The 72,089-nt window shown below is 39.1% G+C and overlaps 1 protein-coding gene across 2 annotated transcripts; it reads right to left on the reverse strand.

The window, feature by feature from the left end:
- Positions 1-7,825: 7,825 nt before the first annotated feature.
- Positions 7,826-44,547, reverse strand: LOC109423629 (zinc metalloproteinase-disintegrin-like EoMP06). 2 transcript variants are annotated; one of them, XM_062847191.1, is made up of 5 exons: positions 44,294-44,547; positions 31,858-32,271; positions 10,260-10,647; positions 10,005-10,203; positions 7,826-9,948 (listed from the first exon to the last, which is right to left on the reverse strand). In XM_062847191.1, the coding sequence occupies exons 2-5, from the start codon at positions 32,018-32,020 to the stop codon at positions 8,071-8,073; spliced, it is 2,628 nt and encodes an 875-aa protein (XP_062703175.1). In that variant the 5' UTR covers positions 32,021-32,271; positions 44,294-44,547; the 3' UTR covers positions 7,826-8,070. The 2 variants fall into 2 exon arrangements, with proteins under 2 accessions (XP_062703175.1, XP_062703176.1); XM_062847192.1 differs by lacking the exon at positions 44,294-44,547 and having other exon boundaries at positions 10,260-10,644; positions 31,858-32,232.
- Positions 44,548-72,089: the final 27,542 nt, after the last annotated feature.

Genomic DNA, 72,089 nt, shown 5'->3' on the forward strand with positions numbered 1-72,089 from the left:
GCGAATCGGATTAGTCATTAATGTGTCGAAGACAAAGTACATGATGGCAAAGGGCTCCAGGGAGGAATCACCGCGCCCGCCACCCCGAATTCATATCGACGGTGATGAAATCGAGGCGGTTGAAGAATTCGTGTACTTGGGCTCACTGGTGACCGACGACAACGACACCAGCAGAGAAATTCAGAGGCGCATTGTGGCAGGAAATCGTGCCTACTTTGGACTCCGCAGAACTCTTCGATCGAATAAAGTTCGCCGTAACACGAAGTTAACCATCTACAAAACGTTGATTAGACCGGTCGTCCTCTATGGGCACGAAACATGGACCCTACGTGCAGAGGACCAACGCGCCCTTGGAGTTTTCGAACGGAAGGTGTTGCGTACCATCTACGGCGGAGTGCAGACGGAAGACGGGACTTGGAGAAGGCGAATGAACCACGAGCTGCATCAGCTGCTAAGAGAACCAACCATCGCGAAAATCGGGAGGCTACGGTGGGCGGGTCACGTCATCAGCATATCGGATAGCAACCCGACTAAAATGGTTCTCGAGAGTCATCCGACCGGTACAAAAAGACGTGGAGCGCAGCGAGCTATAGGTGGATCGACCAAGCGGAGGACGATCTGCGGACCCTAAGCAGAGTGCGGAACTGGAGGCAAACAGCCATGGACCGAGTGGAATGGAGACGGCTACTATGTATGTACAGCAGAGGCCACCCCGGCCTTAGCCTGACCGGTAAGGTAAGGTAAGGGATCAACGGAACGAATGGTTCCACGAGGAGTGCAGAATGATTTTTGAGCAAGAAAAACGCAGCGCCGGCGGTTATGTTGCAGTACAGAGCTTGTTGGCGTTTATTCACCTTTCTCTTTCAAACATGCAGGCGGAATAGGATTTGTTGTCACCAGGAAAGGTTTCCCGATGAAAACAAATCCTATCCCACCTGCAAGCGTGAAAGAGAGAGGTGAATAAACGTCAGCAAGCTCTATGAAATCCACAGAACGTGGAACGATACACACAGATGCAAACACAGCATACCCGTCTCTTTCGGGATAAAAAGCACAGGCCTAGAAGAAGCAGAGCGCGAGGGAATTAAATTACTGTGCAGTTCTTAACCTTCCTAATGTATTACATTGGGAACGGTTTGCCGACGTAGTGTACGGTTTGGGTAAAAAAATGACCCTAATGAACAAGGAGGGTTAAAATGCACGGAAGTTCTACCAAAAGCTCAAAGCATGCCGTAAAGGTTTCGTTCCGCAAGCGGATATGTGCAGAAACAAGGACGGGAGCCTCCTGGCACACAAACGTTAAGTAAGCGAAGCAAGCAGCACTTCGTCGAGCACCTGAATGACGAAGACAATGTAGAGAGGGAGAACATGGCGACTAAGGAAAAGTGTTAGTGGTTAGTAATGACGAAGGTAAATTTTAAATATGTTTCAACCTAGATTGGATACCACTGAGCGGGTAGCGATAACAGCTTGGATACTAGACAGTGCCTGCTGATTGGAAAAGAAGCCTCCCTGTGCTATTTTGTCGTTTTCAAAAGGTTACGGGCCCAGATAAGCCCTGGTGGAGATCGAGAAGCGCACACAGATCCAACGCGTCATGAGTTCTACCTGGCCTCCTAAGTTCAGCAGGATACCATGCTATTGTCTACCGAGCTCCTCCTAGTACCCAACCCCCTCGCCACCGAGCTGGTTCCGCTGCTAAGCTCCACGTGGCACCAAGATTCTTCCGTCAGCGAGTATCTCCTGCCAGCTAGCTCTTACGTACGTTGATCAGGCTCGATAGGCAATAGCTTGCGATCCAGTAGGAGTACGGTGGCCAGATAGAGCTCGGGAGGCGTCGGTTCTATGTGTGTGATGAGGACGAGTAATGGGCTAGGTACTTCCATGGGATACATAATACATCTCAGTAGAGCTACCGTGACCCAGTCCCCGTTTCTGAACACAGGTAGCTGAACCAGTACCACCTGTGTCCCTGCCGGGCCTTTCCGTGGCTAAACGGCTGCGGTGGCCATGCTCTTGTGATTTCTTATCGTAAGCATACTCTTCGGGCTACCCGTGAATGCAATGGCTTCAGTCTGGATAGGCTTCGACACCTTCAGCTTCACGGGCGTCGATACTGCCGCAGTTGCCATAAGTTTGCTTAATGGTCATCGTCGACTTACGAAGTCTCAACAATCCCTGCTTGAGGTCCTAGTTGATGTTCAGCTTCGAGGACGCAAAGCTAATGATGGTATAAAGACCATCGCTGATCAACTAGGGTGTTTTAGGCAATTTGGACAGACCGAATAGTCCAAAATATATATGCGTAACGATCTGTCCAAAATACCTGGGGTAGGGGAGCCCTGTTTGGTGCACTCACATCACAGGGTTTTTTTTACTTAATCGTTTATTTAAGACTCATGCGCTATCAGGCATAACGAAGCCGAATTCGATTTGAAGCTTGTTCACACAACACATGTCTGAGGGATGCACGTAAATCGGATCTGGCATTATCGTATTCGGGGCATTCCCACATCACATGGTTGATATCTTGATAGCCTGTACCACAGCTACAGCGATTGCTATCTGTGAACCCTATTTGATAGAAATGCGAGCCCAGAGAGTAGTTATTGGACATAAGGTGACATATTATCATGATAAAATCTCTACCCATGTCCAACCCCTTGAACCAAGGCGTTTTCGATACCTGTGGAAGAATTGAATGTAACTATCTGCCCGTTTTCTCATTGCCCGGGATCGAGCAATGCGAAGGGACCCCAACCAAGGTGATGTTATATGCTTAATACGATAAAGCACTCAGAATTGATCGTATTTCGCTCAGGAAATACGGGGAGTGCTCACCGGCTTCTTTGATAGAATAGCCTCAATGGAACTGAGACTATCCGTAAAAATGAAACATTGATCAGAGTAAAGAGATACGATTCGCTCTAATGCGTAGTGTATAGCCGCACGGTGTGTCTGGTAGAACAAATTTATTACAAAAAAATGGGCATTGCTAATTTTTACGCTACGTGAAAGTTGACGCTACCAGCTTTCATTCAAGCCCAACATCGAAATATTCCATCGGGGGAACTTTTTCATACAAAAATTGGGTATGTAGAAATAGGGATTAATTTGGAACCGTGCATTTTGTATGGGGAAAAACAGTATTCTGAAAAAGTTGTTTGGGATACCCCGGTGGATTTTTTTGAGGGACCCTGCAAATGAAAGCTGACAGCCTCTATTTTTGAATAGCGAAAAATTTGACGATGCCCATTTTTTTGTTATAAACTTTTCCCATACACACACACTCAATCACCTCTTCCCTGTTCGGTAATTTATTTTACGGTTCTTGAACCGTAAAACGGCAAAAATACTGAGTTTTCAGCTTTGCACACTGAATTTTGCTGATGATCAGTAAACGATTTCACTTTTAACTGACTACGGTAATTGTTAGTACTGAACACACCGTCAAACTGAGACTTTACCGGTCAAAAACAGTGTAACGGAAAAACTCAGTAAAAACAAGTACCGAATTATCGGCTAAACCTAACTTTTACTGAACTGCCAGTAAATACAAAACGTCAACAACAAAAGGCGCGGTCGTCAATCGTCAATGTCAATCGAGAACTTTGGATCAGCCAGCATCGGAGTCATCGTCGGAAATTTGTGGATTTAGCCTTCTGCGGGAAACAGTTTTTTTTATTAAAATTAGGCGCCTTGGTTAGCTGCTAAAGGTAGGGTTTTCTTCGGAATAGTTCGACGAGACTATTGATCTGGTTAGGAGGATCGGTTTTACCATCTGGGCTTCTAATGGCAGGTGAAGATAGTCGATTAGTAAAAATGCAGATTTACAAGAAAAGCTGACAAAGGCGCTTAAAAAAAACACTGAAAGTGGGAAGGGTCCTGCAGGAAAGTGCTTGAACCACAAATCAGCGTTGTTCCGATAATACGGTATACTCTCGCAATGCTAAATAAAATTAAAAAATGAAAATTTCTGGAAAACCGGGTTCCGCTTTAAAAACTGAAAAAACTCAGCAATTCAGATGTAAACAAACACTTTACCGAAAAAGACAGAATACTGAGTATTCTCTGCTGTTCAAAAACCCAGTAAAATTTTACCGAGTTCGGTAATCAAATCTGAGTGTGCACACACCGTGGCCGCCAATTATGCGACATATACTGAGCAAGGACTTTGAAATTTATAGGCAGTACTATGGAGCTCATTAAACACACCAAATCCAGTGGAATCATTTGTTTTTGATCCGTCAGTGAAAAACCTTCTGTTGCAACTGACATGACCAAACTTGCTTGCAAAAATTTTTGGAATGTGCTTCGATCAGAGCTGATCGGGGATTTCACTGATTTCTTGCTGGTCAGAACAAAACCTATAGTTGGAGAGATCTGGGAAGCAATCGAGGTTGAGAACATTCGAGAAAGAACTAACTTCCAGAGTCAAGTACTTACAAGTAATACACTGTCATGGACATTGTTTGATGAATTCGTTCGAAAGCTAAAAATTTCAATTACTAATAGATTCAGCACCTCACACAGGATGAGGAACCTTGACTACAATTCCACGAAACGATCTGATAAAGTACTGCTGCTGTTACCTCCAAACTCAATGTGTGCGTCGAGTTCATGCAGCCTACCCAAGCAACCAAAAGTTCGGATTCCACTTGAAGAACGAACTCAGAAGTTCAAGTTCGGTTCAATTCCAGGTTTCGTTGAACTTAATTCTCCAAAAAGTTACTCTTGTATTGTTTATGAACTTGGAAGTACATGTACAAGCTTTTGACTTCTCTTCAAAACGACATTAAAGTCGAAAAAAGGTTCAAAAAGAACTTATGTTGAACTTTAAAACAGAGTTCAATCAAATATTAACTGAACTCATGTTGAACTTTTGCGTGCCTTTAAAATTCAAATATAGTTCATTTGAACATATTCCAACAGCTTGAAATCATCCGTTCCGAACTTGTTTCGAACTTACTACTGAAAGTTCGGATAAATATTAACCGTACCAAAAGTGAACTTCACTTGAACTTCGGCGACAGCGGGGCCGGGGAGAAGTTCTCATTCAATTAAATCACTCGGAAATCGAGCCCAGCAGCCACAGCTTGTGTTAATTTCACAAGTACACTTTGTTCTACTATAATATTTGAACGTACTTACTTGTAATCAACGCAAAGGATCCGTATTGTGTGGCTCAAAGGCTGCCCCCGCAGCGGAAAACTGTTCCCCCCAGGATGCCACCGGGGGTTTTTCGGCTGCGCACACAAATTTTCCAGCTTTGCTGGATATTTTCACACCAGTCTCACTTGTCACTGCAGCGCACCGGTAATCGACGCAATCGTATTCACTGAAAACTTATAATCTTTTCTTGAAGTCGATACACTGGCCTTAATTTATTGCTTTGCACTGCGAACCACAACAAACTGAAAATGTCAAACTGCGTAAGTTCACAAGAAGTTCCACGTGAACTTCTTTCGAACTTTCGACTTCAAAAACTATTCCAAGTTCAGGGAAAGTTCACACGCGAACCTGATTGAGCTCTACTATATGATATCAGCACATTGAGTTAAATCCCACAGTGCATAACAACACATACATGGAGTAGTGGTTAGGCACCGACTTTCAACGAGGAGATCCCGAGTTCAAATCTCAGTAAGTAAAAAACATAAAACATTATTTCAAGGTATTAGTCAATTTGGATTCCACATGAACTAATGGTTCTTAATAATAAATTACTTTTGAGGACTAAACATTTTTTTTTCATTTTTCGAAGTTTATTTTTAAGCTGAATAGCGTTCCTTTCAGCGACACAAGTGTACTTTTTGTGAACTGAAGTTCGGTTAATTACTTAAAAAGTGAGCTGAATAGAATGCTATTCATATACCTTCGAATAGCTGATTAAGCCCAAACATGCTATTTTATCCGAACTTTTGGTTGCTTGGGTAACGCGATCCGAATACAACGATACTGGATACACTCTAGCTTCAGAATGTGTGTATTCGCGGCGGACTGAAAGTAAAAGCTGCCGTATTCGAGAACGGACAGTATCGTTTTCCGATAAAACTTTATCAGATCTTCCGGGTGGGCTCCCCACCATGTTCCGGTGAGGGTACGAATGAAGTTGATTCGGTGTTGGCACTTTTGATACAGATAATTATTAAAGTGCTTTCCCCAGGTGCCGTTAGTGTCGAACCAGTCCCCTAGATGCATATGTGAAAGAGCTTGAGTGAGTTCCTTACAAGACAACTAGCTCAGAGAGAATTCGATACCCAGCCTTACAGCCCAAGCAGATAAATAGTCCAGCTTATCTAGCTATGGTTCTTGAAGATCTACCGCCTCTGGTCCGGTGATAGAAACCACGGCGTCTATCGCAAGCTGTCGTAGCGTGCAATTTTTCACGAGACATCCGTCTAAATCTCTGACGTAAAAAGTAGAAAGAAAGGGGCTTAAGCATGAGCCCTGGGGAGACCCATGTAGCTAATTCGTGAAGTTGTCGAGGTTCCATGAGAGAAAAATATGTGCTTCTCAGACAACAAGTTGAAGTAGTTGCTTAAAATCGGAGAAAGCCCTCACTCGTGGAGTATGTCTGGAAGCGCTAGACTATCGCGCGTTCCTTTGCCTCTGCGGAAACCGAATTGAGTATCTGAAAGAAGGCCGATGGAGAATCATCTTCTCGAGCAGCTTCCGTAAGCACGACAACATCGCAACAGGACGGTACGAGTTATGATCCGATTCGGGCTTCCCAGGCTTTTGAATGGCAATATAACCCTCCCTCGTATCCACGCGGGAGCTCGTTCTAAAACCAAGGAAAGGTCATCGTCAACTACAAGTGAGTATCAAGCGAGATGAATCTGGTAATGTGGACCGGTCGTCAAGAACTATTCACGGAAGAGCTACGACTACAATGAAACTAAAACGAACGCACTAATCCTTCAGCAGATACCAATCCCCCTCAAGAATCCACTGGAGTCAACAAAAGCGCATTCTCCGCTACTTGCAAGGAACAGTACACCATGTTCTGATTTTTTTAAGGAATCAAGAAGCGAAGCCACTTGTGGAATACGCAGATGCTAACTAGGGTGGACGGATCGCCGCCGGAATCATCTTCCAAGTTTTCAGCGGGACTGTTTCCTGGATGACCTAAAAACAAAGCACAGTCGTTTCAGAAGATGCAGAGCATTCTGAATGACTTTCAGACACTGGAACATCCCGTAGTTCTGTATGTGACTAGTCGTGTGTCTGCAGAAGACGCGAATCCGCAAAATAATTAAACAGAAATACAGAATAACACATCGTTGCAGGAGCAAATTAGTTTGTGAGAAGTTATTAAACCGGTTTCATCGATGGCCGATCGATAACTAACTGGATATTCACCGTACGAAAATCCTTTAGAAATTTGATGACTACCAAGTTCAATGATTCCAGCGTGGCGTGCAACAGTATCGACAGGGCAAACCATGGAAATTCAAGTACGAGATGGACTAAAACGGATCTGGTATAACTATTAGGATAATCTCGCGCTCAGTATCATACGGGCGTATCTACAATGATCGATTTCTCTTCATCGATTATCTCTTCGGTTAATAACTTTGCCTTAAAATCATTTTTGGTTGCTTTTGTTGTTTTAGATGCTAGTCCTAGTCGTCCTTCACTGAAATGCACCGAGAGATCATCCGAGTATCGGTCGTATTTTCCGGAATAATCCGAAGAGAAAATCGACGAAGAGAAATCGATCATTGTAGATACGCCTGTATGATACTAAACGCGAGATATGTAGTATGTAGCGATACACATAAAGCCAAAGGATTTCGGTCATATAACGCATTACCCAGAGTTTACCTTTGAGCTGCTCGCAGCTCCAATGTTTCGAATGGATGACTAGAACTTTATTTCCTTCAAACGTGCAGTTACGATGCTTACAATTACCTCTAAGTAGTAGCTAGAAAATAACGCTAGTATCAAAAAGCTGTATAATCCCTAAAATGTTTTATGAAACACGCAGACCTACACATACGAGCGCACATCGATCTATATGGTTTGGTATTACATTCCGACTGAGTACATAGTACAAAATGAGATTCACGAATATCGAGTATTACTGCTTCCGCCGGATGATCCGTGCCGCCGTCGTTCGTACGAACTCCGATGCACGGAAGACGACGGCTGCCGCGGTAACCGCCGTGGACTGGCCGGAGGTGGCAGAGGTGCCATGACATGCGTCACGTAGCCTACCGAGGGCTGAGCCAGCGATCGTACCGAGACGGTGCTGTTCTTGGCCGGAGATTGGAGGCCACTGTTGTCACCAAATGGCTGCTGCTGGTGGTGTTTCAGTCTTGCGATTGGGGTAAACTGCGGTCCGTCGATGTTCCGAGTGGAAGAACACAGTTTGGGGGCGGAGATTTCGCGCACTATGGCGGAATTGGTGGAGGGAGTTGAGATGAGTTTGTGTTTACTGCGGGAGGATGTGGGGAATGTGTTGATTTTTAGGGGAGTTTGGCAGCGATCTGTGTGGCAGAAGATGCGGATTATGTAGATTGCGAAAAGAAGGAGTATGACGAAGGTCGCTACGGAGAGTGATATGACTAGTAGGGAGTAGGAGGGATTGGAAGCTGGACCACTGTCAATGGATCCACCGTTTCCGGAAAATTCGCAGAATGGAGGAGCGTAGCCCGGGTTGCAATGGCAGTTTCCTTCGCTGTTACAGACGCCATGATTGTGGCAGTTGTGAGGGCATAGTTGTCCTATTCTATTAGAGTTAAGGCTGTCGATGTCCCAGCACTGTTGTTGGTAGCACATTTTGTTTTGACCACAAGGAGCTCCATCTGGGACTAATGATGGTTCTTTAGCATTACCTAGATCTATGAAAGCGGCGTGGCAAGGGACGACCTTGCGTCCGTTCAGAGTACTGGCGATGTGCTCTTCGGTGAATACTCGCAGTCCAAATTCTAGACGATTTTCGTTTAGCTGATGGCAGAAAAGCAGTCCACATTGAACATCCTCCTCGGCGCACTTTTTCCAGCTATGATTTTCCCGATCGTATCCACAGTTAGCATACTTTGTACCGTTGACGTTCCTTGCGTAGCAGTTTACATCAGCTGCCTTGCCAGACGGACCCCACAGCAAACGGCACTGATCGTCGCGTGTTTTACAGTCTCCATCAATGCAATACGCTTGACCACCAGCGCAAACCACTGTATTCCTTTTGTGAACGTCCCTTGGACAGTGTTCAGACCCACCCGTGCAGTACTCTGGCAGATCGCACTCTCCATGAGCCATTCGGCAAACACTTGCGGCCTCCTTAAGTTGACATGTTTTTAGATTACAGCACTCGCCTGTAGCGCATACAGCTCCTTCCTTAAACCGACAAAGCTTTGCATCACAGCATTGATTATCACAGACGTCCTCCAATCCACAGTCACATTCTTCGCCTTCATCTACAAACCCGTTGCCACAGCTCATCGAATACACCACTTCTGGTCGATCCTTCAAGCAGTGGTTCAACCCTCTGTTGAACGCCAGCGTCAACTGTTCCACACTACAGCTACTCCAGTGCTTCAGCGACCGTCCCGTTACGGTTGCCGACATGATACACTCCTTGTCCTCGCACTTACACTCTTCGCCCACGTCATGTTCCATGTTGAAGCTGTGGCCCATTTCGTGGGCCAACGTCCCTGCCTGGATGCCGATGTTGTCGGTGTGGATCACGATGACCGCTCCGGAGTTGTTGCTGGTACACATTCCACCGAGCTTAGCCTTTCCGATGACGTGGTCTTGGAAGTTGACTGCCGTCAGCAGTTGGGCGTGATCGTTAGGATGCGAACGGAGCAGTTCCTTCCGACGATACTGGAGGAAGTTATTCAGGGTGTCATCGGCACGGTCGGAGACGTGAATGTGGTCGTGCTGGTCCCACACGACCACTCCTGTCAGGGCGATAAAGATGTTCAGTTGGTTGAAGAGCTACGGAGAAGAAGGTATTAGGGTTGATCATAGATCGAGATTCAGAAATGGGTTACCATGTTGACGTGGTTGACGACATCCGTGCAATATCGATGGATAGTCCAGATGTCAGCATTGAAGTGTCTGTAGAGGGAATTGTCTACCACCAGAACTAACTCAACGAACCGTGAATAGCGGTTCGCGTTGTACGGACCAGCCAGCCGTGGACGATGGTGACTTCGTTTTACTCGATTACTATGCGAGCTTGCGTAGATTCTGTAATGAAATCACGGGTTAGTTCCATATCAATACACAAGACATAAACAACAAACCTTTCCAAAAAATGTGCTCCCGAAACCTCATCGTAGTCGATGTAGTAAGTCTCATCCTGGTCATAAACGGTTCCACGAACCTTTCCCTCGCACGTGGACAACGCTACCTGACTTCGCGGGCTACCGTGGACCCTGCCCTGGTAGTAGCACTCGTCATTAAAATACTCCACTATCGATTCGTTTCCATTGCCCTGCCGTTCTACGAAGGTCTGGCTCGGTAAGCTCCTCCGTAGATCGATTCGAACCGTCAAGGCGCCATCGGACGCCGTCGTCAAGTTGTAGGTCAGTACAGCAGTGTCGCTGCCGAATCGCGTGTACTCCACATTCGGCACAATCGAAATACGGTCATTGCCATTGACCGCCAAAGGTCCATTCTGCTGCCATACTGCTGTAATGGGAGAGAGGGAAAGCAATCAAAGCAAGCTGGGTTAGAATGGTTAGAACAACGACAATGTTTCATGACGGGCGGAGAGACAAAGAAAAGGACTTGATAACGATGCGGAGATGCTAATTTGCCTCATATAGAATAGCGACGTGCCTTGGAGCAAACAAGTGGTGCCAGTCGTCAATATTGACAATAAAAAATCATTTGCTAGAAACTTTGAGTGCTGCGTGCTGTTTGCCCGAAGCTGTCTGTTGCGGCGGGAGACAACGGAGACAACACGCTTTGTTGTCTATGCCAAACTCTGATTTTAACAACTTCGGAACGAGATGAACTTTTATGACTCGCCTTGTCTGTTTGATTGCTAATGCATTTCAATTTCATTGCTTATTTATAAAGGAGAGCACGTAGCGTATCGCACGCGGCGTATCTACTCTTTCTCTTCAAACGAAACATCTACAGAAACGCTCTTCTCGTGTCGTGGTTTTCTTACTAAAGACGGATCGCTCTTACTAGCCTTTTGTGAATTGGCTGGGATTTCTCATTACTCACGTTTAGAGCAACAACCAAATGCTCTTTGCATCTGCTTCTCAACGCCAAGAGCGTGCAATAGTAGGCGAGGGTGTGTACAAGCCAAACTACGGCACACTACAAGCATGGCTGGTAGCCATGGCGACCGCAAAAGCCGCCGTCTACTGTGTCGACTGTCGACTATATCAGCTGTTTAGAACAACTGCTTGATAGAGGATGATTAAAAACGATTGATAAACTTGAAAGCTTATGAATTCAATTAGAGAAATAATCCTAGTCCCATGAGCTCAGTAGCTGCTCTGAATGAAAAAAAAAATACTCAACTTGTGGTTTTCAGATTTTGTTTTTAGATGTGGGATGAAACATGGAAATTCAAGGGAATTGGCACAGCTCATGTGCTTCCATTGGCAGCGCATGTGGGGGATATTTTGAGTCCGGTTCGATGATGCGTGCGGTAGGTACTAGTGGCAGGCAGGTGGCGTGAATCACACACCGTGAAGGAGGCTCGAAGTCGGTGAAGCTGCCGCCGGATTGCAGTGCTACCGTTACCGTTTTTAAACTCATTTGCAAGATGGGTTTGCTTTTATTTTTTTTTAGTAATAACCGTTTGCACGCATGAAACGAGAGTAGTTGCGGTTAGTTGAATATTTTTGTTCTTCACCATAGTGCTGACATGGCTGACTGGCTGACATTGACTGACAGATATCAAGTGGAAAGACTTGAAAGGGTTATGGTCGGGAAATTGAGTCGTTTGGTAAGTGATAGGAGAAGATGTAAATGAACCGAAGATAATATAGGAACATAATTTGAAATACACTTATGCGATAAGATGGCTCAATGCTAATGTTTTAGAGGTGTAGACTTTTTTGTGACTTGTAAGGAATTTTGATGATTTTTGCTATCATTTATTCCGAGATACAAATGGAGACACTTGGTTATTGGTGCTTTAATGGCATGTCCCTTATTTATCTCTCGACGACGAATGGCTTTTGCCATACCAACGAGATGTTTCTTTCCCGTGGTCTTGTGGACACCAAAATGAGCTCAAATAATAATCAGAAACCAGTTAAGTTACCACTCAATGGTAGTGGTGAGGTTAATCCCTTCGAGTGGGTGGAGTGGGTTCGAAGTGGGTTTAACCCACTAGCTAGTAGCTATGTCTTGTCATGAAAGGAGAGCAGAGACAGGTGGAGGTTACTATGCTAGCATGCCGGGAGGAGTTGTTGAGACTTCTTAAGTCAACGCCCAAGTAACATTTTAAGTTTTGTTCGGCTCTACAAGAGATTTTCATGACCAATTTTATAAAACTTGCAATAAAACTGAATCATACATCAAAACCTCTTCATAACCTCTTTAAGAGCATCTTCCGGCTAAGTGGACCACTCTCGGAGAGGTTTTGAAAATCGCATTAAGAGTAGCAATAAACTCGTTTTAAAACCTAGTTGAAAATGTTCCCTTCTCGTTTGTTGTTGTTTTTTTTTCAACAAAAACTATGACAGCTCAAGATGCAGAGAACACATAACATAAGTGGAACTCCATAGTCAGAGCGAAGGAAAAAGTTGTATGCTTTTCCAGCACGCGAAACTGTTATATCTTTTATAAAAGGCGTCGAGCTGTCATTTATTTTGGTAAACAAAAAACATCTGATCCAACCAGTATTCCAGTTTTGGCAAAGAATTCAGGAACGAAGATTGGCTTTCAAGGGCAAAACAAAACATACTGTTACCCATCTTTGTTTCGGTAGCGCAACTACCGAACTGATGATGTTTACCTTTTTTACATACCTATCAACATAATCTGTTGGCGGAATTATTTTATTTTTCCTACTTACAACCCACATCCGACAATTTTTTTAAGTGGGAATGGTAGAACTTTCAATTCCCTCGGTCGCACGTACATTAGTTTTGCATTTTGTTCCACCATTTCCGTGAAAAATGAGATCCGGCTTGTGCAAGTGAGGAGTTGAGGTTAGAATTGTAGGTTATTCTAGGTTAAATTTGCTATCCACTTCGCCTGAACGATTTTCAGACCCAGAAATATCGTACTTCTTATTAGTTTTCACTGCCGTAAAAATACTGTTATGCTCAGAATAAACAGTTATACCTTCGGATCACACTCATTTACTCATAAATCTCAATCTGACTGCAAAAGTAATGAATTTCTTTTCGATGTTTTGAAACCCCGAACGAATTTGACATTGCTTTCGGGAAACATCATCACGACGACGACAACACTCCCAAGCGGTCGAATCGTCGTTTTGGGGGCGAATTGGCATTTGAGATATGCGCAAAACTAGCTGCTGGAAATCCACTTATTCGTTTTATCAAAAATTCATTGAAATCATCGAAATAGCACATTCACGTTTCATATATCGATCTCCCTTTATATTTAAAGCTAGAAAACAAATGTTTGACTTGAGTTTACAAAGTTTTATCACAATTTATGCCCTATTTTAGATCTCCTCGTGCTGCCAGTCTAGATCTATGAGGTCTTTGTTTTACTTCACAGCAATGAAAAATGGTATACATGCTGAAAAATTGTATGGCAATAATGTTATAACGCATTTGACATTTCGATGCCCTGTATACCAGCGTATGAACTCGGAAAGGCATCAACTTTTTGAGCCAGAGTTCCACTTGTGTTATGTGCAGAGAAGCTTCTGCGATGGCACGTAAAGTTCAGGAGGATACATCATTCGTAAGTAGAAAGCGATAATTTCAAAATAATATTTCAGTAGTTATTGTGCTGGTAGGCTTATGCGCATTCGAATTTACCGTGAACATTGGGGTTGCAGAATCATAAAATTAATGCGCTTCGAAAATAGTGAATATTATCATCTTGGAATGAAATAAATCAATTTGTGAATAGAGTAAAACTATCGCGAATTACAAGAAAACTCAGCAGAGAGAGTTTATTTATGTGAGCATGTTACGAAAATGGTGGCAAACTATCAATTTATTGCTTATTTCCATTCACGTAAGCTAATTATTCAATATGGCGACGACCATAATCAGCGAAAATAAAACGAAAGCAAGTTTACTTTTATGATGACCGCAATAAACCTAGCAGTGTCGTAGTTTCTGCTTTTCCACCAACAGATGTCGTTACTAATCGAACGGATCGCCATCTGTTGAGAGTTTTAACAGTTTTATTGTGGTAATAATGATTGCCAGAAGGTTTACATATCGCCAAGTTTTGTTTACTCTTAAAATATGTCTTTATGAATATCTTCAAGTATACTATAAAACATGTTAACAATAGTTTTCATAAAAGCAGCCATAAAACTGTGAGTTTTAATTATTGCTGTAATAAAACCTTAATAAAAATCAAACAAAACCAATCTGCAATGGAATTGTTACTTGGGCGATGACGAGCAAGCAAAACTTGTGGCAACTGCGGCAGCAGCAGACACAATGCAATTGAACGAGCCAAAGTCTACCCAGACTGCGACTTATACATTCGCGGGTAGTCCGAAGGGTACACCTGACGCTATTGCTTACGACAAGCAGTTACTGAAGCGTGCGAGGCAGGTTGTTAATGCTGAGAGTGAAGGGCAGTTATTGCCGACAAGTCGGATCATGCTCAGGGGACCCAGAAAACTGGGAATGGTGGGCCTGAAAAGGTTGACTCGTCTCGGATCGAAGGGAGTCTGGAGTCGCGATTATGTGTAGGTTCTCAGACACCACGGATTAGGGCGTGCCAGAGGAGGATAGCCCCAGGATCCTAGTGAACAGGCAGAAGAAGCAAAAGAAAAAGCGCAGAAAAACCAAGCCAAGGAAAGGCAGAAGGACAGGGGCCAAGCACTAGAAGGTTGACGCTCTGCCCCAGTAATCATGACAAACGAGTCTAATTACTCAGAAGTCTTGATGGCGATGAGGAGTGATGCCAAAGTCGTGGATCTTCGAGCTGACATACTCGTACATGGGAAATGATGCTCGAGCTCAAGCACTATAAAACCCGCATGGGCGCCGCCTACGGATTTGTAGCGGAAGAGGTCCTTTATTAGGATGCCGAGGTGAGATCTGTGACAGCGGAAGCGACTCTATAGGTCAAGAACCTGGACAAGATCATGGACGCGGAAGACGAGCTGGGACTGAAAATTCATGATGTTTGTTAGGTCGCACACCAGAACATGGCTCAGGTCGGTAGTGGTCATATCCCTAGGGGTATGACATCTAGGCCGAAACATGGACAAGTGGTTCCACACAGAAAGATTTTCCTTGTAATGACCACTTACAAGCTGACGCTGAAAACTCATGAAGTTTAATAGAATGCTAAAGTGGAGGTCACATCCTTACCTCCTTTATTTAATCGCCTCCACTTTGATATCCTATTCAACAGCTTTTTTTTTGTTGGTTTTTAATTGGTTTTTCTCGGTGATGTTGAATGTCATTTAAAAACCATTTAACGTTTCAACCTACTTTTTTATTTTGTCGGTCATCATCAGAAACTATTATAAACACATGAGAAAAAAAAATCACAAATTACAAACATTCTCATGTGTTTATAATAGTTTCTGATGATGACCGAAAAAATAAAAAAGTAGGTTGAAACGTTAAATGGTTTTTAAATGACATTCAACATCACCGAGAAAAAAAACCAATTAAAACCAACAAATAAAGTAAACGGTGATCAAAACCAATGAAAGACCTATTCAACAGCATATGCGATCGTGTGTTGGCTAAGTCCCATGCCCGGAACATCACCAAGCGGTAAAATGGTAGTCCTTGTCTTGGCCACTAACGAGCTGAGGCTGGAATCTCATGAAGTTCGATAGGTCGCACGCCAGGGTTTGTTCTGGGACTTCTTAAAAAACACATTTTAAGACTACTTCAGAAATTCCTAGATTCCTTCAAAATTACTTCCGAAATTTCTCGACAAATTAATTCTGAGATTCCTTCAGGAATACTTTCTAGAATTACCTCAACAATTTATCTTGAGATTGCTCCAGGAATTTTATCCGTGGTTTTTCCACAAATTTATTTTAGAATCCCTCTAGGATTTCCTTCTGCAATTCTCTAGGCTCTAGGGAGCTTCATCTGAGATACTTTTTGGGGTTGCTTTTGGGGTTCTTTCAGAAATTCCCTCTGGGATCCTTGCTGAGATTTTGAAAAGGTTCCTCCTGAGATTCCTCCACGAACTCCTTTCCGGATCTCTTCTGGGACTTCAAGGGATTACTTCCAGGATTTTTAAATGAGTTTCGGAAATCCTCCCAAGATTTTCGTTCATTCTTTTAAGCCTGGAGCACATAGCGTCCATTCCGTCGAGGTTTGCGTTTTTTTGACAGTTTTCCCATGGGAAATGTGTCAAGCTACTGTCACGCACACGCAAACGTATACATTGTGTGTGTGTTACTTTAATAGTTAGGTATTTTGGATTGTCTTCAGAAGGTTAGTTGGGCTTCCAAAAAGTATTCCTGGAAAATATTCCCGGAAAATCCAGCAATTTCAACCGGGATCTCTGTCAGAGTGCTTTCGGGGATGGATTCAGGAATTAATTCCGAGATTCCTGCAGAAACTCTCCAAAATTACGTCAGTTATTCTTTCCAGGAATTCCATGCGACACACATCTTTAGGGTGCAACAAACTGCCCATTGTAAAAAGGCAGTTTGTTACAAGTTGGCATATTTGATTAAAAGCAGCAGTTGAATGTTTTTGAGTGTCCAAATTTACTTTGGTCAATCAATTAGCATTGAATCGATTTGGCCTAGATCCACTCGCCACTGCGAGCATAACAAGCCACATATAGACATGACATTGAATACTTTTCAAGTTCAAGGGGAGAAACTGTGCATACACCATATGCGACAATATTTATAAACACTCTTCCTCTAGAACGATCACCGATAGTTTGGCGTTTAGCTGAGAGTTGTTTATGTTTGGAGAAATATCGATCGGACGCGCGATCAAAACGCAATGCGTGTTGCAAGCGACAGTCCGTCTTGGGTTTTCTTTTTGTTCTTCCATTTAGAACAGATTACCTCTTACGGAACGTGGCCTATGTATCGATGGATAAAGACAGGAATCTATCTACTGATTCATTTGAGGCATAGGTTTAGCCACTCGTTCAAGGCGCGAACCTGGGGTAAGGAACAATCGGTCCGACTGTGATTATGAGTATTCGTGCTACAGAGGTTCTCGAACGAATTTGAGTACGAGACATTTTCTTCATATATTTGAGTACGAATCAGTCAATTGGGAAACATCATTTACATCACGGATTAGATCTTATCCCCACCACTTTGTATTAATAGTGTTTGGGTCCAAACTTATTTTATTTGTAGTGGAATTTTATTTATGGGTAGGGGTTGCAAATATGGACTAGAATACCCCACCATATTTCACGGATAAATATTCCGAAGTTGAACGAATATGAACCCGATCTCTCCCTTCCATTCATCACGGATAAATATTCCGAAGTTTAACGAATACAGATCCGATCTCTCCCTTCCATTTGTCACGGATAAATATTCCGAAGTTGAACCGATCTCTCCCCACCACTATTTGAGGATATTTTGTAGGACTCGTATCCCGATCAAGACCGATCGTGGATCCGATCTCTCCCTTCCATTCGTCACTAATAAATATTCCGAAGCTTTACGTTCGTGGATCCGATCTCTCCCTTCCATTTATCATGGATAAATATTCCGAAGTTGAACGAATACAGATCCGATCTCTCCCTTCCATTCGTCACGGATAAATATTCCGAAGTTGAACCGATCTCTCCCCACCATTGTTTTAGGGATCCGAATTATCCCGATCCAGAACGAAAGCTTTCTTTCGTCATGGATAATTATCCCGGATGTGGTCGAATTGAAATTAGAAAGGCCCCTTTTTGGGTCGGACTTCATAAGGATGGTTTTCCTTCAAATTATATAATGATGGGTTCGATTTTAATGGGAATATAAGTGATATAGAATGATGCTTAACTTTTGAGTATGGAAAAAACTATTGGGTTGAATCACAGAGAACAGACATCCAGACTAGAACAAATTTCATTCGGAAATTTGTGTAAGGATTTGAATCTTTACTTGAGTAAGGTTGCAAACCAATACACGATGACAACACTAACGCCACCAAACACCATATTGCCACAGTCAGTGGTGAATTGAAACATTTCAAGTGGTGAATTAAATTAGTATGGGAAATTAACCGATTGCAGCGCCACGCTATTGCCACTTGTGTTGCCGATTTCAAACGGCCGTTAAATTCCTTACACAGTTTCGGAACCGGACTTGGATGTCTGTTCTCTGTGGTTGAATATATTACGTCGGTCACCGTTCGACTTTGTGTTTTTTTCTGCTCGTCGAAATTTGCTTTATTTGTCATAAAAATCGCAACGAAAAATCTTCCAAAGCAGTTTGTTGAAAGTGCATTCATCGACAATTAGTTTGATCATTACAAGAACTCTAAATTGATAACCGTTCTGTGAATAAAACTGTAATAAAACTGTGCATCGAACTAATCATGAATTGCGAAAAATGCCATCACAACGTCGCAAGGCAAGAGCAACTCTATTGTAATGGCTTGTGTAAACGGCTTTATCACGCTGCTTGTGTCGGGCTGAACAATGAAGAGCTTGCCGCTGTATCACCACCAAAGAGGAATAGTTTTTGGTTGTGCGACGATTGTTTTCCCCAATTTCTTCAGTGGAGAGAGAGTCACAAGGAACCAACCGAGCAATGCCGCCCGGTGTGCAGTTCAAAATGTGTGTTGCAACATGACGTAGATGAATTGAAATCTAAGGTCGAAGAAATTATGTCCGTTCTTGCTTCGAATGCTACATGCTCTTCGGGTTCGGATACTTCTTCAGCTATACGACATTCAACTCCTCGTTCATCGCCGCAACTGGAAACGATCCCCAATCGTGTAATGCCACTTGTGCCTGATGTTACCAATCTTATACGATCACAACAGACAACCTCTTCTTCAAATGCTCTTGATGAGAGTTTTGCCCTATTATATACTGACGAACATTGACGCGTGCGTATCAGAGGAAGATGTTCAACGGATGGTTTCTCGATGTTTGGGTGGCTGCGACAACGAATGTAAACATGTACGGAAGCTTGTTCCGCGATGGGTGGATTATGATAATTTAGATTACATATCATTTAAAGTTGTATTAAGCAATAGATTGAAGCCTTCCGCTATGAGATCGTCTACTTGGCCAAAAAATGTTAAGTTTCGAGAATTCGTAAGACAACAATGTACTTGGAAGCCCGATATTGTGTAGATTTTTTGTACTATATGTAAATGTATGAACAGTGATTTAAAATGCTTATGTTGCTAAAGTGATTATGTATCTCTGTTTCTTGTAGTTTATATGGTGTGATAATACGAATTATGTATCTCTGTTTTTTGTAGTTTGTTTATGTCTTCAGTATTTTTGATATCTTGGTTTAAGTATATTCAATAAGACTAAATAATGTCAGTTGAATTAATATAATAAATAAATATATTTTTGGTGTTGAGGAACGAGTTGGGTTCCAATAGAATCGAAGTTTCATTAGATTTGAATATTTGTTTTTAACTCGCCATGAAAAATCAAAGTTTATCCCGAGCTCACGATTTTTTCTAGGCGCAGGGACTGAAACGCATGTCAGTTCGGAGGGAAAATTTTGGAATGCGATTGGTCAGATGAACCGTTTGAATTCATGTGATCAACCAAAAGGGGAAATTTGATAAATTTGATTGGACAAATGAATCTTTCTGATTCATGAAGACACCAAATGGGGAAACAGCAAAAACGAAAAAGGATATATGCACATCTCCTTCTATCTCAGGAACATCAGGATTCTATTCTGATTCCAGAGTGGGGATGATTGAAAATGTAGTGCATATGTATTGTAATGAGAGTTGATGTGTAGGTTGAATTCTTAGGCTATAAAAACTGCTGCTGGACCCTTGATCGAGGAGGTCAGTGAAGAAATTGTGAGTGAAGTGGAGCAAAGCAAGTAAGGAGTCAGCCAGGACAAGTTTTTGTGTGGAGTGAGTTAGTGAGTGAGTAAGTGAAGTGAAGCAAAGTAAGTAGTGCTGGAGTTAGCAGAACAGTAGAGCAGTGTAGGGTGCGAAGTAGTGTGTTTGTGAATTCCAACTAGAAAATTGTATTCTCCTGAAACTGACATCGCTTCACGGTTAGAGCTAAGTGTAAAAAAATAATATTAAAAGATAACCTAATCATTTTTTCAGCACACAATATCACATCCAAAAAGTATATTAAATATTTCAGTACAATCGCTTGAGTTTGGGGCGGTTGCAAGGGATTCTTTCTGAGATCTTTCCAGCAATCCTACAAGAACTTATTTCAGTATTCCACCAAAAACTTCTCTGGGATTTCCCCAGTATTCGTTCGGGAACTTATTCCGGGATTCCTTCGGAAATTCCTTCAGGAATTCCTCCGGGAATTTCTTCTGAACAAAATTGTTTCGGGAATTTCTTCCGGAGCTCTGTTGTGGATTCTTCCGGGAACTTCTTCTGGGATTCCTTTGTGAATTCTTTCCTAGAAGGAGTGATCCTTGAAGTATCCCGGAATTAATTTCTAGAGGTATTCACGGAAGAATCTCAGGAAAAATCCCCCAAGTTTTTCCTGGAGGAATGCTGGCAAATTGTTTTGAAGGAATCCTAGACGAAACCTCTTTAGGAATCTAAAAAAAACTCCTGGAATAATCCCAGAGGGAACGTCTGAAGGAACCCCCGGAAGATTCTCATCAAGAGCTTGCACAAGATCAATCCCAGAATCCCAGAAAGAAACTTCTGGAACAAATTTGTGGAAAAACCGTAAAAAATCTCTTGGAGGCATCGTGGATGAAATTTTTGTGGAATCCCAAAATCCTCTTCTCCAGGGGTGCAACCGTGCCGTCATCAAATCGTAAATCAGCAGGTATTCCACATCGGATACATGCAGAAGTCCATTATATGTTCGAAAATTACTTCGACGAAAGCATAACGCAGTAAGTCTGGTCGCTTTGTCGCATGTGTCAAAAGATGCTTTCTCGTACTGGCTGCTTTCGTTTTTTTTTTATTAGAGAGACTTTACCTCTGAGGCATTCGTCTCTGAGTGCTTTCGTATTATAGATTAGATATGCCGCGAAACTGTTCAGGACAAATGATGCAACCTCACCAGCACATGACGTTATTGTAACGGGTGGCCACTAAATAACGGGAATGCTTTTAGCAGCTGATTAAAAACAATAGAAGCGTCCATAGAGTAAACATTTTTTAGACAAAACCATCGTCTATCTATCCACAAAGTCAGCGTATTTTTTATTTTGTGTCAACTTATTCTGTTCTGCAGAAAACGACATTGAAACAGGAAGCACTACCAAAACGCCTTGGACGGCTCTACTGATTGCTCAAAACAACCGTAAAAAAAGTTAATAGTAAACCATTATAAAACTAGAACCCGCCCGGTTTTGAATGAATACCACATTTCGGCATCCCAAGAAACAGATCCTGAAGGAAATAGAGGAAAACTAGCAAAACCAATAATCATGATATCATTTCACATAATAAAATCTTCTTTTGTGACATGGGCTGGATAAATCAATAGAATGCCTTGTTAAATAACAAATATTTACATCAAATCACATTTACACATTGAACAACATGTAAATGGTTCGTTATAAAAAAAATAGCACAAAAAAAGTTCAACAATGAACCGCAGTGCACAAATTACATCGACACGTTTTGGTGATACAGAAAAATAACATTTTTTGGAAATTTCTATAAATGTCATTTACGGGAAAAGGCTACAACCAAAGCAAAAAAAAACAAGTCAGTATTCCCATTTTTTCTTATTACTGTTTGAGTGTGTAGATGCTAAAGGTAGCTGAGAAACCATTTATTTTGACCAACGATTTCACAGACGCAGAAAATGCGTGAAAGTAAACTCTGAAAAGTCGTACAAAGCAGTTGCTCCAACATCACTGCAAAAAAATACTGTACAAATTACTACGTTCAACTTTCTTAAATTTTATATTTTCCATGGACGTACATTGTTAAACCTTTATGATAGTTAAATTCAGATTGCCATTTTTAAAGATCATATATTTTTAAGAGCACATTCAAAGCATTCCCGTTATTTAGTGACCACCCGTTATAAAGTTACTCTGAGACTTGCAGGATTCCCCCATAAATTTCTCCTAGACTGTGATATTCTATCGAAAAATCGTACACTTACTTACTTTCAGTCCTGGGCACCCACGGTGGTACAGAGGGCCGAATTGAAAGATTTCCATCCTGGGCGATCTATTGATGAAGACCTGCAGTCGTTGAGTGTTCTTCACTGATACCCACCAGGTTTCACTGGAAAATTCGTACACGAATTCTGTAAATTGCTACAGGATTTCCTTTGTGCATTTCTTCTTGGATTTCTTTGTGAATTTCTCATGGCTTTCAGCTGGGAAAATTTTCAGGGATTTCTTGGGATATGCTTCCAGAGGACACTTCTAGAATTTATCCGGGGATTTCTTCGGGGATTCCTCTAGTTATTCCTTCAAAAAATAATCCGCCAAATGGTTTCCTCGATTCCTTCAGGGATTCTGTTGAGAATTCATTTAGGGATTCTCTCGGAAATGTCTTCCGGGATTCCTTTCAAGGATACCACCAAAAAAATTCAAGCGAACCCCTCTAAAATCTCTGATTGTTATGAATATTCGTCCACAAAAAATCCTTTAATGATTTCTATGGGAATTCTTCCAGAAATTACAACGAAAATTTCTTCAACGTTAGTTTTTCATATAATTAAGTGGAATTAAAAGGAACAGTATTAAACCCGATTTTCTTTTTACTTTCTTCAGAGATTCGTGCAGATATTTTTTTGGCAATTTTTGCAACGTTTATTTCGCAAATTCTTCAAAAATTGCTCCATAGATTGTGTTAGGAATACTTTAAAAAATTACTGTTTGAAAAACTCAAATTGTACTAAACGAAAAAAACAACAACTAATGTCTCGAAAAAAAACATGTTTCGGAATGTTCTGACCTTTAATAAGTCAGAAGTACAACCAATATGAATAACATCGATTTTTTTGGCTTAATTAACGAGATTTTTAACCCGGGACTAATTTATCCCGGAACCCACGCTTTACTACCCTTTCAAAATAAGAACTCACATTTTGTGAGTTTGTCGGGAGTGGGATTCAATCCCAGGTCCTTGGCGTGATAATCAAGTGTTCTAACCATCACACCAGGTCCGCTCCTCAAAATATAGGGGATGGCCAAAATGTTTGGGATAGGCAACTTTTTTTCTCTCACAAAAAAGTTCAACATGCTATAACTTTTCATAGAGTGCATCGAAAAATCTCAAAATTTGACTGTTTGTCAACCTGTTATATGTGCATCATTGGTACAAATTTGGGCTCGATTGATTAATCTTTCGCAAAGTTAGAACCGTTCGGGTAAAACACTATTTTTAAGACAACTCATTTTTGAGCTGTCATCTCTCGGAAACCAGTGAACCGAATTAAATGAAATTTTGAACGTACACTAACAATATACAAATGCTTCACAAACTATTAAAACATAGATACTTTTTGAACGTTGAAAAAAGTTATCATGGATAGGCACTTTTTGGATTTTTCTCGAAAAAATGTAATTTTTTTACATCACTGTCAATAAATTTTAGTGTTGATGTCCAAAGATTTTCCACTTCTGTTCTCAAATTATCTTTAATCAGATATATTGAAGCCAATTTAGCTTAAAGGAAGAACACATTTAGTAATTTTTGTGTGGTATTGTAAATTTGACTAATTTTCCTCTATATGGGATAAAATTTCAACCCGGTATAACTTAATTTGTCGTAAAAAAATAATACATTTTATAACGTGTTATTAAGTATCAATACAATGTTGATAAACGTTAAAAAATTCACTCAATTCGGTTCACTGGTTTCCGAGATATGACAGCTCAAAAATGAGTTGTCTAAAAAATAGTGTTTTAACCGAACGGTTCTAACTTCGTGAAAAACTATTCAATCGAGCCCAAATTTGTATAAATGATGCACTTATAACAGGTTGTTAAACAGTCAAAATTTGGGATTTTTTTATGCACTCTATGGAAAGTTATAGCATGTTGAATTTTTTTGTAGGAGAAAAAAGCTGCCTATCCCAAACATTTTGGCCACCCCCTGTATATAACAATGATGTTTTGCTCCAAGTTTTGAACAAGACACTCCCATTTCCTTACTCTAAAATTCTAAAAGCAATGGTACTAACGCAATAGAACAGTTTGGCTAAAAAAATAGTATATTTTCGTGGAGCGGACCTGGTGTGATGGTTAGAACACTTGACTATCACGCCGAGGATCTGGGATCGAATCCCACTACTCGCAAAATGTGAGTTCTTCCTTAGGAAGGGAAGTAAACCGTGGGTCCCGAGATGAACTACCCGAGCAGAAGGGAATACCAACAGCATTATAAAATGTGTTATTTTGGCAAAATAAATGAATAACGCAGAGTTATTTTTATGTTATTAACATAACATACCATGTTATAAACTTGTCTGTCATAAGCAGCAAAATATCAAAAATCATTACAAAAACATGTTTCTGGAAGACCAGTTAAATAACAGGTTTTGTTTGTTTTTTTTTTTTTTTTCTGTAGGGTAACTTATCACTGCGACCAATTTTCTGATATTTTGTGATACACCACCCGCTTTAATCTATGTAACTACATATCAAGGCGATAGGTCACTATGAGCAGAGACCCTCAGCGCATGATCGTCGGATGTTTCCCCGCAGGGAAGAATGTGTCGTATAAAATTAATTACTTTACAAGGCTGTAAGTACCATATTTCAGAGGGCTGTAGGAATCCCTTATCAAAATATCTTACTCTTGTAGTAAAGAGTGTAACACAGTCACATAATAAATGTGCAGAGGTTTCAGATTCCTCATCGCAAAATCGACAAGTATCATCTTCAACTTTTCTCATTATTTTCTTGTGATAATTGGTAAGACAGTGTCCTGTTATTAGTCCTGTATATGTGCACAGGTCTTTTTTGGACAGTGAAAGAAGCTTGTTTGTAATTGATACATTTGGAGTAATGAACTTTTTAGATTGTCGTGCACCTTGGGTTTTAAACAGGTTTTGTTAGTTTCATAACAACTCCATAACAGTGAATTTATACAGCCATTTTAGAGAAAAAAATTCTGTTGGTTCCATTTTGAAAATAAAAAGTAATGAATACCCATGACTTAGGCCATAACCCACTATAACTCATAAGCCAGTCATTCAAAGAGAATGGCACGCTTTAAGTCTTCCTGGCCCAAACGGCCTTGAAATAATTTCCAAAATTAATTTTGTTTATGAGTTATGAAGGATCCATGGTTGTTCACTTTTAAATTTCCAAAATAGAACCAACAGAAATTATACATTTTTTTTCCACTGAAATAGATCGAACTAAATATAAATAAAAATTACAAGCTTAACCGATTTATAGACACCGAAGATATGGCTCATAGACTCCAAACATGGCTTTTTGTATGGAAATCAGCAAATGTTAACTTTTTTATTTCTTTTGCTGTAAATCTCGCATGGTGTAGTTGTGATTCTAAAACTTTATTGTTGTGCTACTGATTATCAAATAATGGTGCACTCTCAGTAATACGATAATAACAGAACTTGTTCTACAACAAAACATCTTATTAAAATGGTATTTAATGAAAATAGCAGGATCATAACAAAATCAGATTGCCCAACAAAACTTGTTATGGAAAAGTTATGCCTCAATAAGTTAATAATAACAAACCAAGATATGAAAATAGGTTTTGTGATTCAGTTGTTAGTATTTTGATATTCTCCTCTACTCGGGTAGAGGGCTAATAATCCTGTTAATACAGATTAAAAAAGTATATTTTCCAAATGAGAAAATGGATATATTTAACATGATGATCTGGGACCAATAGAAATCTTCTTCAAGACCACTAAAACATTTTAAAGCTTCAGTCTATGCGCTTGGTCTTAAGCATATTGAATTTAACTATAAGTAAAACTTGATAGTAACATACTGTTTTTGCATGAAAAATCATGTTTTTCACGTAAGTCGGACGATTTTGAAAGAAATTGCAAAGCAAAGCAAAGCAAAGATAACCGTACACGCTAACGCCGCTCAACACTAAAGTGCATAATTTCCAGGCTACACCAAAAATGTGTAACCCTTGCACATTCACAAAATCAGCTCCTGTGTTCGCAAAATCGTTAAATTCGCAAAAATTTTTGTACAGGAATCTAGCTAGGTTTACTAGTGACCTTGGAAAACAAAAAAATGTCGACATTTCGCATCTAGACGAGTGTACGAACTGTTTTTGAGAATGTGTAACTGTAACACACTTTTGTGTGGTCTGGAAATTATGCACTTATGAGTAGGGCTTACACATTTTAGTGCTGAGCGGTTTTGCTGTGTACACATCGTAGTTGCTACTCCGTGATTGACCAGAATTGAAGTTGCACAGAGTTCCAATGAATAATGCTTGGGACTAGCTACACACTCTCAATGTGCACAAATCGAGAGTTCAATATTTTTAAGTCAATAACGGCGCCGGCCACGTCCTTACGGTCATCGGGAAAGGGGAAGGAATGTTAGTTCGACAACCGTTGTTTCTAAAAACCGTGAAATCCACAGCATCCTCACAGTTGTCTCGGGAAGGAGTATTTGTTAGTAGGGTAGAGTAAGGTGTGGATCTTGGAGCCACCGCTGGTAGGTGGTATGATCCACTAGTTATATGAACATACACGACAGGGTCTTCATCCCGATTATGATTTATTTGGTCGCGATAGTAAAGGTAATGCACATACGTCAACGATCGTTCTACACAGTAAAATCACTCAGCACCAAAATGTGTAAGACCCACTCACAAATGCACAACCCCCATGCCACTCACAAAATGTGTAAGAGATACACATTCACAAAATCTGCTCCTGCGTCCACAAAATCGTTAAAGTTACATATTTTTTGTATAGCAATCTAGCTAGGTTTACTAGTGACCTTGGCGAACCAAAAAATATAGCCATCTCGCATCTAGAATAGTGTACGAGCAGATTTTGTGAATGTGTAACTCTTACACACTCTATGAGTGGTATGGAAACTATGCATTTATGAGCAGGTCCCACAAACATCAGTGCTGAGCAGTTTTAGCGTGTATATTAAACGCGTCACCGCATTGATCGTTTACACTACCGTGAAAACCGACTTTCCCACGAAAGTTATGTGCGCTTCTGATTTTGCATTCAATATTCGCGTCCCCATCTTCCTATCGAGAAAACCGACCGACTCACGGAAATAGTCGCGCGTTTCCCACAATATTGAACTTAGAGTATACGGAGCATAAACTTTGAAGCTTCGATAGCTTTTTTCGAATTATGTATTTTACTAAGAGTAGTTCCATGTGATACCTGTGATCGACAGCCGTTGAGGTAATTAAGCCAATTATTTTAAATTTGCTCGATGATTGTTGTGAACTGCAATCACTTTCTTCTAACATTTTTATCGCTTCAATATTAGGCCTGCACCAGACCTACAAGATTAATTTGCAGATATAACAGACTCCAGGAGTCCTCATGAAAACGCATTGGCGAAATTACTCCAACTTCTTCTAGTATGTAAAGAAAAAAACGAACTCGGAATGATCCCACCCAGTTCCATGTCGTCGGATGACCGCAACCACTCCTTAACTCCTTCAATTTTCTGCAATACTGTTTGCTACCAAGTATGCATCCATTATTATCACTTCACGAGAAAGGAAAATGTGCAGTGCCGTGTCACTCCTCACTTATTCCTTTGAACAGGGCAGCGCGACCAAGATTTTCATCCCAACTGCCACAAATAAGCGTCACTTTTCGTTTTTTCCGCCGAACAATGCAACCCGATCGCGGTCCCCATCGCAGCTCTCCAAAGTCATGATTCCTTGAAAGAGCACAAACTAAAATGTCGAAAGACATTAATCTTGGTTAAAGAAAACATGGAACAGACTCCACTGCAATGTTAAAACAGTTTTCGCGCAATGATTTGAGTGCCGGACAATTTTGAGAGAAATTGCCTACATTTAGTCGTTTATTGCGGGTTCTTTTTTATTACATTGAACGCCTAAAAGTAGGCAATTTCTTTTAAAATCGTCTTTCTTTTGGTCGAGGTTCTGCTAAACCGAACCAAAGACCATTTTTTGAAAAATTGAGTTTTCTTAACCATTAAGTGAAGAAAATGATGATCTTCCTTCCATGTAAAAATCCAGTAATTCTGACAGCTCTTCGTGGAGTAAATTCAAAATTTCTGTTTGGCGGAGCATACAAAACATCATTTTGCATCCAACCAGAGTGAACTGTAAACCATTCGATAGAATCAGCGAAATATTTTAGTTTTGATCCAGGTGATGAACATTTCAAGTTCTCCTCATCGCCGTCTGATTTCTAACTTCTAGCCGACTCATAGAAACAATCTGTGAGAGAAATGAACACGTTATTAGAAATATGGGTGTGGGAGGAATCAATTATGTTTAGATGGCGCTGATTGCCATTTTTTCAAATCACATTCAGCCAGACCGAACCAAGTCCACAGCATTTAAGAATCAATTTATTCTCAACAATACAAAAACCAACTGGTTTTTAATACCAGCGTTATGTCGATACACCTCATACTGGTAATTTAACACAGGAGCCGTCATTGAACAACAAGCCTAATTAGATTAATGAAGCTTGAAAAAATCAAACACTTGGTTCGCTTTGGCTGATCGAAAAATGGCGTTTTCACGAAAACCATCCTTGAGAAGAATATTTAGAACTTGATTCAGACTTAACGACTGACTTTCAGCAAGGTAATATGACCTAGAGGTAACGCGCTTGGTTATCACTCAGATGATCCATGTTCGAATCTATTTCATATTTCTGAAAACTTTTTTGTACTTAGTGCACTTTGGCAGAACATTTTCATGGTTTTCTACGACCAGCATAAAGTTGAAGTACACAAATTGCTCCACATTCACAGGACCTCAAGGTATGCAAGGCCAAGGACATAATCACTCTTGCTCTATGCCTCCACATGCACCGCTTATGAAGAAAAACCATGGGTGGGAAAAGCTGAGCTGGGAGGGCTTCCGTCGTTCATATTTCAAACTATTTTGAGACCTTCGTGCTACCATACTATACGCGTCCTTTTTGATTCATGTAAAGGATTGTGAGTGATATCGATTTCAACTTGATAGACGATGAAAAATCGAGATTTTTTTCACTGTCCGACTGGTTTTACCTGAAACAAAAAAACACATTCAGCCAAACTGAACTATAAACCCTTTTCTAATGTTTTTGATTAGCCAGAGTGAACTGAGTGCAAAAAACCAAGAAATAAAATGTAATTATATCAATGATTCGAAATAATTTACATGTATTCTTAATTTCTGATGGTTAATGAAGGCTTGCAAGTTACATATGTGCGGAAAAGTTTCAAATAATCTCCGCTGTTGTTTATTTGTGAGTGGTTGAACTTTAACCTTAATTATTTCGGAATTATCTTTTTGGCGCTTAGTTCGGTTTAGCAGAACCCCGGCCTTTTGTGAAAAACGTGATTTTTCATACAAAACATAGTAGGTTAAAAATGTTGAAAATAATATCGTGAATATTTTACTGCCCGCAGACTCTGCTTGTTCAGTTCCGACCTGCATACAGTCAGTAAGGCCAAGAATCACTAATTTAGAAATTGAAATTTTGCAAGTTTTTCAGAATCTCCACGTTGTCATAGCAAAATGAATTTTATATGAAGAAGAAATGCATTCTTGTGGGAGTGGGATGCCTGGTTAGTGGTTATGTATGATGATAAATCATTTGATAGAAACAATTTCATTTTCTGATAATTCTGGTTTGGTATTTCAAATACCGCTACATAACAATGACCAAGACTTGAACAAAAAATCTCGTGGATTCAAAGCAATCATAGCTAGGGTGTAGGGCATGGATCCGATCTCGCTATACATACATATCCACATACTGCTGACTTAGTCTAGTGCTGGAAGCACGTTCCACTAACATAAAAAAACGGCGGCGGCGGTGGCTGCCGCCAGCAAGTTAGTTGTGCACTTCCTTTCGCGATAACACACAAAAAAGCGGAACAAGTCTGAGTCTGGACTGTGGCGGGTGGTGCACCGTCCGTCCGTTCGTATTACCGTATGTATCGTGTCTCGTATTCTAGCGTAGTCGTCGTCGTTAGAGCAGTGGAACCCGAGCGGATGATAGTTGTATGCGTATACTATACTTTAATAATAAAGTTAGTTCTCTTCGTCATGGGGGATTTTTAGAACCTGATGAACTCAGAGTTGGTCTCAAATCCTTCCCAACCAAATTGTATTATCTGACCAAAATTCAAGCAATTTGGCCGACTAAAACCCCTCATGACGAAGAGATCAAACCAGCCGATAATACCCATAGTCACCCTATATGAACCTAACATCGAAGTCCACTTTATTAAGAAGACTTGAAGCTCTACTCACTTTCCATAGGATTGACACGATGAAAAGTGTTTCACAACAATAAATTCCCCAATGTTATCTGTCACTAGAATGATGCAAAGAAGTAGCAAAAACGTGTTTCTACTGGAATATACCGTGTAGACTTTTAAGCTAGGTTTAGTAAGGACTGTAACGTTAATGTGTCTATGTGTTGCCAGTGTTGTAAACAAACGATAACCTTCATTAAAAGTTAAAGTTTTTCCTCAAGGGGAACAATGCGAGGGTTTACGGAAGAGTAGCGAAAATCGATTGTGACCAGGTACTGCAATGAAAAATGATAATCACTAAGAAAATTAGCAAAAGTTGAAGGTATTAGAGTTTTTGATGTTCAAAATGGTTTAAAACGATTTGGTATGCATAACATACTGAAAGACTCGCCCGGATGCGGCAGAAAACCAGGTGCATCCTCGTCAAATTTAGGCAGCAAAATTTGCAAAATCTTTGTGGTTATTACGTCCCTGTTATTTCCTTCCGCTCGGGAAGCGATTCGTTCGGAAGCTATAGTATATCGGATCGCTTTCACGCCTTACTTCTCGCCGGATAGGAATCGGAAACTGAATGACGCCGCGCCGGGAAGGTGTTAGCAGAGGATACGTGACTGGTCGGTGCAAATACGGATCGGTTAGAGCTCTCTTCTGTGTGCCTGCCAGACATTATTGGGATAGGATTGCACCAGCTACAGCTCTGTCTGGCTGGCTGGTTGGCTGACTGGGAAGATCATACATTCATTTATGCAAAGCGTTTCCTTTGCGATTATTTATGGAAGTGCGAGCTTCTTTTTCGTGCGATAAAATAATATCGCTGCATGGGTGGTGGATGTCAGTTATGAGTAAGCGTCCGGAGTTCAAATTGGTTTCCTCTTTCATACAAGCGGTATGGAGGCATGATACAATTGTATTGTAGTAGACCATTGAACCATTTTAAAACAAATTTTCGTTTTTTGTCAGTTTCGTCCTAACAAGCTTTTTTCAAGAGCCGTATTGCTCTATATTCACTTTTCCTCTTTTGAAAGAAATCAAGCATTCCTGTTTATACATATGTAGGTATACGGGATCGCCTTACTGGCACCGTACTCCGAAGCAACAGTTTCTTTAACTGTTCTTTCATCGTCATCCACTTTGTTCTTCGCATGGGGCCAAGCCCCCCAACGGCGAGACATCATACAATATATGTAGCGTAGCACAGCAGCACGTATACTTACCATCGGCACCATCTGGATCACCATCGCCACCGTCCGAAGTGTGGCGATGATGAGTCAACCCTAGGACAATGGACTCCGCACACAGTAGCACCAACAGCAGCAGTAGTCGCAGTAGGCTTGTACCGGTCATCGTGATCCTTTCGATTGTCATGCCACGGGTCATAGCCTACCTAGTGACTGACTACTAGTGGTTCTTTGTGTCAAAACGGCGACAAAGAATCTTCTACGATCTCCTCGGGAAAACGATTCATCAATCGGCAGTACTTTGTTGGTGTCGCCCTAATGGCGGCTCATGGTCAGTGGAAAACGGGCTCCCACTCATTCACTTACTCACTTACTCATTCGAGACGCGACGCGACAGTTTTCCCGATTTCCTCGGCTCAATTACTGTGCTCCGTAATGAAATTTAGTTTGCTAGGGGAAGGTGGGAGAAGACGAACATCTGTACACACAAAAGTCACTTTTACAAAATATGGTCCAATTCTTTTTCTGCACGGGAAATGCGTATTGTGCAAAAAGTAACACGATTTCTCAACGCATCATGTCAAAACAAAAGTTTGACAAATTTGACAAAAAAATACTGGGAATTGAACCCATGGTCACTCCTCCGCTTGCAAAGCAAACATGCAACTCTCTCGACCACGAGGCCACGTCATCTTCAGTGAAATAAACGATACGTATTTCTCGCTGAGACAGGTTCAGTATTCTCATCCTGTTTTAAAAATGGTTTTCAGTGCTGTTTGTCTGTGATTATTTTACGATAGTCCTCGCTAGAAAAGTGAAGAAAATGCATTTGCTAATCTAATGTGAACCTCTACCCGAGCAGAAGGGAGTAAGAAAATGCGTTAATTTGCCTAAATAACTGCGTAATGAAATCAGTTATTTTCATGTTATTAACATAACAAATTATGTTATAAACTTGGATGTCATTAGCGGCAATATAACAAAAATCATAACAAAAAAATGCTCCTGGAAGACCAATTTTATAACATGTTTTGGAAAATATTTCAATAACAAAAGTTGTTATTTTAAAGTTATTGACAATAATCCGAAAGCAAAATTAGTTATGATATCAAACTAATAACAAAGTAAGTAAAAGGGTGCTAGGGTCTTGTACCATTTGGGAAGGTGAACCTATTTTGGGCACTTGCCGCTATAACTATAAATCCATTTTGGCGCACGATGAGTTATGTACATTATCTACCCTACCCCAAAATTCAAATGAATTGATTCGAAATTCACTTAGTTACAGCATCAAGTGCCCAAAATAGATACACCTGCCCAAATGGTACATGACCCCATATGAATATCAAAACAAGCGTTTAGAACATATCAAAAATCATTGCTAGTATATAAAACGAATTGAAAATTCCATCGTGTTAACAGTGTGATTCATTTTCAATTCAAAACATGTTATTTTCGTGTTATTGTTTGTACATGTACACTCTCAATAGTATAATAATATCTAAATTTGTTCTACAACAAAACATATTGTTAACGTATTATTTTATGGGTGTATATCAATAGCTTGATCATAACAAAATAAGATTGCCAAACAAAACATGTTATGGGAAAGTATTGCCTTGATAAGTTAATAATAAAAAAACAAGATATGAAAACAGATTATGTGATTTGATAGTTATTAGTCGGATATTCCCCTCTGCTCGGGTAAACTTTTATAAATTGCTGATTCATTCAACAGTTACAAATCATTGTAATGTTTTTTTCAATACATTTGAAACAGTCGGTTGTTTAATGTTGACACCATTCGAAAGCTGAATAATGTATGTTTACGCAACATATTTCACTGTGACTTACGTGGAAATTGTTCATTACTTACATTGAAAAATCATAATTCAACACAAAGTTTTTTTTAATGAAAATGAAAGCAAATTTTCTCAGAAATCCAACAAACATATGAGCTGGAAAAAGCTTTCCACAAAAGTTTCCACCGTTCGGAAAATTTGTAGAGAAAAGCAGGAAAACTACGCCCGAAAATTTTCAAAAAAAAAATTCTTGAGATGGTAATTTCATAAGCTTTAATCGCTGAAATTTTTGGAATGCACTTTTTTTCGTTCCTGAGTTATGGCCAATTTCGAGAAAAATAACCATATAAGCCTTTATTATAAATTTGTTTTCATTTCAATCAAAAAAAAAAAAGTTTGTTTCTACGGTGCTTCGTTCTTGAGTTGTGATTATTCCAAGTAAGTAGTGTCAGAGAAAAAAACGAAAAATTTGCACTTGATTTTTCCGGGAAAGTAGGCGACCTGAATTTTCTCAATTTTTTAATTCATATTATCCCTTGCCTGCGGAAAAAGTTTCATGAAAATCTGAGACCCTTCGGCCCAATCTGTACGATAATAAAAAATCCCCTTTTGTAACATCTGTGCTGCTTGGGTGACCATGTGAAATCTGGAAGCCCAGCAATTGTTTTTGCTATCTACTTACATATTGCTCAAAACTTTGATACTTGGAAGAATTTATCGGATAAAAATCCCGAAAATAGTATGAGCAGAAGTTTTATGAGAATTGCCATGGAAACTATAGCACCTCCTGAATTCACGAAAGTATTCCACGCATAGTTTCCCCTAGAAACTCCAGCAAAAAAAAATCCTGTAGGTACTCCTAAAGGAATATCATAAGGAACTTTTCAAGAAAAACCTTTGGAAGTGAAATAACTCATGAAGGAATTGGTGGAGGAAATTCTAAAGAAAATTCTTATGGATTTTCAACCCGTTGAAGAAACTTTTTGTAGTATTGTTCGGAGGAATATTCAGAGAAACTCCTTAGGGTGTATCTAAAGAAACTGTATTTGTATTTCAACTGTAAATTTAAAGAATTTTTTTAAGAAACTCGTATGGGAATACCTGGAAAACAGCTAAATGAATTTCCGAACAAAATTTTGAAGGGATTTTCATACAAGCTTATTATTCTTGAACTCCGGAGAACTCTTGAAGGAATGTGCAAAGAAACTCATTAATGAATAACCGGGGACGCCTGAAGAAATTCCCGGAGGAACGGAATTTTCGGAAGAACTTCTGGAGTAATTCTCCGAGAAGTTTCAGAAGAAAATCCAAAAGCTATTCTGGAAGATCTTTAGATAAAAATCCCAGGGAAAGTCTTGAAAGGATTGAAAGTTCTCCGAAAGGAACACTTTTTGTATGAATTCTCAGACAAACTCTTGATATAATTGGCTTAAGCTCTTATAATGGAGTTCCCGAAGGGGCGCGAGATGGAATTTTCTCGGAGAAAACTGAAGAAATTTCGAGAATTTGCTCATTTGCTTCATTTTTTTTAAGAATTTGCTCATAAACTTTCGCTTCCTGAATTCCAAAAGAACTTTCCGGAGCAATTCAGGATGGATTTGCCATGGAATTTCCGGGGAAATTGAAAGAAGTTTCCGGAGAAATTCCAGAAGCAATTGGGTTTTTAAATTTTGAAAAATGTACTATTTTTTTTTTTGATTTTATACGAAAGAACACCTTTTTCTGAGCCACTATGATTTTTTTCAGATTTTTACAGGGGATAGACAAAATCATCGGGACAGGAATAAAAAAAATTTTTCAAAAAATGTTCAACTAGCTGTAACTTTTCGAAAAGTGCGTCGAATATTCTCAAATTTTTACTGTAAGTTCATCAACTAGTTGTGTATCAGTCCAAATTTGAAAAAGATCGGGCTATTCTCCACGAAGTTATAAAGATTCTTGAAAAAGGTAAAATTACCCGATGGCCAACTTTGAGCTAATATATCTCTGAATCCAATGAACTGATTTCAATGAATTTTTGACCATTCATGACTTATATAATGACCTCTAAAACACGTTTGACTTAACTTCAAATTTTTAACAAGAGGAAAAGTTATAGCAATTTCATTTATTTCACGATTTTTTAGTAAATTGATCTATTTTTAATATGCATCCCATTACTTTCTCAATTCATTGTCGGCTATGTTGTTAATTTCCTTCAAAACACATTTATATATAAGCCATTTAGAGGGAATTTTAATGAACTATAATTTGCATCTTGAATTTTGAAACGATGTTGAAGTTTTGGATAATTTGGTGTTTTATTAGAAGAATAATCTAACCGTTATAGATTTCTTTTGTGTTAAGAATTTTAAGTTAAGTCAAAAGAATTTTATACCTCATTAGGTAAGTCATAATTGGTCAAAATTTCATTTCATTCGGTTCATTTATCTCCGGATTCAATCAGCTCAAACAGCTCAAAGTTGGTTATCGGATAAATATATCTTTTTCTTAGAATCTTCCTAACTTCGTGCAGAATAGCCCGATCTTTTCCAAAATTGATCCACTAATACACAACTAAATGATCAACTTATAGTAAAAATTTGAGAATATTTGATGCACTTTTGGAAAAGTTACAGCTATTTGAAAACTTTTTGAGAGGTGAAAATTTTGCCTGTCCCGATCATTTTGTCTATCCCCTGTAGAACTTTATGTTTTTACCTTAAATCAATTTCAAAGAGATTTTTCGAAATCACCTTTTGACAGCTGGGCAATTGTTTGACAGCTCCGCCCAGTACAAAATACAACGAGGGGTGATTCGACAAATCGCTCCCATACAAACTTCAAATTGATTTTTAAATAGGTTCCCGGGCACTAAAATTCATGAAAATTTGGATTTCAGCTCAGTTTGGCAAGCAGAATCAGAATATGGAATTATCTCAACTCCGCTAAAGAAGCCAATCCTCAAAGAAACTTTGCGGAAGAGCTCCCAAAAAAGCTCTAGAAGATATTTCCAGGAATTTTCGGGGGAATTCTTGAGGAAATTCTCGGAGACAGTCTTGAAAGAATTCCTGGAAGAACTTCGGAAGGAATTTCCAAAAGAAATTCTGAAGAACTTCAAGGAAGATCACCCGACAGAATTTTACATCAAGCAACTCCTGATGGAATTTCTAGAGTAATACTTGAAGTAATTTCCGAAGCAGCACATCAAGCATGCCCAGAAAACTTTCTAATTAATTCTTGACAGAATTTCGGGAAAAAATATTGAAAGAATTCCCTTTGGAAATCCTTCAGACTTTTCCGGTGGAATTTTTAAACAAATTACCGAAAGAACTTCTTGATAAATCTCAGTAGTTACTCCTGGAGGAACTTCCATAGAATTTAAAGGATTCTTGGAGACACTCCTGAGAGTAGAATTAGCTGCAAGTTAAAATACACATCATTTAAAAATAAAATAAAAAATATAAGAAATTGCAGTGTAAATTCCCTGCAAAACTCCCGAAGGAACTCTTTGTGAAATACCAGAGAAACTTCTTCGGGAATACCCAAAAGATCCAACCTTATGAACCAATATCGTTACAAATAGCTGAAGGGCTATTCTTCTTAGTTACCTCTACAGCCGAACGAACGTCAAACGTTTTCTATTGATGTGATTATAAGTAAGACATTCCCAAAAAGGTGACATTTAACTGGATATCTACTTAACATGGTAAAAAACCATTTACTTGTCTTGACCAGAGTTGCTTCCAGGAATACCCCAAGGAATACTTGCTGGGATTAATTCAGAAATTTCGGTTGCAGATTTATACCGTAGATTTACTGCTGGGATTGGTACAGCAATTGCTTCCGGGATACTTCCAGAGATTTTCCAAAAAAAATCCTTTAAAATGTTCTCTAATTTTTTTTTTTCATACATTGCACCATAAATTTCTTTTTAAATTTATACAAGAATTCCTATTAGAGATCCTTCAGGAATTCATGACGGATTTTTTATTTCAGAAATTTCTTCTGGGATTCTTTTAGAAATGTATGCTAGTGATTCTCCAGTTATTCTTCCGAATCTCTTCAGGTAATCCTCTAAAGATTTTTTCCAGTCATTGCTCCTGTGATACCTCCCAGAAGTTTTTTTTTGGGATTCCTTCAGGAACTCCTGTTGGGCTTCTTTCAGAAATTCTTTCCTGGAATTTCTACAGGCAGTCCTTCCAAACACACTGTTTATTTATCCAAGAATTTGCCTAGTGATCTTGATTCAGAAATTCCTCTTAGGATTATTTTCTCCCGGTTCCTAGTTGCAAATTCTTAAAAAAATGCATTATGGGTATTTCAGTAATTTTTCCAAGAATTACTCTAACATTTTATCCAGCATTCTTCTATAAATTTCCCCGAGGAACCTCTTCGCATTTCTCCAGAACTGCATAAGCATAGTGATTTTGGTGGTGTGAATCAAAAGAGATGAATTTTCATGAGATCAGTGTGAACAAGCCGGCCTACAGGAACATCTCTTGGTATTGCTTCAGGAATTTCTATTGAGTTTTTTTTCGCAATTCCTGCAGAGATTATTCTAGAAATTCTGGCTGGTAATTCTCCTGGAATTCATGCTAGAATTTCGCAAGATATTTCCTATCAGTTCAGGATTCCTACGATCATTGGTCCAGGTATACCAGTAGATTTTTGTTTTCTAGAATTTATTCGTGTACCTCTCCATGAATTTCATCTAGAATCCTAACAGGCATTTGTTTAGAGATTACAACATTATTTTATTTATCTTTATTGACGAGATTTTTAACCCAGGGGTAGTTCATCTCGGATTTCAATAGGATTGTGCTTTAAATTATCAGAATATTGGCTCAGGCGGCACGTTCTCCATCAAATGGGAGATTTGTGCCTCAAAAATTATCCCAGGGATCCATCCAGAAATTCCTCAAGGGATGTCTCTACGGATTTATTTGGAGATTTCGATATGGATTCCAATAGATATCACTCAAGGGATTTATCCGCGAACACCTGTAGAAGTTTAGATAGAAATGACTTTCGGGATTCTTTTAGGGATTTCTGTAGGGGTTTCATTTTTTTATTCGTTGGAGTTTCACCAAGTATTGCTATTGTGATTTCTCTTGGGATTTTCATCCCACACCAAGTGTCTACACTGCGTGTTATCGACCATCACCGATATGGATCAAATTTTGAGGGTATGTTTGTAAAATGGAGGAAGAAAAAAATCAAATTTGTGTGCCGATCGGGTCACCTACTAGCCATCTAACGGTTGGTCATGATCAGGCCACTAAAGGTTGAAGTAACTTAGTGGTCAACATAACTCGATACTTTGAGGGTCTAGCATTATAATCATTTATAATCTCTGCTTCAAAGGAGCGATCGGTTCGAAGAGTTTGGGAAACACTGGCATGAAGGAATCTCTGTAAAAAATGACTGGACGAATCCCCGAAGAAATCTCGAGAATAATTCCCGAAGGCACTTAGGAGAGATACTCTTAAAGGAATCTCAGAAGTAATCGCTGGAAAATGTTTGATGCAGTACCTGGAGGAATTGCTGCTAGAATTTCTGTAGGAATCACAGGTGCAAAAGCAGGAAGCAGGAATTCCTGCAGTTATTCTAGTAGAAATAACAGGAGAAACCCCAGTCTTTTAGAATGAGCACAGAAGGAATCTATGGAAAAAAGCTCAGGAGGAATCCGTGGAGAAATACCTGGAAATATTGTATGAGAAAACACCGGAATACTACGAACAACTTTTGAATTAATCTAAGTAGGAAATTCAAGAAGAGCACTATCCAGCATTTCTAAAAAAAAAAACAAAATTTTTTGGGAATTCTTTCTAAAAAACGGAGGAATTCGAGGGGAAATTCCACGAGGATTCTCACCAAGAAGTACTATAGCTAAATGCCAGCAATGCAAATGCTTTCCTAGAGGAATCCTATCAGGGCCAGGAGAAAAAATCTCAGTTGAAATTTCTGTACAAATCATAGAAAGAATCCTTGAAATGTCTGTTGAAATTCCTTGAAAAATTCTTGGTCTAGGGGAATTCAAAGCTTTTGCTTTTGCTCTGTTGTCTTCTTTTGTTTCGCTTTTTATCCACTTTTGCTCTACTTTTGCCCAGCTTTGGCTCTATTTTTGCTCCTACCTTTACTCCTGCTTTCACTCCTGCTAGCCCCTGCCTTTTGCGCCTTCTTTTGAACTACTTTTGCTCTACTTTTGTCCTGCTTTGGCACAATTTTTGCTCCAGCTTTTGCTCCTGCCTTTACTCCTGCTTTTGCACCTGCTTTCACTCTTGCTTTTACTCCTGCCTTTTGTGTCTTCTTGTGATCCGCTTTTGATCCACTTTTGCTCTACTTTTGCCCAGCATTGGCTCTATTTTTGCTTCTGCTTTTGCTCCTACCTTTGCTCCTGCTTTCGGCCAAGGGCTGAAAGTCTCTTTAATAAAGACAAATCAATCAATCAATCCTGCTTTCGCTCCTGCTTACCTCTGCCTTTTGCGTCTTCTTTTGATCTACTTTTGCTCTACTTTTGTCCTGCTTTAGCTCTATTTGTGCTCCAGCTTTTGATCCAGCTTTAGCTCCTGCCATTACTCCAGCTTTCCCTCTTGCTTTTGATCCTGCCTTTTGCGTCTTGTTTTAATCCACTTTGGCTCTACTTTTGCCCAGCTTTGGCTCTATTTTTGCTCCCGATTTTTCTCCTGATTTCACTCTTGCTTTTACTCCTGCCTTTGGTGTCTTGTTTTGATCCGCTTTTGATCCACTTTTGATACGCTTTTGCTCTACTTTGGCTCTACTTGTGCTCCTGCTTTTCTGATTCTGCTCTGCTTCTGCTCTACTTATACTCCTGCTTTTGCACTGTTACTCTGCCTTTTGGTCTTGCTTTTGCGAATCAGTTGTTATGAATTTCCTTATATTGAGAATGCCATTTAAAATAGTAAATCAATTTCCAGCCTAAATTTACGTAACGATATCAATTTTAAATTATAAATTTCAATTCAATTTTGATCAAACTGGTCCTGCTGAGTGAAAAGCATAGTTTTTGTTCAAAATCGGGTAAGCAAACTGATAAAATTTGAAAGTTTACAAAATTGGGTCTAGAGACTAAACTGAGACATCGCACTGTATATGATGTACAGGGGATACTCAAAATAACTGGGACAGGTAAAATTTTCACTTTTCAAAAAATGATCAACTCGCTGTAACTTTTCGAAAAGGGCATTAAATGTACTCAAATTTTTACTGTAAGTTCATCAACTAGTTGTGTATCAGTGGTTTAAATTTGAAAAAAGATCGGTCCATTCTACACGAAGTTATGAAGATCCTTGAAAAAGGTATAATTATTCGATAGCCAACTTGAGGCTGTTATATCTCCGGATTCAATGAACCGAATGCAATGAAATTTTGTTCATTTATGACTAATATAATGAACTTTGAAAAACAGTTTACTTAATTTGAAATTATTAATAAAAAAAAAAGTTATGGCGGTTTCATTTATTCTATGTTTGTTTAGTAAATTCATCCATTTTTCATATGCATCCCATAACTTTTTAAATTTAATGACGGTTATTTTGTTACTTCTTTTCAAAACATATTCATATTGAAGTCAATTAGGGGGAATTTAAATGAACTATAATTACTATTTCGAATTTTGAAACGATGATGGAGTTTTGGATAAATGGGTGGTTTATTATATAAATTATCCAATCGTAATAATTTTCTTTCGTGTAAAGACTTTTAAGTTAAGTCAAAAGTTTTTGATAGCTCATAAATGGACAAAATTTCATTGCATTCGGTTCATTGAATCCGGAGATATAACAGCTCAAAGTTGGCTATCGGATAATTATACCTTTTTCTAGAACCTTTATAACTTCGTGTAGAATGGCTCGATTTTTTCCAAATTTTGACCACTAATACACAACTAGTTGATGAACTTGTAGTAAAAATTTAAGAATATTTGATGCCCTTTTCAAATAGTTACAGCGAGTTGAACATTTTTTGAAAAGTGAAAATTTTGCCTATCCCAGTTATTTTGAGTATCCTCTGTACATAATGAACCAACGAGCACTTAAATAATATGTTTTAATCAGTTATAGCCGGGGAAGAATATGAAACGGAAAAAAATATAAACAGTGTATCGAACAATTGCCCAATGGGCATACAGCGTTTTTTTGTCTAAATCTTCTATAATTCAAATGTTTATAACTTTTTTTATAGTCGTTAAAAAAATGCTGAAATTTTGACCAATCATAAACTGTATATCAAAGCTCCATTGGAAAAATTTTAAGCGAGATCGAATAAGTTTTCTAAAAGTTATAGAACTTTTAGTAAAACTTGGCCGTTTATTGAACAACACTTCAATACTCTATATTTTAAGATATAGTGAATGTAATATTTTAAAACTTTTTTGAGGGAACACTAACAAATGAACATTTGATACGCAGTTTTGTTAAGGTTAATTTGCTAACTACAAAAAAATTATAATTCAGTCGATGTTTATAAATTTACAATATTTTGTATATATCATCTGTCTGTAATAAAAACTTATAAATTGAACGAAAAATGCAAAAAAAAACCTGTCCTGTTTATGTGACGTAAGAATATTACAATAAGAAAGTTATAAGAAGTTGAAAATACAGGGGATAGACAAAATGATCGGGACAGCCAAAATTTTCACTTTTAAAAAAATGTTCAACTAGCTGTAACTTTTCGAAAAGTGCATCAAATATTATTAAATTTTTACTGTAAGTTCATCAACTAGTTGTGTATCAGTGGTCCAAATTTGAAAAAGATCGGCCTATTTTCCACGAAGTTATAAAGATGCTTGAAAAAGGTAAAATTATCCGATAGCCAACTTTGAGCTGCTATATCTCCGGATTCAATAAACGGATTGCAATGACATTTTGACCATTCATGAACTCTGGAAAACATTTGACTAAACTTGAAATTTTTAACAAGAAATAAAGTTATAGCCATTCTATTTTTTTCACGTTTTCTAGAAAATTTGTCTATTTTTAATATGTATTCCATTACTTTTTCAATTCATTCAACTATAATTTGCATCTTGAATTTTGAAACGATGTTAAAGTTTTGGATAATTTGGTGTTTTATTAGAAAAATAATCTAATCGTAATAATTTTCTTCCGTGTTAAGAATTTTAAGTTGCGTCAACGGTTTTTAATTGCTTATTATATAAGTCATAAATGGTCAAAATTTCATTGCATTCAGTTCATTGAATCCGGAGATATAACAGCTCAAAGTTGGCTATCGGATAATTTTACCTTTTCCAAGAATCTTTATAACTTCGTGGAGAATGGCCCGATCCTTCCCAAATTTGCACCACTGATACACAGCTAGTTGGTGAACTTACAGTAAAAATTTGATGCACTTTTCGAAAAGTTACAGCTAGTTGAACATTTTTTGAAAAGTGAAAATTTTGCCTGTCCCGATCATTTTGGCACTTTTATAGATCAAAATATGGAAAATTTCTAAATTGTGGATTTTTCAAATATTTTTTTGTGAAAATAAAAACTCAATCAAATTGAGAAAATTCAAACTTTTTCATCAAGTACATATTGATATAAATTGTTTTTAAAATATGTTTAAAAATCTTGCGAGTTTTACTAAAAGCTCCATGACTTTTTGAAGTGCTATCTGATTTTACTCAAAGTTTCAGAAAATCATCTTTAATATACAGAGAACTATGGGTTAGTTGTACGCATTTGAAAAAAAAAATATGACGAAAATTTCGCTGTAAGGACAATTGTTTAATACACTGTAGCATACATGGAGAATGATGACTAATTTATTTGAAAAAGGACAAAACACCCTGTTAAATAAATGAATTAATTAATAACTGAATAAATAACAAGAGTTTTAGGATCATTTTCTTAAACAAAATAGATTTAAAGCGATATTTGGGGACAAACATTGTGCTTCCATATAAAGTAACTTCAATATAACGTAAGGATAAAAAAATCAGTTACTTTTTTGCCCATCATTTCTCTATCTTGATCCACAAGGCAATTAACTGCATAAAATGCCCACTACAGATAAACAAATAGGAACACTATTTTTTTCTTTTTGTAAATTGGTTTTAAGGTTTTATTTTTTGATTTAAATAAAAAACTACTTTTTTACAGTGTTTTCGTTTTTTTAAATTTTCAATTACATTTTGCTTAGGCTCTTTTCAAAAATAAGGCTAGAATCAAAATGGCAAACTGATTATGCCAAGGTAAGTATTTACCTTGGATTATGCAAATTATCCTTTTGGTCATAAAAAATGCTTAGACAAAGTTGGAGATAAATCCAAAAAATATTAAATTGTTCAAATTTAGAAAAACCATCACTGTCGGTAAAAAATGGTTGGTACTTCCTTATTAAAAAAACATTGAGTTGGTTTTGGCAAGCTGTATAGTATTTAGCAAACTGTTATTGTATGCTCAATTTCACATATGGTTGATATATTTGAACAGGTATATTACGTAAAATAACTCGTAGTTAGGAAAAATGTAGACTTTCAGGCTTTCCAACGCAGTTGAACACTACACTGAATTCGGTAAGTTATCCATCACTGATTCCGCACTGTCCATCTTGACCCACTTTCCCCTAATATTAAAAAAAAATCCACTCTCACGGTCACTTGTAAGCGTCGTCTAAATTACACTCCCCCCAAAACACACTTTTCGCATCTAATCTTGCACCTTAACCTAATTCACTGTGACGTTGTCGACGCCACTAGCACCGCCGACGACGACGCGAATTGGAGAAAAAATCTAACTAGATCCTTCACACTCGCGGTCTCGCGACACCGTCCAACGGATCCAACGTTGTCCGTTGTCGGTTCCAATCAATGTGGTCCGCGAAAGGATTTAGAACCGATTTTACCGAGACGACGCGGTCGACAGCGAAGCGACCAACAGTTTCGCAGCTCAATCCAATTGAGAGCATCCGTTCGAGTCGAGTTTCATGTGGCTACTGATGAATGATCAGCACTATTGGGAACGGGAGACCCCGCAGTCGTCGCAGACGCTAGTCAAGCGAATTTGCCACTCTGCTATAGGGCTGGCTGGTTGGCTTGCTCCAATGCTCTGAGTTGGAGAGCAAAAAGAGTTTTGTTGCTGGTCGTTCCCACGCGTCCTGCAACCACCATCACCTTTTCCATCAGCCCAGCGTCGTCTGGAAATGGTTCCCACCGCCACCGCGCGCTATGCTTTCAGAAGATGAAAAACTACTCATCTGATTTTGCAGACCAAAACGAGAGGTGCAGCTGCATAGCATGTGCGGCGGTCGTTACTCGGAAGCTGGCACAGAGAGCGAACAATGCACCATGCGACTCCGCTGAATAAGCTGCAGTAGACCAGTAGGCTGGGAAATAGTGGTGTGTGTACTTGTTTGGAAAGCCGTTTAAGGCTCAATTGAGAATGGCAAATGTTCCAGAACTAAAAAAGCACTTTTTTCCAAAACGATCCACAAATCGAAGAAAATAAAAATGTCCGATTATTTATTTAGTCAGATATGACAATCGGACACGGTGGTTTTGTTCGCTTTTTCGTCATTTTGGAGAAAAGTGCTTTTTCATTTTTAGATAATATGCTATTCTTATTTGAGCCTTAACCGTTTATGGAGTTCAATAATCGACATGGTAGCGCTTCCTGGAGTCGTTTAAGTTACTATTAAGGTGCTCCGGTTGAATTTAATTTGTAACTGGGATACATAATAGCTATTTGAAGTTGTGTGAACGGACACATTTGATAACAATATTTACGTCATCCGTTTGAAAACAGGGTAATTTTTTTTTGCAGACTAACAATTAGGCAATATTAACTGATTAACTGAAACTCTTTTGCAGCTGACTCGTCTTATCTTGTTAATCATATTCAATCAACTTTTGGTATTCCCGTGTTTGCAATTATCGGACAAACTAGTCATTACAGGGACTGCCTTTTTCAAGAACCGTAGGATTTTTTCTTTTCAAAAAGTGGGAAACAACAGCATTTGATGAACAATGCATAGTGCTATCGAGAAGGACTTCCTGTATGTGACAAAAATATATCAGGTTAACGAAAGCCTTTTCTAACTATGACTAATATGAAATAGTAGTTTACGCAACAAGGTGCAGAATGGCGATTTTTACAGCACGAGTCGTACATTTATCCAACGAGGCTTGCCGAGTTGGATAATTACGACGAGTGCTGGAAAAATCGAGTTCTGCACCGAGTTGCGTACAACGTTTTTTGCAATGTCATAAATTACCCTTGAGGATAGTTTTAAACAAAACTTTTTTATCAAACTGCACACTGATGTTCATAGCCATGTTTAAGAAAATCTGATCATAACAGATTATACTGTGCAGTTGTCACAATTTTTCAAAACTGCGTCCAGAAAGCATCAAGAAGTTGATCAAAACTGAAAACAGTGCTGTAATGGTTCATTACGCAACGCAAATCAGTGCTGTAATGAATCATTACAGCACTGTTAATTTGGTGTGGAAAAGTAGGCCTTTTCCTGTCAGATTTGCGTGAGGTAAAACAGCCTATTACGATGAGAAATTGCAAAAAAGACTTTACAGATGAATTATTATTCATATTGTAGATATCGAGCATTCAATACAACCGAACTTACACACTCAGATTCGATTCCGCTGTTCGGTAATTATTTTGCTGGAGAAATCCGGTAAAGCGAAAAAACTACCGTTTTTCGGTAAAGATAATTTATTTTACAAAAGTTCGGTAATTTTGTTACGGATAGATTTGTAATTTGGTACTGTGACAGCATCATCTGTCAAATAATTTACAGTAAGCACTGTGAAATCAGTTTTTCACCGTATACTGTAAGAAACATTACCGAAAAGTTTGTAAATTGCACCCTGCTTTACCGAAATTCCGTAAAGCTGCGAGCAACGTTTGCGAAATGTCAAATTGGTGATGGTGATAGATTAAGTTTGGTTTTGGTGTCAGAAGTACGAAGTCCTAGTGTCCTCAAAAATATGTCGTATAATGACCTGATAAACGTGACAATCATCAGTGGAGCATCACAATTTCTGGGATTGAGTAAGTGTATTCATATATTTTGCGGCATCACTTATTTAAAAGCAAAAATTGTATTCCAGACTCTCCGGTTGCTTCCGTCATCCTACGAGTGGAAACTCTTTTGGAACAAATGTTATACCGGAATGACGAGAGAAAATTAGTCAAAGTGACGTAATTTGCTTACAATAATGTGAATAATTATTCAAAAGTCTGATAAATAAAGACATTGATTGATTTGTCTTTATTAGAGAGACTTTCAGCCCTTGGCTGGTTCGTCTCTGCTAAATAAAGACAATTAAACCCATAAGGCTGAGGTTTTCATTCTTGCAAGTACCGAAAATCTGTAAAACATCTGGAAAGAAAACATCGAATTACCGAACTCTACGGCAATTATGCATCAAACTTTACCGGCGAAATCCAGTAAATTGTGACAGCATTACGATTGTCTCATTCACCGGATGTTCGGTAATTGTTTTGATTACCGAATGGATTACCGAACGTTCAGCTGTTGAAAATTCGGTAAAAAATTATCGAATACTGTAAAAAAATCTAAGTGTGTATAAATGCGGTACATTTTTCAAGTAGTTGAACAATCTCAGCCCGGAGCAGAAATGCTGAATTTAATTATTCGAATGGGCCATTACTAGTAGCCTTGTTGGCATTCGGGTGACAATTTACCACCAGCGGAGAACCAATTAATCAACTGTGCAAAATAATCGAGCAGATGTACATGAGCTTACGACTTTTATCATTCATATTCAACTCGATAGTCTGGACCGATTGCTGATTGGTGAATTTAGATTAGTAGTAATGAGCTGAATTTGTGTATGGTGAGATGAGAAGGGCAAGTGGCTAGCAGATGTAAAGAGGACGGGGTCAAGGCTTTCAGATGTAAAGTGGGGAAGGGTCAGAGGGATTTCAAGCGGGAGGGTCAGCGGTGTTGCCACGCGTTTCAGGAGGTTTCAGATGCACGGTGTGTCTAAAACCGTTATTAACAAAATAAAAAACCCATCTAAGCGGTACCCACCATTCGAAAGATATAGTATCCAGGTATCATCTCTGAAATTTTAGAAATGTTTCATCGAGGGAATTGATAGTTTGAGCGATTTGAAATTTTAGGACGGTTTTCAATGAAATTCTTTTTGAATTATTAATATTCAATCGTGATTGTATTATGGCCATCAACCCTGTCCCTCATAATTTTGAAATTCAACATTCGAAACGAATGGTATTCGAGCATTCATACTGAAAATTTGAGAACATTTCATCTACGAAATTAAAAGATATCGTGAATTGAATTTATAATCCAAATCCATAGGTTTTTACAGTACCTATTTATGGCAAATTAGCGGTTATTATTTACTACAAATAACCAATAACCAAATTAGTCAATCACAGCATTCAAACGCTGGTTGAAATAGGATTTCGATGTCTTGGAAGTACAATATCTCCCCCCATGTTTCGGCAAAATCGCTAGGAACCCGCTTAGTAGCTTGCTCTCTGAATATACCATGAAATTTCCCAGTGTATTCTCAGAACTGCTTTACGTGGAACCGATAAATATGAAACTTTTAGGAAATTGTTCCAAACTTTGCAATCAACGTGGTATATGAATGGTCGAAGGATGTCAAGCGGATTTGTAACAACGCTTATCAGATATTGACAAGGGAAAGCATTCATCTTTCTCCGCCCCACACCGTTCTCCAGCACACCAGCGAAGATCGTCCTTAGCACACGTCGCTCGAAAACTCCGAGTGCTTGCAGGTCCTCCTCGAGCATCGTCCATGTCTCGTGTCCGTAGAGAACCACCGGTCTTATTAGCGTTTTGTACATGGTGCATTTGGTGCGTGGGTGAATCTTTTTCGACCGCAGTTTCTTCTGGAGCCTGTAGTAGGCCCGACTTCCGCTAATAATGCTCCTCCGAATTTCACGGCTCACGTTGTTGTCAGCCGTCAGTAAGGATCCGAGGCAGTCGAATTCCTCCACCACCTCGAAAGTATCCCCGTCTATCGTTACATTACTACTCAGACGGATCCGGTCGTTTTCGGTTCCGCCTACCAGCACGTACTTTGTTTTTAAGGCATTCACCACCAGTCCGACCTTTGCTGCTTCGCGTTTCAGGCGGGTGTACAGCTCTGCCAACTTTCCAAATATTCTGGCAATAATGTCCATGTCGTCCGCAAAGCATACAAATTGTCCGGATTTTGTGAAAATCGTTCCCCGGCTGTTGAGCCCGGCTCGTCGCATCACACCTTCCAGAGCGATGTTGAAGAGTAGGCATGACAGTCTATCACCTTGTCGCAGTCCCCGGCGAGATTCGAATGAACTGACTATAGTTCACCCGAAACCCTTACGCAGTTTTGCACACCGTCCATCGTTGCTTTAATCAGTCTAGTCAGCTTCCCAGGAAAGCCGTTTTCGTCCATGCTTCTCCATAGCTTTGCGCGGTCGATACTGTCATATGCCGCATTGAAGTTGATGAACAGTTGATGCTTTGGGAGCTGGTATTCACGGCATTTCTGGAGGATTTGCCGTACGGTGAAAATCTGGTCCGTTGTCGACCGGCCGTCGATGAAGCCAGGTTGATAACTTCCCACGAACTCATTTGTTTTAGGTGACAGACGACGGAAGATGATCTGGGATAGCACTTTGTAGGCAGCATTCAAAATAGTGATCGCCCTGAAGTTCTCACATTCCAAATGCTCGCCTTTCTTGTGAATGGGGCAGATTACCCCTTCCTTCCACTCCTCCGGTAGCTGTTCGGTTTCCCAGATCCTGACTATCAGCCGATGCAGACAGGTGGCCAAATTTTCTGGGCCCATCTTGATGAGTTCAGCTGCGATACCATCCTTACCAGCTGCTTTGTTGGTTTTGAGCTGGTGAATGGCATCCTTAACTTCCCTCAGCGTGGGAGTTGGTTCATTTCTGTCCTCCGCTGCACTGGCGTCGTCGTTTCCTCCGTTGTCGTGGGCTCCCGTGCCTACGTTCTCCACGCCGTTCAGGTGCTGATCGAAGTGCTGCTTCCACCTTTCGATCACCTTACGTCCGTCCGTCAAGAGGCCTCCGTCTTTATCCCTACATATATCGGTTCGCGCCACGAAGCCGTTGCGGGATGCGTTGAGCTTCCGATAGAACTTCCGTGTTTTTTTGGGAACGGCACAGCAGTTCCATTTCTTCACATTCCGCTTCTTCCTGGCGGCGCTGTTTCTCCCGAAAGAGGCGGGTCTGCTGTTTTCGCTTCTGTTTATAACGTTCCACGTTCTGTCGAGTCCCTTGCTGCAGCATTACCGCCCTCGCTGCGTTCTTCTGAGGTCGTAGGAAATATCGAAAGGCGGAACTTGATGTGATCCATTGGAAATAGAAACAACGATCGGCAAATGATCACTATCGTGGGGATCCTGGGTAATTCTCCAGGTGCACTCCAGCGATAGTGAGCACGAACAGATTCAGAGGTCTGGAGGTGCCACTCGTGTAATATCCCCGGTGTTCAAAATTGCCATGTTGAAGTCGTGACAGAGTGCAATTATCAACGTTGAACGGCTGTAATCGTACAGTTCCCTTCCGCCTGTACCATGGGAGTTGAAATCTCCCATGAGTAGCCGAGGCTGAGGCACAGCCGAGGAGATGTGAGTGAGATCAGTTCTCGGTGGAACATATATGGAGGGTTTAACCTTGGATAGTCACCTCACATGCGTCGGCTTCAATGCCTCTCATCGGATGAAAAGCGATTCTCTAAAATGAGTGCTGCTTTTGACCCCTTAAAGCCCTCCTCTGTACGAGTTGGACCGAGGCGAATGATGTTGAAGTCGGAAAAAAGATAAGGTTACGGGTGTCAGCCATGTTTCAGATAACGCTAAAACATTGGATTGTAAAATGTGAATCAAAAATTTTAAAGCGTTCAATTTCGGAGTAATACTACGATAGTTCCAGTGCAGAACAGCACTACAATCAATTTCAAGCTTTTGTTCATGATTTAAACAAAAGTTCGCACATGAAAAACTTGTGTGTATGGTGAAATCCTAAAGGAAATGTTTAAACATTTCCGAATGCAATATGGCACTATTTTTGAAACTGTATGAGTTATATGTAGCTTTTCGATTTTAAGGGATTTTTGGAGTGGTATAAAATATGAGTGGTAAGCAAAGACAGTTGTTGCTCTTACTTCCGACGTTTTGGTTCCCTCATTGGACCTTCTTCAAGGTGATAGGAGTTTGTTTACATGTTTACAAAAATACAAACTTATATTATCTTGACGAAAGTTAAATAAAGGCGTCGGACGTTTTCATATCACTGTGAAATTGAAAGGAAAGGAACCCTTCCTAGATCTGACCATGGATATGAATATATGAATATGCAGTATATGCCAAGTCGAAGGGAAGGGATGGACCAGGGATTGAATTCAGAACTTAATGCATTTGAATCTGAAACGGTATTCACTACACCGTGTAACAAGTATCAATGTAACGTCCAGTATTGATGAGATTTGTCGCGTTTAGTATTCGTTAAATTTTGTTAAAAAAAGAAAACGTTTGTAGTTAGGTTAAGTGTAACGTCCCAAAAAACCCACGAATGCAGCCATCACTACACTGCCCCATGTAAGGACGACAGTAGTTCCGCTAGCCACCACCAGGCTGCACAGGACTGCGCGAAATAGGCGGCCATGGGGGTGACGAAATGGGCGGCCATGGGAGGCGAACTGGGTGGCCATCACGAGGAGGATGTACGGCGGGTCATTAGCCAAAGGTTCGGGGTCAACGAGCTTGAATTCAACAGATCATTAGCCTGGTGATCTTCAGAGCGAATAGTCGAAGTTTTCAAAAGTTAATAGAAGGAAAAAGTTATTTGGAGTTGAGTAAAAGTTGAATGTAGTTATCCAAAGTTAAGGAGCAGAAAAGGATACAGAGAAGAAAAGAAGGAGCGTGAAGGAATACTGGATTTCCAGGTAAACTACTGCCCATAAACCCCGAACCTAGCCATCCGTACAGTGCCTAACCCGCCATTGCGATTCTCCCATTGTGCCCACATGACCTCGCGGTTTTTATTTTAAACCCAAACTTTGCGGTATCGTTAGGAGCCACACCGCAGCGTAGACCATACCTACTGATTAGTAGTGTGTCCGCAGCATCCCTGTAACCCGATACAACCACCAAACGCGTCGACGAACCCAGGCTTTTTCCAGTGACTCCACGGATCACTGAAGCCTCGAGTCCGGCACCACACTCGAGGGGCGCACGGGACAGGAGGAAGGTCCGCGAGAGGCTGCAGCCAACGAGAATGAGAAGGAAGGAGAATAATTGCCCGCCCCCTGGCCCAGGAAGGAGAGAAGGAGCTAGTGGACAGGCGAAAGGAGCGGCAACGTAGGCGTGCAGTGCGCGGGGCCCCAGAAGCAGTGAAGAAAAGTAGCGTGTATAAGGTAGGACTAGTCCTTAAGAACGTGGGAGGCGTCATCCAGTGTTAAGGGCGGACGCCAAAAAGCTAGGAGGGAGAAAGCTAGAGGAAGTGGTAGGAAAGTAGGACGTCAAGAGGAAGTGAAATAAAAGTGAAGCTATAGACCACGAATATAGAGGGAGTTTCCTTAGCCGACCTAAAAGTGTTTTCTTTCCGCGGTGTGTCACGAGCGTCTTGCCGACCCTGAGGCTTGAAGACGGGGGTTTCATCCTTGCTGGGAGTAACACGGCTCTTGCTCAGTTATAATCGTTAAGCCTGTCTGTACCAATGTAAAAATGTATGTAAAAATAACGGACATTCTTGCAATGATACAGGAGTTGCTTTTAAGGGGAGGAACCAAAAGAGGCCTCAGGAAAATCTATGGGAGAGAAGGATAAATGAGTGAACTAGGAATACTTAACCCTCGAGCGATCGCACTGTTGTATTCCATATAACACGATGAAAAAATCTCGCTTCTTGTATTCAGCACTAGCGTGGTGCTGACGGTGGTAGCCAACCGCGCAAGTTACAGAAGGTTAAGGATGCGCAATAAATGATTTCAAGAAATTTTTTAATGGATACCGGAAGGTTTCAGACTATTTCAGAGAGTTTCAAAAGGGTTTCGGGGATTACATGGGACTTATATGCATAGGAGTATTTCAAGAAGTTTTAGGAAGCAGCGGTTTTGGATAGGTATTCCACTGACGTTTCAGGGTATTTGAGTAGCGTTTCAGGGAGTTTCATATGATTTCAGGGATGTTATAGGGGATTTCAGGAATTCAAGGTGTTTTCAGCAGCCTTCAAGGGATTTTCAGTTGCATTTCAGAGGAACACCGGAGATACTCAGGGGCATTTCAGAGGATTGCTGGAGATCTCAGGAGTTTTCAAACAGGTTTCAGGGAGGATGCAGAAAGGTGTATGAGTTTCGATGGTGTTCGAGGGCGCTTCATGGTGTTTTCATTGGTATTTCATGAGATCACTTCCAGCGGTTTCCAGCGGTTCCTGGTGGTTTCAAAAATGTTTGGGGGAGCGTCGAAGCACTTCACAGATGTTTAGGGCATGTTTCCTGGGGCTCTTTGAAACACCCTTTTTAGGGGGGGGCGGATTCAGGAGGTGATTAAGGCCCTTCCAAAACGTGTTTCAGGGACGTTTGAGTAAGTCTCAGTGATACTAAGGGGGCTACTAAAGAACAAATCAGAGGCTCCATGATTCCATTTGGAATGTTCTTTAAACCCTTTTAAATGCCACTGAAAAGGTTTTAAACCCTCTAAAACAAATCTGAACCCCTACTGAAACTCCACTGGAAGCCCTTAGAATACACGTTAACATTAACAACATTCATAACTTATTCACGAAATCCCATTTTTTCATATTCTGCTTTAGTTCAGTTCATAGTAGTTCATGACTTATAAAAAGAGGTTCCAGTGTAGTTTGCAATAAGAATTGAATTATTCCATATATGTAACGTTTATCCACCCTAACCAACAGCCAAGTTTAAATGATTCAATCAGAATAATTAAAAATAGTGAGAAAGTGTTTGACGATTATCCATAAACATAACATTTTTTTAATTTTTATTATTGTGTATTTTAACTTATGTTGTGGAGCGGACCTGGTGTGATGGTTAGAACACTTGACTATCACGTTGAGGACCTGGGATCGAATCCCACTCCCGACAAACTCGCAAAATGTGAGTTCTCCCTTCGGAAGGGAAGTAAAACGTGGGGCCCGAGATGAACTAGCCTAGGGCTAAAAATCTCGTTAATACAGATAAAAAAAACTTATGTTAATCCTACACTTTTGAACATAACTGTTCGTAACAAAGTCATGGTCAAAGAAGCTGAACTCATTCCGCAGGTCACCAATGCCGCCATGGTTCATCATTCTTGTTTGATAACGGTTCCACAAAGAAAACACCAGTTTGTCTCCTGTCGGTCGTCATAACTTTGAAATTACGAATTCCACAAGAATCATCACACACACCTTGCGATGATTGCTCAACTTTCATTTGTCTCAACGAAACCACCTTGTGCACATCATCGTCGCCATCAAGTAGGTAACCTATCTAATATCCCATTCTTTCATCAGTAGGTATTGTTGTCGCCTCGAGCGATGCAATACCGTTCGGAATTCTTTCGGAGCATTGGCATCGGTGCTGCTGCTTCCAGAAGATTATATTACCACCTGACACAAAGAACTTCTACTACAGCTCTTATGCATTGCACTGCTGCTGTCATGAGTCGCAGCACCGAACAGTCAACGACCCGAAAGGTAGTCCTTCTTCCTAAGACAGAGCTGTTGAGCGAAATTAGAATAAAGAACTCTTTACGACCTGGCGGCGCCTCAGTCAGTCGGTCGCCCATTCACAAGGAAATGTAGCATTGAACTTGGGTCTCCAGAGCAGCAGCGCGTCGCCCGACGTCGTCATCGTCGCCTCCGACGTGAATCGTGGAATTTGGCACGAAGATGGCTAGCTATAACACCCCCAAAAATCTAGCTTCATATGTCTGAAAATGGTAGGGTCCATGTAGCTGAGGTGGTTAATGCGCGGGTATTCAGCTAGACCATGCTGGGTTCAATTCCGGGTTGGCCCATGATCTCGTAAGAGTTTTTTTTCTTTTTTTTTTAATTTGTTGGATTTTTAAAATTTTATAATTTTTAAGATTATGATCATTTGAGTTAAGAGTTTCATAGCAAAACATATGCAATAGATAACTGGATTTGTTATAATTGTGTTATAATGAAGTAGTTTAATTGAAAATAGTTTTACTTTTGTTAAAAAAATATCAGTTTTTTATGTTTTCATTTAGGATTTGGTTTTGTTATTTTTTTTTGTTTACTCTTAACTACGGTACATGTTTAAGAAAAACAGTTTTCACATAAACCATTGTAACAAAACAACACAGCCGGTTATCTTTTTTTTTATTTCCAACTGTTTTAGTCCTATTGTGCTCATGAGAAGCAGACTTTGTCCCAGTTGGGACGTTACGCCAAGAGAAAGTGATCGGAAAACGGAATTTCCATTCAAATAGACAAAGGAAACTCGGTGAGAGAGTACTTCACTATTTTGAGGAGAGCTTTCTTGGTTGTGCTCGCTGTCCTCGTGCGCCGGTACAATCAGGGAGCGATGGGCATGTGAACCTACTACAGAGACAAGGTTACCAAACCAACAACCCTTTTCGGGAGCAGAGCCATAACCCACCCCAACCAGGTTCGTGATGGATAGGAAAAATCTTGCATCGCTCTTACGCGTATGTATACCTATAGGGCAAAGTTTGGCTGTCGATTTTTTTGTTACAATTCGAAGAAGCTCGGGCCAAGTTTAATGTGAAGCAGCCCGGAAAAGTTTTCCATTGCCAACAATGTCTAGACTTCCTGGGAGGTAGGAGTAAGCAGTTACAATGGCGGAAAGTGTTCCCAAGAAACAGAACTAGCTGAACAGCAGTTTCTTAAGCAGTTTCTAAGCAAAGATGTTTATTGAGTTGCCAGATTCGGTAGCCAGTAAAAAATAGTCATTGGTCTTTAGGTCGCAAATTTGACTATTCGTAAACTTATAATTAATAATCATGGAGTTAAAAGACTTTTCTAAAAAACGAAGCTGCATGACATGTTCTTAGAGTTCTAAAAAAAATAAATATTCAAATAAAATAACTCTGCAAAAAGTATGCGTATTGTTTATACAATTATAAGTATAGATGTAACTAACATCAACATCAGTTGATCTAAATTCATTTGTTGCTTAAACATCTACAACTTATTTCGTTGACATCAGAAAACGACCGATAAAGAATAGTTGACGGTCATGTTCCAATGATGGAGTAAAGCTGTGACAAAATTTAGAAAAAAAAGAAAAATTTCAAAAAGTGTGCTATTCTATTTTTTTTGTTTATTTTTTTATCTGTATTAATCAGATTTAGGTTGGTTCATCTCGGGACCCACGCTTTACTTCCCTTCCGAAGGAAGAACTCACATTTGGCGAGTTTGTCGGGAGTGGGATTCGATCCCAGGTCCTCAGCGTGATGGTCAAGTGTTCTAACCATCACACCAGGTCCGCTCCCCCTGCGCTATTCTAATATTTTACTTTACATAGCCAAAATATTACTCAATAGAAAATGGGGATGATAACAGCATGAAACAAGCTCACCAATTTGTTTATAAATTTCACGTTAACCAATGCTGATGGGATTTCATAATAAGAATCTCTACGAAGCGCCTTGTGAAATGTGTCAATATTGATCGATCAAAAACACTGGCAACCATCCGAAAGTTACTTCGATTCCAGACCTACCTCAAGTTCAACCGGCAGGCTACAGTGCCACCACCCAAATTCGTCTTGTTTTCCTCTGCCGCATCGCGTTTCGCCATAAAGCACTCCAAACGACACCATAAATTTATAACTACTAGGTACTAGATAGCTACCCCGCTGAGTTGCAGACAGAGAAGAGCATGTCCGTTCCGTCCACACAGGTATTTAGAGCACAGCTGTTGTAGTTGTAGCGCATCACCTGACCTAAGATTATCCTTTCCATTCCACCCACCTTGGTCCGCCGGAATATAAGCTTTCCTACAGGGAAAGGTCTTGTCTTGCTTTTGTCATCGGTACCATGAAATAAGATATTTGACCGTACCGTGTAAGAAGTTTGAGCTGTGATAGTAAATTCGCTCTTTGTAAATAACAAACTAATATCTTTTCAAAAATAATCATTATTATTTTTAGCATTTGCAGGTAGCTTCACGGATCTCGCGTTTTATCAAAATGGAATCGTGGAGGTTGCTTTTCAAAACGAGCCTCTTGAAGCACCATACCGACATAATTACCATGTGGATTCACCGAATGTTCAAAAACCGTCATCTCTTGTGTTCATGGATGCCTCCAAGAGGGAGTCTTAAAGCCATTGCACCGCAGTTGGCTCCCTAAGTTGGCGTCAATGTTCGTGAAAAAAACTAAGGAACAATAAGCATCACCACTTGATCATTTTGGCTTTAGCCTAACTTTTAAAAAGGGCCTAAGCAAAAAAATAAAAAAAAATTAAAACTAAAAAAATAAATTTCAGAAACGAGCTTTCCGATTTATGATAGCCGGGTCTATTTTTGGCAATTGGCAATTTTATTGACTGTTTACACATTATAGCGGCACTGTGGATGAACATGAAGAAATGATGGACAAAAAAAGTAATATTTAAAAAAGTTGGATTTTTGAATATTGTTGAAATACGATTTTAGAAATGTTTCATTCTCTTAAGGATACTTTCGAAAATTTTCTCCAGGGATTGCGTTGGCAATTCATCCAGAAATTCCTTCTAAAAATCCACAACTCAAGATTTCTTCTCAGCGGTCCTTCAGAAATTGTTCTAGATATTTATTTTTAAATAACAGGATATTTTTTGAGAATTTTTCAGCAACTCGTTCGGAGTTTTATTCGGAGGTTTTGCAGGAAACATTTCAAAAAATCTTTTATAAATCCATCAGGAATTTATTTGCAGATTCTTTCAAAAAATTCTCATGGGATTCATTTGAAAATATTTTTTTAGAAATATTCTTAGAAAATCAATTTTGGACTGCTACAAAAATTTCTCCTTGACTTCTTAAAAAAATCTTCAGAAATTATTCAATAATTTCTCCAGAGTTTCTAAACAATTTTGTTTAGACAACATAAAATTCCTTTAGAAAATATTATAAGAATTTCTTCAGAAATTCTTCCACCTCTCTCAGGAAGTTATCCAAGTACTGTTTTGAAAATTAATCAAAAGATTCCAAACATCAATCCAAGTATTCAATTAGAAAAACTTCCCTGAAATATTTGATAATTTCATCCAGATATTCTTATAGCAAACCTTCCAGTGATTTCTTCATAAATTTCTTTTGAAGTATTTTCAGAACTTTTCCTACTTTTATAGAGAATGCTCATAGCTTGCTACAGAAATTCCAGCAAAAAGTTTTATTCAGAAATTTTTCTGGTAACTTTTTCAGAAATTTTATCAAAGTTTTTTTGAGAAAACCTGTTATACATTCTGTCCGCAATCACCATTGACCCGAGGGGTAACTTTTCCGTGTTCGTTTCATACCGAAGGACCCACCTTAACAGATTTCCTCAGTTCTTTTCTCAGGAATGCCTTGAAAAATCCTTTCACTGATTCTTTTGGACAATCTTCCGCAATTTATTTCAGAAATTTCAGCGAATTCAAATATATCAGAAGTATTTCCAGGGATTCCGGTTCGAAATCTCCTGTAGATTCCTAAAACATTTCTGCAAAGTTTCCCTAAAAATTCTTCCAGTGGTTCTTCCATAGAAGTGTTTTCTTCAGGAATTCTTCTAGAGATTGCAACAGAAATTTATCCAAAGACTCATTTAGAAATTACTCCAAGAAATCGTTTATAAAATCTTCCAATGATTCTTTTAGAAACTCCTCCAGCAGTTACTGGAGTTTATACCAGGGACTCTTTAAGAAATTCATTTAGGATTCCCCAATTAATCGATTAAAATTGTTTTCAAGGATTCCTTGTGAAAGCATTCAGTGGATTTCTTTAATAGATCCTCCAAATAGACAGTGAGAAAATTTTCTAGGCTCTTATTAATTAAACCCTCCCTTAACCTCTTACAAATTAAAAAAAAATCGGATTATTTTTCAGGAATTGCTACAAAAGTTTTGAGATTCCTTCAGAAATTCCACTAGATTTTCTTCTACAATATATACAAAACTATTTTTGCAAAATCTTCTAAATATTTCTTCAGAAATTTTTCTAGGGTTTTCAGAAAAAATACCGAATAATATTTATTTTAGAAATTCATCTAGAGATTCCTTTAAAAATGTCTTCAAAGATTTCTACAGAAATTTCTTAACTTTTCCTTTCAAAAATAGCCAAGGATTCATTAGGTAATTTTCTTCATGGATTGCTTTAGATATTCATTCACAAAAGTTTTCTTCTTGAGAATATGGCATGTGTTTCAGGTGCTTTTTTATGAATTCCTGTTGATATTTATTCAATTACTGCTCCAAGGATCCATTAGAAAACCCTCCATAGATTTCTTCAGGTATTCTATCAGAGGATTTTCAGAAATTTTTTCAAAAATTTCTTCCGAAATTCCTCTAAAGATTTCTTAGGAAATTGCTCCAAAGTTTTCTCAACAAATTCCCATAGGAATTGTTTAATAGATTATTTCTCTTAAAGATACTTTCGAAGATTTTCTTCAGGAATTTTCGTTGGCAATTTCTCCAGAAATTACTTTTAAAATTCCACTAGGCTAATTCTTTAACACTTTTAAAAAATCTTGCAAGGTTCATTTCAGAAATCGCTTCATGAACTGCATAAGAAATTCCTCCCGGGATTTATTTCCAGCGATCTCTTCAGAAATTCCTCTTATTATTTGACTCCTAATTACCCCAGGGTATCCTTTGAGAATAGTTCCAGCAATTTGTTCGGATTTGTTTTTCAGAAGTTTCTTGAAGTAACTCCAGATATTCCCACAAGAACTTGAAAAAAAATCCTCTAAGGATTCATTCAGAAATATTCTTTAGAATTTTATTTCAAAATTCCAAAAGAAATATATCATAAAACGGTTTAAGGAAATCAATCTTAGATTCCTACAGAAATTTCTCCTTGTTTTTTTTTAGAAATTCTTCAGAAGTTGTTCAAAAATTCCTCCAGAAATTTCTCAAAGGATTCATTCAGACAACATTCCATGGATGTTTTCATAAATTCCTTTGATAGATTGCTTAAGAAAATACCACAGAAATTTCATCAGAAATTCTTCCAAAGTGGCTCTCATGAAGTTTTGCAGGGACTGTTTTTAAAATTCAGTATGATTTTTTTTTAGAAAATTGCTCCAAGTATTCAATAACAAAAACCTTTCTACGCTGTGGACAAATCCAGTTTTTTTTTTTCAAAAATTGCTGTAGATATTTTTTCTATAACTGCTCCAAGGATTCTATTAGAAAACCTTCCACAGATTTCTTCTTAAACTCTGGGGGAGGATCTTCAGAAAATGTTTCAAAAGTTCCTTCTGAAATCACTCCAAAGATTCCATAGGAAACTTCTCCAAGGATTTCTCAACAAGTTCTTCGCCTTCTCTTAATGGTACTTTCGGAAATTTTGTTCTGGGATATCGTTGGCAATTCCTCCTGAAATTCTTTCTGACAACCCACTTGGGCTAACTTTTTAAATCTTTTAAAAAATTTGCATTGATCATGAATTTTGTTAAGAAATCCTCCTGAGATTTCTCTCCATAGATTTATTTGGAAATTTATCTAGATGTTTATTCATAAATTACTCCAGGGTACCCCCTGGGGAAATTTTCAGCAAATTATTCAGATTTTTTTCGTGAATTTTGCAAAAAGTCCTTCACGGGTCCTTCCCAAATCCCTCCTATGATTCATATGCAAATATTTTTAAGAAAATCTCTCTTGGATTGCTACCAATATATCTCTTTGAATTTTCGAAGATTTTATTTTCAGAAATTGTTTAAAAATTTCTCCAGAAATTTCTGCAAAAAACATCTTTTGGACAACATAAATTTCTTTGGATAGGTTCCTTCAGGAAACCCCACAGAAGTTTCTTCATAAATTCTTCCAGAGCGGCTCTCATGAAATTTTCCAGTGTTTGCTTTAAAAATTAGCCTTAAGATTCTGCCAGAAATTGCTCCAAGTATTAAATATGAAAAAAAAAATCATGGATTTCATAATAATTTCTTTCGGGGATTCTTACAGCAAATCTTTCAGGGTTTTCTTGGTTTTCTTCAGTAGTTCCCTTAAGAGTTGCTTCAGAAATTCCCCGGAAGATTCTAATAGAAAATATTCTACAACATGCTCCAGAATTGTCTACAAGATATTTTTTTCAGAAATTCGTCCTAACTTTTCTTCAGAAATACCTCTATCTCCAGAATTTCCTTCAAAACTGCTTCCTTTGATTTTATTGGATAATCTTCGGAGTTTTCCGAGAATTTTGAGAGATTTTAAAAATATGGTCTTGTACCATTTGGGCAGGTGTACCAATTTTGGGCACTTCTCGCTATAACTAAGTCTATTTCGAACCGATTGGTTTGAATTTTTGTATATTGTTAGATACTGTACGTGCCTAACTCTATACAAAAATTCAAATGAATCGGTTTGAAATTAACTTAGTTATAACGGCAAGTACTCAAAATAGGTACATCTGCCCAAATGGTACAAGACCCTATTAGAAGTTTTCCTAGGGATTCCGTATTGAAATCTTCAACAAGATTTTTTTTTGAAAATTCCTTCAAAGTATCCCTAAAAAATCTTCATATAATCTCCTAAGAATTAGGGCTTTGGAAATTCTTCTAGAGATTATACCAAAAATTCCTTTAAAATTTTCTCCAAGAATTCTTTCATACAATCTTCCAGGGATTGATTTAGAAACTCCTCCAGCGGTTACTGAAATTACACCAGGGATTTAAGACATTTCTAGAACTCACCCCAGATACTGTATTAAAAATATCTGCAAGAATTCCGTAAGATAGTGTTCAATGGTTCAGAAGTTCCTCCAAGAAGTCACTCAGAAAATCCTCTAGACGCTCATTTGTTAGTTCTAGGAAGTAGGAAGGAAATTCTAGGAAGTTTATTCAGACATTTTCAGGATTTGGAGTATCTTCCAATAATGCATTTGAAAATCCATCAGAATTTTTCCCTGGTACTCTAATGAAATTCCTCTACGAACTCCTCCAGAACGACTTCTTTAGAAGTTTCGTTCAGAAATTCTTTCAGATAGTTTTCCTCCTAGGAATTCCGTTTAAAATTTCTCAGGAGATTTGTCAAGAACTTTTACATGCTTATCCATATTTTTTTTTTCTAGAAATTTCTCCAGGGATTCCTTCAGAATTATGTTAACAGATTCCTTCAGAATTTCCTTCGGAAAATCGTCCAGGAATTATGCATACTTTTTAGGACGCGCCCCTGTTTGATTCTGATACTGCACTACGCTAGCTCTGTGTACGACGAGCGAGGTTTTTTTTGGAAGCGTTGTACTTCCTACAACGGCGTGCGTCCTTAGGGTTAAGAAACTTCTCCAGGAGTTATTCCCAAAATGTCTCAAAAGATGTTAGAAATTGAATCAGGAATTCCGCAAGGTGTTCTTTCAGGTATTTCTCTTTGAATTTCTTTGGAAAGTCCTTCTCTGATTTCTTCAGAAGCTTCCCCTGGATTCTTTCAGAGATTCTTCTGAGAATTCTTCTAAAGAGGTTAACAGGAATTTATCTAGGACTTTTTCGTAAATTTCCTTAGGAACTGTGACAGAACGCAGAAATCACTGGAATGAGGAGCGACGTTACGTCAACCCGGACCAAAACCGATAAGCATGGCTATTAGTCACATTTGCTGACTTGCATGTCCATAATTCAAAACAAATTCAACGGCGACAGCTGTGTATATCTAAACATGTGCATCGCAACATCTCGCCATCCTCTCATTGAAGACGAACCGGGTCAATGAAGAGAGCATATAGCATCTAGCATCTCGTTGTTCTCACAATCTGTTCACTGCCTTACTACATAGCAAGAAGTTAGAACACGATCAATCCGCTGATATCCGATTGCTGCTGACTGAGACTGGTACTGGTATGGTGACGGCAGCTTTCGAACTACTTGTTCTGGTGTTCAGAACGTTAGCAAAAAAGGGCACCAAGATGCCTCTGGCTGGCAGTCAGTTCTCAACAAAACATCCGGTACAGCCTCGCGGAATATCATTCTACAGATAGCAATGGCAGTTTGTTGAATACGCCCATAGAATGCATAACGTGGAAAGTGACCAATTCTGGCTAAACATTTTAATAGACTACGAATGAGTGTAATCAGTTTTGTACCTTTTAATTCCGCCCTATTTTGCTTATCCTTTGACAGATACACGTATTTCGACTACCACTTGTAATCTTCCTCAGTGTCAGTTATTCAATGTCGGTACAAGATTTTAATCCTATCTGTAGAAAGAGACTCTTGGTTTTCTCATTTTTCAATAACCTAGTCAGGGATGGGAACACTCACTTGGAAAGAGTTACACTCACTTGCTATTTTCTCATCTCAGAAGAATGCTATTAAAAACAGTGTATGGAGCACTTTTACCTTGTGATTTTATCTCAAACTTTCCCGAACACATCGAGGGTCGTACACGCATACCAAAGTCGTGACAGAGCGTTGAAGGCAATTCTCCACGAGGTGAGTGTAATTTGCATTCACCTCGTGGAGACTCGTCTTCATAGCCCTTTCACGACTTTGTATGCGTGCACGACCCTTGATGTGTTCGGGAAAATTTGAGATAAAACCACAAGGTAAAAGTGCTCCATACACTGTTTTTAATAGCATGCTTCTGAACTGAGAAAATACCAAGTGAATGTAATTCTTTCCAAGTGAGTGTTCCCATCCCTGAACCAAGTTGTTGACCTGCGAAAGTTGGTAAGATCCCTACTATGTATGTCGAGAGAGTGAATACAAAGAGCGGCAAGGTTTTAAAAACATCTTTTCAAAAGGCATTCTTTAAAAAATACAAGTTTTAGCTACCGGAATGACTTAAGTATAAATGTCAAAATTGCATATAATTATAAAACCTAATAAGTTTTATTTATCGTAAATTGTTCTTTTCCGAGATAAATCTACAACAAAAACGGCAAAATAAACCCGAGGATAGCATCATTGCATGACACATCGTAAAAGGAAATATTCTAACGTCTCCACCGTCGTCGTCGTCGTCGTCGTGTCGTCAGATCGCCCTCTAGCTTATTCTTGTTTCTAAAACACAACGACGACGACGACGATGTTGTCGTCGTCGACACTGTTTTTCCTGTCTGTCTTGAACTGCATCAACAAAGTTACTCGCGTGCAACAAGCGTCTCGCAGCAGCAATCTCCATCGCGGGCCCATCAATGATTAACGAAGACGAATCACCTAGGTAGGTACCTATAATGCTTTGCGGACGGCGAACTTTGCTGGATTCTATTTTTAGGAAGTGCTTTCTCTTTATTTGGACTGGTAATTTTGATGACTTTTCAAATGGCCATAGACAAAGATACAATGAGTGTAGCTTTCCCCTTGTTCTTTCTTGATGGTTGAACACGAATATATTTATAGCAAGTAGAATAGTGGTGCTCAGGCAAAAACATAACAAAAATATAATCATCATCGCGATAAAGACCGCGACACGTTTTTATATGACCCCTGGTAGGATGTTGGGGTCAACATAACCCAGACAGGCTCGATAAACGTGCACTACGCCATCGTGGTGCGCCTAGCCTAACATCTTAGGAGGGTTAAACTAGTGGATCACCCAAATTCCTGACTCCTAGATCCATACCTTCAGCTTCAGTAGGTCGGCTCCAGAGGCACGTTCTCATCCATTTCGGAAATTTGTGCCATAGATCCATACCTTACCTCACTCTACTAACAAAAACTCCTTCCCGAGACAACTGTGGAGATGCTGTGGATTCCACGATTTCTAGTTGCAACCTGAGACGAGACTCGCGAAGACGGTCTTCTTTTTCTCCACTTTGTTTTTTTTTTCTTCTTCCTATCTGTGTTGACATTACGTTTTGGGCTGGTGGTTCAAACACGTACGTGACCGCATTACCTCACATGCAGTGTGACTGAATCCCATTCACGCACAAAATCATGTTGAGGTGAAATTTTGCATCGCCAACAATCGCCAAGCAAAGTAATCATTGGAATATTTTGTTTTCAATTTATTTTTGACAGTACAGGAGAAGAAAATGCTGCTCGGAGTGAATTTTGGCTTCAGAATTTATCTCGGATAGCAATACTTTCCTCGTTTTAGGTAACGTAATCAAACGGGCTACAACTGACAACTCAGTTGGGCTGCACTTGACGTTGCTTTTTTTCCTCTTCGCGAGTCTCGTCTCAGGTTGCAACGGTTGAACTTACATTCTTTTCTTTTCCCGATGACCGTTAGGGCATGACGGCACCGTTATTGACTTTACAAATATTGAGCTCTCGAGTGCACACTGTGCACATCGAGAATGGTTAGCTTGTCCCAAGCCCCATTATTTGGTTCTCTGTGCATTTTCAACTGTTCTAGGCAATCACGAAGTTGCAACTACTATATTATCCTTGATTTTTTTTTTTTTAAACTGTGATAAAGTTTTTGAACAGACTGTTCGAAGAAACTATGAAAAATGTTCAATTTCTAATGAAAGTTGTCGGTAGATATTTCATGCTTTTTCAGTGGAAATCGGGATTATAGGCCATATGAATTAATTTGAGTAAATACTCTTTATTAAATCTATGTGGAGCCGTGGAGTAAATCTCTGTGAATCTTCACAGAGATCTGAGTAAAGAGTATATACTCGGTTTATTCATATCATAACAAGCTGGCCTGGCAAACATTGTATAGGGCACTGCACTGTTTTGATTTTGTATGGGATTTTGACGTTTCGTGGCTTTGTTGTTTACAAAATTTCTGTTAGAGTGAAACAGAAGGAGAGTATTTCATACAGTGCTGCTTCAAATTATTGACACTTGTTGAGGTCATTGCAGCACAGCACTCTAGATTGGTTTGGTTGCGATTGTGTTGAACTTCTCTCTCAGCTCATTTCGGTTTCATTTTTTCTCTTTCCAGAGATGGGAGGGGTCTCCGGTGATTCCCCCACGAAATCCTTCAGCGAAATTCCTCATGGGGTTCCTCCCGGAGCTCGTTTTGCCTACATCCAAAACTTTCAGCTGGGATTCATCTGCAAAAAATCATAGATAAGTCCTTGGAGAAATCCCTGGAAAAACAACCGAAGTAGTTTCTGCAAGAATCCCACGAAGATTGTTCGGAAGGTCCAGAAAACCAAGAAAACCAGAGAAAGCCCTACAAGAATCTCTAGCAGCATTTCTGAAGTACCGCAGATAGAATTTCTGGAGAAGTCCTAGCAAGAATAGGTGGAAGAATTCAGTAAAAATTTTTGGAGGAGTCATAGGAGGAATGGTAGAACCACAGTTGCAATTGCTTGAGGGATCCTAGCTGGAATTTCTGGGTTAAATTTCTGAAGACGTTCTTGGAGGAATCACCGAAGGAACTTCTGGAATACACCCTAGAAAATTGCCTTGAATGATTCTAAGAATTCTTGAAGAAATTTCTGGAGGATTTCGTAGAATTCTGGGTGGTATCATAGAAGGAAGTTCTACAGAAATCCTAGTGGCAATTGCTGGAGGATTATCTAAAATAATATTAGAGAAATCCTAAGATAAGCTCCTTAAATAAATACCAGGAGGAAAATCTGCAGTTCTCCTTGGAAGAATCGGTAGCGGTATTCTGGAAGAATCTATAAAGGAGTATCTGACGGAATCGCAGCAGACATAGTATTGCTGCAAACCAGAAGAAATCCCTAGAGGAATGCACGATGTATTCCTGGATATACCCCAGTTTGAATTTCTTGAGAGATCCTAAAAACCTGTGGACTTGTGGAGTCATTGGAAGATTTACCGAAGGAATTTCTTGAAATACTAGGAAGATTGCCAGGAAGTATCCCGGCCGGAATGTTAGAAGAAATCACTAGAGCAATCCCTTGTCCTAGAATTTCCAAAGCAAGACCAATAGGAGTTCCTGGAGGAATCCCATAAGGAATTTTGGGGGAATCCCTGGATAAAATCTCTGAAGGAATTCCTGGAAAAATCATCAGAGGAACTTCGAATCCTAGGGAATTTGTCTTGAATAATCCCACTGGGAATTCTTGAAGGAAACCCAATTGAAATTTCTAGAAAAAAAAACCCTTAGAAGAATTCCGAGAAGTAACATAGTAATAATTTATAGCGGAATCTCTGCAGAAACATCTAGTGAACACCCATCAGGACTTTCTGGAGAAATTCTAAGAAAAGTTCAATGAAGAAACATCTGACTGTTGACATAAGAGAAAATCGAAATTTGTGTTAGCCTTATTACATTAAATAAATCCCCCCTAAACTTTGTAAAACATTCTTTCAATCCAACTATCCTTAAGAATTCCACAGTTTATGCACCCGTTGTTTTTGCGTAGCACCTCCGAAGTAGCCAGTAGCATGCCGACCGCGTAGACCCAGCTCTAGGGGTCTGAATCGCAGGAACAAATATTTTGAATAACGCGAAAAGCTCAGAATGATATATCATAAAAAAATAACAAAATTTGAGGTATCGCTTGACGGTGTTTATTAACATTCGAAAAATGGATATTCCAGACAATGTGAAACTAGCGTGTTTCGAAAACCACGATGTTTGAAATTCCGCCAGTATTGAGCTATTTTTAAAACTTGGCCCCGGAAATACGTTTCTGAATATCAATACATAAACTGATTCCAAAATGTCCAACTGTATTCTAAGCGACCAATCATCGTGATAATATGCTTCTTCTTCTTCTTCTTCTTCTTCTTCTTCTTCTTCTTCTTTGTGGATCTACGTCCCCACTGGGACTTGGCCTGCCTAGCTTCAACTTATGTACTGTTCTTTGAGCACTTCCACAGTTATTAATTGAAGGGCTTTCTTTGCCTGCCATTACATGAATTCGTATATTGTGAGGCAAGTACAATGATACACTATGCCCAGAGAGTCGAGAAAATTTTCCCGACCGGAACAGGAATCGAACCCGCCGTCTCTAGATTGGCGTTTCATAGCCTTAACCACTAGAATAACTGGAGACCCCAGTTGCTATAATAATATGCTATAACTTTCAAAATCATGAAGTTTAGATATGTCGCATGATGGTGTTTATTCCCCGGAACCACCGGAACCGATTCCCGTGAAACCCGCATATTGATTCCAAAATGGCCAAAAGTATTTTGAATAACACAAAAACAGCTCAGAATGATGTATCTTGAAAAATCACGAAGTTTAGAGTGTCGCATGATGGCATTGAATCATATTCAAAAATTGACTCCAGAATCGGTTCCCCGGAATATCCGTAAACCTGGTTCCAATGCACAATGGTCCACGAACCAGATTTACGAGGAAAGATGCATGCAGCGCCTTTAAATGATTTTTTAGACAAATATGGTCTTCTACAAAGTTGTTGCTAGTAATAAGGCCCTCTTTCCAATGAACATGAAAATTAGGGTGGTCCATATTTTCATAGAAATTGGAAATCAAACTTTTTTATTTGCAAGAATAACTATATATATTCTTCGGAAAAGTTGGAGATCTATCAAATTTGAGCAAGTTTGCTGAAGACACTTTTTATGTAGCTTCAAAATTGACCGATCTAGAGATATATTTCTGAATTAGCTTAGGGTGATTCAAGAAAAACAGGTTTTTTGGCTTTAACTTTCTCAGTTTCAATATCTCATCAAAGTCGCCCAAGAAACACTTGTAGAGCATTTAAAAACGCGTCGTTTCGTGCGCTGAGACGATCGTTATCTCTTTTGGTTTAAAAGTTATGAGTGTTTTTCTTTAAAAATCATAGTTTTTTTCAAAAGGCGATGTTAAGGGTTGGGGCAAAAATAAAAATTATCTTTTTTCAGAATTTTAAAGAAGAAATAGTGTTATAAAACATATCAAAAAATTAGAGAGGTGTTATCTTTGTAACTCAAGTAAAAATACTTGAAAAGTGCCAATTTTTTCTACAAAATCATCAATATCTTTTGAACGGAATGACGTAGCAACATTCTCAGCGCACGAAAATGTGCGTTTTTGGAAGCTCTAAAAGTGGTTATTTAACGGCTTTGATGAAAAAATTGAAACAAAAAAGTTAGAGCGATAAAACGATTTGTTCTAGCGTCACCCTATGAAAACTATGGGAAAATGCTCAAAATTTGGACAAAACAGTTTTTTCGCTTTATCTTTTTTGTTTCAAATTTTTCATCAAAGTTGTCTAAGAACCATTTTTAGAGCTTCCAAAAACGCACATTTTCGTGCGCTGAGAATGTTGCTACGTCATTCCGTTCAAAAGATATTGATGATTTTCTAGAAAAAATAGGCACTCTTCAAGTATTTTTTACTTAAGTTACAAAAATAACACCTCTCTAATTTTTTGAAATGTTTTATAACACTATTTCTTCTTTAAAATGCTGGAAAAAGATATTTTTTATCTTTGCCCCAACCCGTAATATCGCCTTTTGAAAAAACTATGATTTATAAAGAAAAACACTCATAACTTTTAAACCAAAAGAGATAACGTCTCAGCGCACGAAACGACACGTTTTCAAATGCTCTACAAGTGTTTCTTCGGCGACTTTGATGAGAAATCAAAACTGAAAAACATTGGCGTATCTAGGATTTTTTCCTAAGGGGTGCCTAGGGGGTGCCAGTTTCAGTGGCTTCCAGGTTGCTTTTTTTTTTGAGAATAAGAAATACCGATCCACCCTCAATTTCTTAGTATAATGATATACTGCGTCGCGGGAAATATGAAAAACATAGAATTTATATTTCCAGTTTGAACTTAACTACTTGGATTTTTTTTCCGGCAATTTCTTTGGGAATTTGTCAGTAAGTTTTTCGTGAATTTCATAGGATTTTCTTTGACCAAGACCAGTTGAGAATTTCTGATTTTCAAATTCAATAATTTTTGGAAGCAATAAATATAAATACAACTAGCTGACCCCGGCAAACTTTGTCTTGCCTACTGCGTTTTTTGACGTGTGCAAGTCCCCGTTCAAAATGTATGAAGAATGGCTTTTTAAAAACTCTCGATTTGTCCATGTTTTATGGCTCATAAGCCTTCCTTGGGTGAAAACTAACAGAACAAAACTAAGACGACCCAAATCGGATCCTCCGTTCGCAAGTTATGCGCGGTCCCACGTATGCCACTACATTTATATATATATAGATTATATCATAAAGAATTTAAAAAAAATCACGATAAAATTGCCTAATAAATTTGCAAAATAACTGAAAAAGAAATTGCTGAAATAATTTCAGAGGAATAGCCATTGGAATTATAGAAAAAAATCCAAAGAAATTGCTGATGAAATTCTAATGGAACTACCGCAGAAATTTTCATAAAAAACAACCATGCCGAAGGAATCCTCAAAGAAATGGCCTTATGTACTACGGTCTGGCGAATACGGAGTCGTAGATTCAAATCCCACCAGAACGCGATTTTTTTTTTCGCAAATTCATCTCTCAATTTGTCAATTCTGTGCCTTCTAAGTAATTACATACAAGTTTTTTCCCGTACATTACTATAGGATTTCACTAGAAATTTCTCTAGTAATACCAACTATTGCCGAAATTCGTTTAGGGATTCCTTTAAAGATTTCTACTGGAATTCCTTGAAGAAGCCCAAAAGGATTTCCAGAAGTAATACCGTGACTAATTTCTATAGTAATCCACGAATAAAAACTCTAGAGGAATTCCTGAATAAGACTTTAAAAAAATCCCTGGAAGAATCAAATGCATTTCTGGAAGTATCCTAGGAAAACTACCTAGAAGAATCCTAGCAAGAATGCCAGGAGAAATCCCAAAAGATATTCCTGCAGGTATCACAGTGAGAATTTCTGGAGGAGACCTAGGAGGTATTCCTGAAACATTAGAAGCAGCAGGAATCGCTTATGGAATCCCAGGAGGAGTTCCTGGATGAAAGACAAGAGGATTTCCTGGAGGAGTTCAATAGGAAATATTTGGAGAAATCCCAGAAAAAAACTTCTGCGTACTTCTGCGAGGCTCATAGAAAGATTGCCTTGAACAATCCCAGGAAGTGTTTGAAGGAAACCCTGAAGAATTCCGGGAGGTATTATAATAAGTTATTCTGGAGGAGTCCTAGGAGGAATTGCTGGAGAACCCATGAGAAATTTATGAGAGAATCCTTGGAAAAATATCTTCGATAAAAATTCCTGGAGTTATCATCGGAAAGGTTCTGAAAAAGTCATAGAAAAAAATCTCAAGAGGTATTCTTATACATATGTACGTGGGGTGTGTCATTGTAGAAATCGCAGCAGCATTCCTATGAGGAATGGCTGGAGGAAACTATACAGGAATTTATAGAGAACCCCCATTAGGAATGCCTGGGAAAATCCAAAGAAAAAATCCTTGAAATGCAAAGAACCGGTAGAGGTATTCTGGAAGAATCTATAGAGAACGCCCTGAAGGAATCGCAGAAGGAATTTCTGAAGAAATGTCAGGAAGATTTCCTGGAAGAATCCCAGCTATAATGCTAGGATAAATTCGTAAAGGAATCACTAGAAGAATTTCTGAACGTATCATAATAAGAATTTCCGAAGGAATTGCTGGAAGAACCGCAGGAGGAGTTGTTTGAGGTATTCTTGGAGGAAGGCCAAAGGCAGTTTCAGAAGAAATTCCACGAGTAATTTCTGGAGGAATCTTTGAATAAAATCTCTGGAGGAATTCCTGAATGAGTCCTTGGAGAAATCTCTGGTAGAACAACCAAAGAAATTTCTGCAAGAATTCCAGGAAGATTACCTGGAAAGATCCCTGCAAAAAAGTCAAGAGATTACTCTAGAAGATTCTGTAGCATAATTTCTGAACTACCACAGTTAGAATTTATTAATAGCTGGAAGAATCGCAGGAATTGCTAAAGGAATCCCAGCTGGAATATCTGGAGCAGCGCTACCCAAAATCAGTTTTTGTGGCACTCCCACGTGTTGCAGGCTCGCTTTTTCTACTCCTTTTAGCGAGCCTGCCACGAAAACGGAGTTTGGGAAACGCGAATCTGGAGGAATTCCTAGAATTCCGGGAGGTATCATACAAGTAATTTCTAGAGAAATCCTAGAATCAGGAATGCCGGGGGTTTCCTAAGAGAAGTTCCTCTAACAAATGCCTGGCGCAATACCTACAGTTCTCCTTGAAAGAATCGGTAGAAATATACTGGAGGAAGCCCTGATGGAATCGCAGGAGGAATTTCTGGAGGAACCTCAGGAAGATTTCCCGAAAGTATTGCCGCAAGTAAGTATGCCAGGTGAAATCCCCGGAAGTACAGGGGATAGACAAAATAATCGGGACTGGCAAAATTTTTACTTTTCAAAAAATGTACAATTAGCTATAACTTTTCGAAAAGGTAATCAAATATTTTCAAATTTTCACTGTAAGTTGATCTACTAGTTATGTATCAGTGCACAAAATTTGGAAAATATCGCACTATTTTGCAGGAAGTTGTAAGCATTTTAGAAAAAGGTAGAATT

Source organism: Aedes albopictus, chromosome 1 (assembly GCF_035046485.1).
Source record: "Aedes albopictus strain Foshan chromosome 1, AalbF5, whole genome shotgun sequence".
Classification (NCBI taxonomy): domain Eukaryota; kingdom Metazoa; phylum Arthropoda; class Insecta; order Diptera; family Culicidae; genus Aedes; species Aedes albopictus.

What these genes read in the sequence shown, in the direction of transcription:
- LOC109423629 (XM_062847191.1), bottom strand. Translation starts at nt 32,020, where the DNA reads ATGACCCGTGGCATGACAATCGAAAGGATCACGATGACCGGTACAAGC. An exon ending in GGAGCACATTTTTTGGAAAG is followed by an intron (nt 10,204 to 10,259) that starts GTTTGTTGTTTA and finishes ATTTCATTACAG; the next exon opens with AATCTACGCAAGCTCGCATA. An exon ending in TCGTCAACCACGTCAACATG is followed by an intron (nt 9,949 to 10,004) that starts GTAACCCATTTC and finishes TCTTCTCCGTAG; the next exon opens with CTCTTCAACCAACTGAACAT.